At 42.7% G+C, this 70,667-nt stretch overlaps 3 protein-coding genes across 8 annotated transcripts; 1 reads left to right on the top strand and 2 right to left on the bottom strand.

Moving 5' to 3' along the window:
- Positions 1 to 9,809: 9,809 nt before the first annotated feature.
- On the bottom strand, positions 9,810 to 12,527 carry SAT1 (spermidine/spermine N1-acetyltransferase 1). The gene is made up of 6 exons (XM_079316620.1): positions 12,268 to 12,527; positions 12,102 to 12,153; positions 11,934 to 12,017; positions 10,652 to 10,753; positions 10,524 to 10,564; positions 9,810 to 10,324 (listed from the first exon to the last, which is right to left on the bottom strand). Exons 1-6 carry the CDS (start codon positions 12,331 to 12,333, stop codon positions 10,154 to 10,156), a joined length of 516 nt encoding a protein of 171 aa, XP_079172746.1. The 5' UTR covers positions 12,334 to 12,527; the 3' UTR covers positions 9,810 to 10,153.
- A 5,389-nt stretch (positions 12,528 to 17,916) lies between these two features.
- Positions 17,917 to 40,976, top strand: ACOT9 (acyl-CoA thioesterase 9). 5 transcript variants are annotated; one of them, XM_079323265.1, is made up of 17 exons: positions 17,917 to 18,281; positions 19,611 to 19,702; positions 21,304 to 21,330; positions 24,211 to 24,256; positions 27,833 to 28,003; positions 28,096 to 28,133; positions 30,132 to 30,215; positions 30,796 to 30,899; positions 31,678 to 31,751; positions 33,739 to 33,806; positions 34,753 to 34,864; positions 35,916 to 36,006; positions 36,778 to 36,863; positions 37,640 to 37,727; positions 37,916 to 38,066; positions 38,296 to 38,364; positions 38,419 to 40,976. In XM_079323265.1, exons 1-16 carry the CDS (start codon positions 18,268 to 18,270, stop codon positions 38,352 to 38,354), a joined length of 1,305 nt encoding a protein of 434 aa, XP_079179391.1. In that variant the 5' UTR covers positions 17,917 to 18,267; the 3' UTR covers positions 38,355 to 38,364; positions 38,419 to 40,976. The 5 variants fall into 5 exon arrangements, with proteins under 5 accessions (XP_079179391.1, XP_079179393.1, XP_079179392.1 ...); XM_079323267.1 differs by lacking the exon at positions 21,304 to 21,330; XM_079323264.1 differs by having other exon boundaries at positions 17,923 to 18,281; positions 38,296 to 40,976.
- A 3,952-nt stretch (positions 40,977 to 44,928) lies between these two features.
- PRDX4 (peroxiredoxin 4) lies at positions 44,929 to 52,785 on the bottom strand. 2 transcript variants are annotated; one of them, XM_079323304.1, is made up of 8 exons: positions 52,500 to 52,785; positions 50,649 to 50,766; positions 49,589 to 49,705; positions 48,934 to 49,056; positions 48,193 to 48,323; positions 46,604 to 46,638; positions 45,367 to 45,413; positions 44,929 to 45,052 (listed from the first exon to the last, which is right to left on the bottom strand). In XM_079323304.1, exons 1-8 carry the CDS (start codon positions 52,708 to 52,710, stop codon positions 45,049 to 45,051), a joined length of 786 nt encoding a protein of 261 aa, XP_079179430.1. In that variant the 5' UTR covers positions 52,711 to 52,785; the 3' UTR covers positions 44,929 to 45,048. The 2 variants fall into 2 exon arrangements, with proteins under 2 accessions (XP_079179430.1, XP_079179429.1); XM_079323303.1 differs by lacking the exon at positions 45,367 to 45,413.
- Between the last annotated feature and the right edge of the window lie 17,882 nt (positions 52,786 to 70,667).

Below are 70,667 nucleotides of genomic sequence, written 5' to 3'. Positions count from 1 at the left end.
TTATATAAAAAAGCAGTGCAGTGTCTTCAACACACTTTCTGTAGACTTCCTTGTGATACAGAACAGAATAGAGATATTTTAGTTGGAAGGACCTACAAAGAAGATCTAGTCCAACAGCCTGACCACTTCAGGGTGATCAAAAGTCAAAGCAGATAATTAAGGGCATTGTCCAAATGCTTCTTAAATACTGACAGTCTTGGGCCATTGACCACCTCTCTAGGAAGCTGTTCCAGTGTTTGACAACCCTTCTGCTAAAGAGTTCAATCTAAACCTCCCCTGATGATGCAGCTTTGAACCATTCCCACACATCCCATCACTGGATCCCAGGGAAAAGATCATCACCTCCCTCTCCACTTCCCCTCCCCAGGAAGCTGTAAAGAGCAATGAGATTGCCCCTCAGCCTCCTTTTATACAAACATTGAACAGAACTGGCCCTTGCACTGAGTTTTGAGGAGCACCACTGGTGACCAGCTACATGTAGCCCCATTCCCTACAACCCTCTGACCCTGCCCTTCAGCCAGCTATTCACCCAGCCCACTGTAGTCCACTCATCCCACAGCTGGACACGAGCATTAGAAGTTCACTGCTACACCTTTAATAGAAAGTACTCAAAAATTTGCCATGAACAGGTGCAACTCATGCACCACTTATGTACATTATCACTCAGGTACTAACTGTATTTGCTATGAATGGAGTCAAACTCCACTGTATGTCTGTGGGAAAAGTCTTTTAACTATGGCTTTAACGGGGCAGAAGAGGAACTCACATACATGTGCTCACTCACGTGATGTGAGTCACACATAACTCTGAGACTATGTGATTAAATAAACTACTCTGAAAAAAAGGAGATTTAGTTTGTATTGTCACTCTGCTGAATGTCCATAGAGGTTGTTCTCAGGTGTCACAGGGAAGGCTGATTTGAAGTCAGCCTGGACATTATCCTGTCTGTGCTTGCCTGGTCTGGGGTGGTGGCTGAGTTTGCAGTGTTTTGTTAAAAGAGACTTTCTGGAAAAAATATTGATGTTTCATGCCAGCTGCATTGCAGAAAGCTGTTTTTGGGAACACTTGCAGCTTCACCACAGGGTGCTGTATTTCTTCACTTCTAAAACTCAGTGTATGTTTTACCCAGAGTGCTGGGACGTGGCCTGTGAGACAGGCAGCCAAGCGTGTGCTATCCACGGCGCCATAACACACCCTCGGCCTGTCACGTTCCACCCCGAGAGCCTCTTCAGACAAGGCACTTCCCTGTCTCAACTCTGAGCTTCCTTTCCCTGTGATGCAGAGTGGCTGCTGAGGGGGCCCAGCAGCAGAGCAGACTCATTGCCAGCCCTCCTCTGCCCTTGGCATGCCCAGGAACCTGGGGAGGGACAAACCCACACTTGCCCCCATATGTGCCCGTGTTTACCTCAGCAGGTTTCTCCTCCATCGTGTTCCCACCTCGGGCCACCCTGAGGCCACAGCTGAGACTCTGGCGTCCCCAAATCCCAACTGCCCCAGCTCAGCCCTGCTGCAGACAAGCTGCCTCAGTCAAACCCATCCTGCCCTCAAACACTGTTTGCCATGTCATGAGACTGCTGGGGCTCAGCCTTCCTGGGGAAGGGCGCAGTCTTGGCATTGGCTGGCATGGTGTGTGTCCGTGTGTGTGTGTGTTGGCAGGTGCTGAGCCTGCAGGTGTCCCCCACGCTGCAGCCAAGCAGGTTTTGCTGGCTGCAGTATCACCAGAAACAACATCAGGAGGATTTGACAATTGGAGTTGTCTGTGGTCATTTCCCCAGGCATCTGTCTCTCCTGTGGAGTACTCAGTCCGACCTTCAGTGCAGACAAAGTTCTTGGACACTGAGGGGTTGAGAGCTTTCAGTGGCTCAGGGACACCTTCATGCCCCTCTGTTCTGTGCCAGCTCCCACAGAAACTCCTCTGAAACATCCTGCAGCACTGTGATGAGCTTGGTGCTGGGGCTTTCCTGTGCAGGGGCTGTGTCTGCACTCTGGCAAGGGGTGAGGGCTGCCCCAGGACAGCCCACAGCACGCTGGCACTTCTTTTATTGCACATGCCTGAGGTGCATTTATATTTGATTAATATTCTTTACACCTGTAAACAGGAACACCTGATGCTTTATAACTTAAATAAAAAGACCATCACTGCTTGGATCCAAAAGGCTCAACAGGTTCTTTAAGAATTAATAGGAGATAATATCACATCCTTCTCTACACCTCTACTTTAGACCTGTGTAAAATGACATTTCACTTTTGCAGTCCTGTGCTTATTGCAGAAAATACCCCAGCTGAGAAACCAGCCTGTGTATGGGAAGCTCCAGCTGCCCAAAGTGCTGGAGAGGCACATGGCTATGGGTGCCTAGAAGCAAACCTGACCCTGCCTGGCAGTGAAGCAGGGATGTCTGACTCTGTTAAGATGCAGGGGTGAAAATGCTTTGGCTTTTAACAGCAGAAAATAGCTTGCTGACACCAAGCCCAAATGGCAAGTAAAGGAGATCTGGGGTTCTGAGTCCCTGCAGGACTTCTGTAATCAAATTTCAAATTGTGGTGATGGCAAAGTCAGCATACAAATGCAGAATAATTTTATTACTTTGTGCTGAGAAGGTAATCAACTCATGCCTATAAATCCTGAGTATTTGCTGACGTAATTTATTTTTGTTTTCCTTTGGGATTCTTTAGCCTTGTCCTGACTTCACTGTCATTTGGGCCAGCTGTACTTTGTAATGCACTGGACTTTGGTTTATCACCCTGTTTTACAGTCTGGCAGCTTTACAGCTTTCAGAGATATCTAGTTACATAAAATGGGTGTGCTTTCTTGCCTGGCTAAAGAATAGCCACCATCCCTCAAATTTTCATCTGGTTTTGTTTTTGTTAAAAACTGGATTAATATGGTGTTGTTTCTTTGATCCTAGCACTTGTTGCTGCCTCCATCTGCCAGTCCTGCCTGTCACTCTTCAGCTAATGACATCAACAGGAGGTAAAAATAATCCAGAAATTATAAATGAAATTATTAATGTTTCCCAAGAATTTGCCTCTCAGACTCCTGATTTTGTGAAATACATCTTGCAGTTTGTTCTAATTACATTATCTGGAAAGAAAAAAGCCTAAACTGTTTCCCTTGATGCTGCTTCCTCTGTTGGGTGTGTGACTTCCTGTGGCAGGCTGTGGTCAGCTCCTGCACCTGGTTTCCTTCAGTGTTGCAGATCTCTTCTCCTGCCTCCTTTTTAATTTACATTTTCTGCCCCAGTGGCAAAGCTATACTTCTGTATGGAGATTATGACCTCTAGGAGTGGTGAATGCAGAGTTTGAGCCATCCATCTTCTTTAACTCTGAAAAAGACCATGGACCTGTATCTGTAGCTAAAACACACTGAGGCTGTGGTTGGAAATGTCCTTGTACATTTTTGCTAGGCCATGGCAGGAAGCTGGCTGGGGAAGAAACTCAAATCCTATCATGTGAACTGATTGCAAAAGGCACGAGACTACAGACCAAAACTACAAGTCTTGTTTCCTCCTGCACAAGGTGTGTGTGGTGTTTGTGTGTCAGTGACTCAAGTGGGCCAAATCTGGAAGTTCAGAGAGATCACAGAGTCCAGACTGGAGTTTGCTCATCATAAAAGCAATAAAGAAAATCTGTACCTCCACAGTGGTATCTGGATGTCCAGTTATAGTAACCAGCTTTCCAAAGTTTCACCCTGCAATTTTATCTGTGTATTTTGAGAACAACACTGCGATATCCAATTACTTGGAAACACCGATGGCCTTTCATGTGGAAAACTACCATCTCTCTCATGTTTTTTTCCTGTGTGGAGGAAAGTTTCTAGTAGGAATTTCAGGGATTCATGTCCCATCCCTGCACAGTGGGTTCCTGGGAGGTGATTTGGAAGATGTAAAGCCACCTCATCATACTATACACCAAACTTACAGGAGCAGATGGGCACCTGGCTTTGTCTTACCAAAGCATGTTATTTTTAGTCTGTTTTAGTGGAGAGAAGGGAAACAGTTCAAGAAAACAGAGGTTCCTTTTTCCTTTGAGTAGATGTGACCATCTGACACCTGCTATATCAACAATCAAAATATGCAAAGTTCAAAACAAACAAAACTATTTACCTGAGAGCATTTCTGAACAGGGTGTTTGTTTTCCATGCTCACTAGCTAATTACCCGCAGGGACTTTTTGTCTCTTGCTTTGCCCTGTAGTAAATCTGTGAAATGAAATCGAAACCTGTTTGAAGATGCAATTTCTTCCCCCTCGCTCGCTATTTTCAGTTGTGTACCTGTGCTTACTGTGTTGGCAAGCACGGAGTGTTTGTGATGCAGGAAATGTCAAGCCCGGCAGGGCAGGCTGAGGGTGGGCAGCCTGTGGCCGTGCTCCTGCCCTGAGCCCGCTCTCGCTCTCTTCAGCCTCACAGCCCCTGCAAGCGCCCTGTGGGGACACGTCTGAGCGCCTGATGGGCTCCGAGCCCTAATCGGGGCTGTATTTACCAAAAAACGGCAAAAAGAGTCCTGGGAGGGAATCTCGCCTGGATGGTGAAGTTTAGCGGCTGCTTTGAGTTTGCAGCGAGATTAAACATTAGCAGCAGGCTCGGTGCTGCTTTGCTGCTTGGTTTCAGACAGCAGCCGAGGCCTTCGTTTAAATTGCAGCCACTTCTCTGAAACCTGAGATCAAAAAACAACAACAACAAACAAAACAAAAAAACAAAAACAAAAGGAAAAAAATTAAGCAATCCTGCCCAGGCAAGCAGAACAAGCGGACAGAGCCAGTCCGCTGTGTGAGGTGAATTACTCGAAGGCGCAGGCTGGTCAGGCCCCGCCAGGCGCCGAGCTCCGCTCCGCTCCCTGAGGGACAGACAGCCCCGGGCAGCGAGCGCCGTGAGGAGGAAGCTCCAGCAACCCGAAGGAAATAAAGCTCCGGGTCAACTCACAGAAAGGAGGCACGACACACACCCCTGGGCTGGCCTCCAGCCCGAGGCAGCGCTGCCCGGCGGGGAATGAGGCCGAGCTTTCCCCGCACGGAGCAGTGTTTGCCCTGAGCTGACACCTCCGCTCCCAGAGCCAGGCTCCAGGACAGCGACCCTCCCGACACCAAACACGTGCAGCAATGCAGCGAGGCCCCCATAAGCTTTTTCGCAGGAAAACTCTGCATTGGCTTTTTGAATTACATAGACAGCGAAGTCTCTTTACGAGAAGAGGGGAGGGGGAAGGGTTGTTTTTCTCACATAAATTTTGTTCTAACTTATGTAGGCAAAAAAAGCCTCCTTCTATGCCGTCGCTATGGCTACGGCTCGGATCATTGTGCAGGAGCCTGTGAACAGGAAAAGGCCGAGCGGAGAGGGCGGCGGGCCCGGCGCTCTCGGCTCGCAGCCGGACGGTCCTGACGCGTCCTCCGGCCGCAGGTCTGCCCAAGGCCACCCTTCTGTCCCCTCCCGATGGGAATGTGGAAAATCTGCCCTTGCGAAATGTTCCGCTGACTCAGCGTGGGGAGAACTTCCCGGGGCATGAGTCTGAGAGGGAGAGCGAGGAGCAGCTTTGCACCTCGGCTCCCTGGAGATGTTATCAGCGCTGGTGACACTCGCTCCCTAACCTTTCCCTGGAGGCAGGCTCGCTGCAGCCGGGAACAGCGCAGCGCTGCCGACCTGCAGGCACACAGCTCACCACAGCTCACACAGATCACACAGCTCACCACAGCTCACCACAGTTCACACACATCACACAGATCACACAGCTCACACAGATCACACAGCTCACACAGCTCACACGGATCACACAGATCACACAGATCACACAGCTCACACGGATCACACAGCTCACCACAGCTCACACGGATCACACAGCTCACACAGCTCACACAGCTCACACGGATCACACAGATCACACAGCTCACACAGCTCACCACAGCTCACACAGCTCACACAGATCACACAGATCACACAGATCACACAGATCACACGGATCACACAGCTCACACAGCTCACACAGCTCACACAGCTCACCACAGCTCACACAGCTCACACGGATCACACAGATCACACAGCTCACACAGCTCACCACAGCTCACACAGCTCACACAGATCACACAGATCACACAGATCACACAGCTCACACGGATCACACAGCTCACACAGCTCACACGGATCACACAGCTCACACAGCTCACCACAGCTCACACAGCTCACACGGATCACACAGCTCACCACAGCTCACCACAGCTCACACAGCTCACACGGATCACACAGATCACACAGCTCACACAGCTCACACAGATCACACAGATCACACGGATCACACGGATCACACAGCTCACCACAGCTCACACAGCTCACACGGATCACACGGATCACACAGATCACACAGATCACACAGCTCACACGGCTCACCACAGCTCACACGGATCACACAGCTCACACGGCTCACACAGCTCACCACAGCTCACACAGCTCACACGGATCACACAGATCACACGGATCACACGGATCACACAGCTCACACAGCTCACACAGCTCACACAGATCACACGGATCACACACATCACACAGCCCATGGCTCACACGGCTCACACAGATCACACGGATCACACAGCTCACACAGATCACACAGCTCACACAGCTCACCACAGCTCACACAGATCACACGGATCACACAGGCCAGCCCTGTGCTCTGCCTGATGGGCTCCCACTGGTGCGACACCAGTGACCAGCTCAAAGCCAGCTCAAAGCTCAGCCCCCATCATAGGCTGGCGCTCAGCCTGGCCATTGTGAGAGTGTGTTCCTGGAATCGAGGAAAGTCACACCAGGTGAGGCTTCTCCAGCACCTAAAGCCACAGAAAACACTCTGCTCTATGTTTCAGTTGTAGTTCCAGAGGTGCTTTGGTCCTCCTGTAGCTTGAGAAAAAGTTATTGAGGGAATTTAAAACTGGTCTTTTCTTGACCCACGACATTACCACATCACTGTTGGAGACTCTCTTAGCAAAACTGTGAAAATAATTCTGCTGGTTTTAAAAACTCTGCCTCTTAGTAAGATCTCAGGAAAAGTCATATCTGAAAGGTTGATTCTTATATTTCCTTTCATGTGTGAATGTTTAAAATCATCCCCATTGCCTAGAAAAGGTCTCATTTAGCACTGACTCACTTGTTTTCTGACTCCCTGAGAATCCATTCCATCAAAATTTGTTTAGAAAATGCAATGGTAAGACACTATGGCAGAAGACAAACAAGATATGATAAACAATTTTAAATTGATTGAAAATTCGATTAAGCTGCTTACTTTCCTAGTTATAATGCCTAATTAGTTAGCTTGTTCCATTCAGTCATGAAGCTTTGATAGCTTTATTGTGCTCCAGAAGTCTGGGGCCTGAGATTTAAGCAGGCCTGCCCTAGATATCCAATGAACTGTTAATTTCAAAATAAAAACACTCTTAAACTGCTGTACTAGCAATCGCCTTCTGGTCTGATAAACGGAGCCAGAAGCACAAGCTTAAAATAACTTCAAAACAGATTGCACTAGCACTGAGATGCAGTAGGTATGAGATGCAGGAGGTTAATGTAGTTCACAGAGTAACCAGTGAAGTTACTACATTTTCACCAGGGAGAAGGTACAACACCTTGCTGCTTAGTGAGAACTGCTAGAGGCCATCTCCTCTTTCCCATTCTGCCTCCATCACCAGTTCTTGGGCTGGTTCCTTGGGTATGCTTGTTCTGTCTTTCTTTGGCCTGCTGAATTCCAGAAGAGTACAGGCTCAGCAAGGGCAGGGAGGTTTGTAGCCTGGTGTCTAATCTTCCGCCAAGCAAGAAACACAGATTTCCACTCCCCTTGGGTAGGAGAGGGACTGAGCCTCAGGCTGCTGTGTGTGGTATGAATGCTGCCACAGCAGCTGAGGTACTGCACAGACAGGGCAGTCCCAGAAATGTTTCTTATGTAAAACCTGACATGCTCAATCAAGGTAATTTTTGTGACATTCCATTCTCAGTCCTGCTGGAGTTAGTCCAGATAAGCACTGGATCTATATCACAGAATAGAATGATTTGGGTTGGAAGGGGCCTCACAGGCCATTTCCTTCCAACCTCCTCCATGGTCAGGGATGTCACCCACTAAACCAGGTTGCTCAAAGCCTCATCCAGCCTGGTCTTGAATGCTTTCAGGGATGAGACATCCACAACTCTGGGCAACCCATTCCAGTGCCTCACTACCCTCACAGTAAAAATTTCTTCTTGCTAGCAAGTCTAAACCTGTCCTCCTATAGCTTAAAGCCTTCTTACCCCTTTGAAAAGTCCCTCTCCAGCTTTCCGTAGTCCCTTTAGGTACTGGAAAGCTGCTGGGTCTCTCTGGAGACCTCTCTTTTCCAGGCTGAGCATCTCCAACTCTCTCTGTCTATGTTTGTAGGAGAGGTGCTCCAGCCCTCTGATCATCTTCATGGCCTCCTCTGGACTCACTCCAGCAGGTCTCCATCCCTCTGATGCTGGGGTCCCCAGGGCTGGATGCAGCACTCCAGGTGGGTCTCACCAGAATGGAGCAGAGGAGCAGAGCCCCTTCCCTGGACCCGCTGCCCACAGGGCTTTGGATGCAGCCCAGGACATGGCTGGTTTTCTGGGCTGCCAGTGCACATTGCCAAGACTAAGTTGTGCTTCTTATCCACCACCACCCCTAAGGAAGTGCTACTTTCTGCTCTCTCCCAAGAGCTCCTGTATTTTTTATTAGTGTTCTCACTCTTGAAGCAAAAACTGACAGCCAAACCCCACACCTGGCCAGAGCTGGCACACTGTTGACTATACATCAGATGAAAACAAAACAGAAAGTAAGAACAGTTTCATGAACAGCTCTCTGTTGGCCCTGGGCAGAGTGATACCTTATTCCTACAATTAGTTCAGCATTTCCCATGGCTGAAGCAGTCATGCCCACTACTCTTTAGGATGAGGAAACACCTTCCATGTGACACATGATTTATGCAGTGACCAGCAGGTTTAAAACCTTGTTTTATTTAAACCAGTTGATGTTACAAGACAGCTAAGTCTCTTCCCTTCCTTTGAAGTGAAAGCAGTGCTGGCCAAAAAAAGCCTTTTATTGCAGGGTTACCAGATAGCAAGAGAAGAGCAGCACAAAGTCTGCATCCATCCACTTTCACCATCAACTTATGAGAAAGGCAAACACAGTAATGCAAAGTTGTTAATTTGTTTCAAAGAAAACAAAACAAATGATGAGCAGCATTGTTTTCACCTGCTCCTGTGCAAAGACTTTAACACAGAAGAGTGGTTTCCTATTGCTTAACATAGTTCTTACAGCTCAGCAGAAATGCTGAGCCTGATCTGAAATCATGATCAGAAACACATATCACCAGAAGCATTTGAGTTTGGTGGTTTAAGAATCACATAATGGAGCTTTTTGTGGGGATTGCAAATACTACTTTCCTTTCATGTGACCAGTCAGAACCAATTTTTGTTACTTAGGCCTTGAAACAAGGATGCATCTTTTCCTTCAAGGCTATACCTTTCAGCTGAGGTGCTCTGCAGCTAAGTGGAAGTCCCATGCTCTGGACTTCTTGGAACAGCTGTCCAGAGAGCTGCAATCTAATTTAGGGACTCCAATCGTACCTGAAAATATAGGTCACAAGCCAGGATGCCCTACAGGACCAGGGGTTGGAAAAACTCAAACAGTCAGGTGCTCAGAATCTTGCCACCAGGTCCCACAAGCACACAAGTGCACTTTTATCCTACTGGGACCATTGCATATCATTTGTGAGGCTGAAGTCAATCCAGTCTTTTATTAATCTACATGTTATTTGATGGGGAACTTTATGTGAGAATAAAAGCCAAAACTAGTGCCATGAAGTGAAAACACTGTTTTATTTTTATAAAAGGCAATAATTAAAACAAACTCTACCAGTGTGTACATTGTACACATTTGAATGACACTTACAAGAATGAAGTTTCCATATACAAGGATTACAAGCCCACACTGGTAAAGGATGCACACAAGCACATACTGAACTTCATAGATGCCTCAGCTCCAGATCACAGTACCATTACTCTATGACCACACCTGCACTGCCATTATTAGCATCCACACTACTTTATTCCACTACAAACTGTACATACACAGAAAGCAAGAAGGAGTTTATTCAGAGAGCACATATGTTTGCAGTAAGAATTTATTTGCTGGAATAATCTCTCACTCTTCTGCTGCCATCTTCAAGAGATACTCTTTGTCAATCTTGAAGAGCCTCCAGCCCTCCTCGGTGGACAGATCCGAGGCGCCCCTTCTCTTGTAGAACCTGATGGAGGGTTCGTTCCACTCCGCAACCAGGAAGTGCATGCTGCTGCAGCGGCACTTGACAGCCACCTGCAAAGCCAAGGCCACACGGTCACAGCGCCCGGGGACAGCCCGGTGACACCGGCCACATCACTCAGCAAGTCATCGAGTTCATGCCAGCAGACACTGCAGCATTTCTCACAGTTTACCAGACTCTAGGCATGTTTTAAGCTGTCTAGAGTCCTGCCACCTCCTTTAATTCTTGTTTAGACTTAGCACTTAGACATACCTGACTCAAGTTCTTCAGAATTTCTGACCCAATACCAAGTCCTAGAAAACAAAACCCAGAAACTTAAGTTTTAAATCTACAGAAGCCTCATGGGTAGCAACTCATCTAACTCTGCAATAGCTATGTACCTCTGTACTCAGCCATCACATAAAAATCTTCAAGGTACAGCAGTTTTCCAATCCACGGATCGTAAGTGAAGTAATACATGGCAAAGCCCACAACGCATGTTTCTGAAACAAAGAGTGTAGCTTCAGTTGGTCAGAATTTAAAAAGCAAAAATGCTAAGTTTTACATGCATGTTTAAACATACAGATTTCTCTGGGACATGCAGACATTTGATACTTGGTTACAATTAAAAATGAAGTTTGCAAATAAACACACAATTGAAAACAAATTCTGACAAATTCTTATCAGCCTAATAAAAAAAGTACTGCCCTGTCCATACCCTGAAATCCTCAAAAGCACTGTCATAGTAAGTGCTAACATAGTCTTTTCTACAAGATAATGCACACCCTACTGATTCATTTCCAGTCTGGATGACAAGTAAGAACTTCACACAGCAGCTCACAATCTAGATGACTGCCCCAGCTCTGCTTCCTTGGGAATTGTCTGTCAAACCCTGGAAAACACTGGTCTTTCCATGTATATTCCTCAGTAACTACTGTGTCAGAATTCCTATTTACAGGCCACCTTTACAGCAACATTTCAAGCACTTTCAGTTATGCTGCCACTGAGCATCATGCTGGTTTCTTTACCTTCAGCATCAGGAAGTCAAGCTATATAAAGCTGTAGCTTCATTTATAACTCTGTGGCTCAAAAGAGAAGAGAAACCAACTCTTCCAACAACAGCCCACTCAAACATAAACCCTAAGTATTTTAACTACATCTGCCATAAAACTCTGCACACACTGTAAAAGAAGCGTGCAAACAGGTTTCTGTCATCTACTGTGTCTTTGGCAAAGGTTTGGGAATAGCACTTGTCCCTGTAGACCTTACCTCATATTATGATCATCTACTTTATTGTGTAACGGATCTTTTAGTTACCTCCCCGCCCATCCATGTACACAGAAGGGCCATGTACATGGCGAAGCTAGAGACTGTAACCTGAAGATTGGGGACAAATTAAAGAAAAAAATGTGATTCAACAGAATTACATAAAGGTAAGTCAGGGTCAAACAAGAAAAGCCATTTAATAATTGGAGTCAAGCACATTATGTTATACCTGATCTCCCATGCTTCCAGGATTAGCAAGCACTTCAGCATAGTACCACTATAAATTACTGAATTTTACCAGTTAACCTAGTTCTCCTACCCCAGTCCACTGACGGAACCTCACCTACAATCATTAGTATTAAGCAAATGATGCTTCTGTGTTTTTAGCGTCCAAGAATAAGTATCAGTAAGTCTCACCTTTAGACGACCACTGATCTTTCGGCACTTCTGCGACCAGACAGTGGTAGAAAGGGTGCTCGCCAAAACCATCCTCAAGCAGCTCTAGAAAAGCAGAATACACGCGCACCTGAGCCACAGGCGCTGTCACTCGGCCGCCAACCGGGTGAGCTCTTGTAGGCTCCGTACCTTTCTCAGTTAGCACCACTTGGTCCTCCATGTCCTCGTATTTCGCCAGTTCCTGAAAGAGAAGGAGCTTGTGAGAGGCCTCTCCCCGCCCCCCGCCCTTGCGCAACAGTTTGTTTTGCTCCGGCAGCGGGCAGCGCTGCCCCCCCGCCCCGCACCCCGCCCGCACCTTGATCAGTCGCAGCAGGTCGGGACAGTCCTCGGGACGCGCGGCGCGGATGCTGAACGAGGCCATTTTCGGCGACGCTTCCCCCTGCGGCCCCCTCGGCTGACAAGTCCCCGGTGTGTGAACAGGAGGAGAAGCTGCTTCTTCATTCGTGTCCCGGGCGCGGCGGCCACCTGCGGTCAGTCAGGCTGCGAGCATGTCCCGGCGGCGTTCGGCTGCTGGCGGTCCCGGATCGCTCCCGCTGCTTCCCCGGCTCGGAAAGTACAGCTCGCCGCCTTCGGCCGCTACATTTAAAGACACTCTAGCCCCGCCTTTCCCGCCCACCAGCCAATGGGAGAGCCCGCGGTGCTCGCCCTTAGCCAATGGCCGCGCCCCTCCCCGGAATCCTGCCCGGGCCTGCCAGCAACAGCTGCGGCCGTCTCGTGACTCGCCCTCCCCGCTCCGCGCGCGGCGCCTCCTGGCGGGGCTGGGCGGCGCTGCAGGGCGAGGCCCCGACGGCTCTCCCTGGGCGGCGGGACCGGCCTCGGGGGCACTGGCAGCGCCCCGGGGGACACCGAGGCTGCCCTCAGGGACACGGGCACCGCCCTAGGGGACCCCGGCACAGCCCTTAAGGACACGGACAGGCTCACAGGGACCCCAGCACCGCCCTCGGGGACCCCCGGCACAGCCCTCAGGGACACGGGCACCGCCCTCGGGGACCCCCGGCACAGCCCTCAGGGTCACGGGCACCGCCTTCGGGGATCCCCGGCATCGCCCTCGGGGACGCTCTCCGGCACCGGCTGCCGCGGGACCCCGAAAACCGCGCCCGATATGTCCCTCAGCTCGGGGCTCTCCCTGCTCGGACCCCCCGTTCTGGGCCGTGGCGCCGCCCTGGCAGCAGACCTGGGGGTGGTGTTGGGAGCACTCAGTGCACGCTGCTGGGGGGAGGAAGAGAAAAAAAAGCCGCAGAGTTTGGGAAATGTGGAGCGGTGATCCGTACAGCCCCGCGCCGGGGAGCGTGTCCAGCACCACGGTACGCCCCCGGGCAGGAGCGTCCTTACGGAAAAAGGTCCGAACCGCTGGTTTAACCTTGGGGTTGGGACGTTTCCCAGGCTGGCACACGCACCGCAAGCCGCCTGACAGGAGGGGAAGGGGGTGTGAAGCACGAAGGATGGGTTTAAAGCAGGGCCATGTGCCAGTAGCCTGCCGTAAGGGAGGTTGTGATGCCATCCCGATGGAGGTATGGATGTCAGAGGAGAGAGGGGGTGTGATGAGGAAAATTCCATCTGGGTAGACTCAACAACATGACTTTGGAGTATGAAAGGATGGAGGAATTATCCTCATCCCTGCCTTCCTCTGGATATTACCTAGAGATATTGGTGTATGCTGAGGAACGAACTGCATCATGACCTAGATGACCATGGACCTGCCAGCTGGGCCACCCAGAGAAGTACAAGTCTTTGCCACATGTGCAGTTTGCTTTTCACCCTCTTGTATTAGCTGTGCCACTATTATGTACATTCTTAGATACTGTAAAGGAGCTCTTTATCTTACATTTAGCTTAATCTGACTTGTTTTAAGAGTGGTCTGGGATTTGAGAAGACACTAAGTCATACTGCTGACTCTCCCAATACACACGTAATTTTTTAATGCATCCTAAAAGCTACAAGGTTGACCTTCACTTAGCATGGAACATGATACTGCAAGAGGATTGTATAAAGAAGTGTGTATAAAAGTGTGTGTTCGGGTGGCTGGTGTTAGCACACAGTGGAAAGTGCCTGAAGGCCTGGGAGAGTAATTTAGGATTTATGCAAACACCCTAACTGGCTCAGCTTATCCTCTACTGGAGCAAGAATAGAAATGCCCAAAGAACAGAAGCATTTCCATATCACTAAGCAACTGCCAGTGGCTACTAGTAGAAAAGTTAAAATTTATTTCATGAGTTGTGAGTCTGGAAATCCCTCAGGACAGGGCGTTTAGTAGGGAGAATGAATCTGAATAAACTACTGAAGAACAGATTCAGCCAACAACATACCTTTAATGTTGTTGAATACATATTTTTTCATTCCCTAGAAAAGATTAGACTGGGATCAGAAATGGGGAATACTGTCTCTGTGAAAGACAACAGCCTTTGTGTTGTCTGAACTCTCTTTGTTTTGCATTTCACAATGAGGAAGTCACACTATCAGGAAACCTACTGCAGTGTAAAAATACAAAGTGTCTGGTTTCTTTCTTCTCAAGTCAGAAAAGTCACATGATTTAAAAGTTGAAGTCTCAGCAAAAAAAGACCCAAACATTTTCTCCCTTGACTGTTTTCAAAAGTCCTGCTTTAATTTACTCAGAAATATGCTGATACTGTGTTGCATGAGTTAATACAGTTAATTTGATTTAGCTTTCAAATTCACAAGGCAGAAGGAAAAAATATTAAAATAATTTCATGAAGTGTCGAAAAAAGCTTCATGAAGCAATAGGCAATGCAGAGAATTTAGTGAAACGAAATAGGAAAATTAAAAATAGCTGATTAAGATACCTAGATCTCAGACACTGTAGAACAGTTATTTAGTTATGTATTATTAGGGGTATTTTTCCAGAATAAGTAAGTTTAATAAGAATGGTAAGAATAATTTACAAAACGATTTTCCAAAAGAACTCAGTTTATGAATTAATCAGACTGATTTGACTGTGTTTTACAGCTTCTTCCTTTGTCTCAGATCTGTTTGACTTTGAGCAGGTTTCATGTCATCTTGACATAGCTGAGGCCAATCCTGCACACGGTCTGGATTTTATCCCTCAGTGCTCACAGCCTGTTGATCTGCCCTTTTCTCCAAGGAATGAGTAGTGGCAAGTCTCCTGAAAAGGATCAACATTTTTTTAAATGATGCAAATATCTGTGCTGGCAGATAGTTAGGAAACATGTTCAAGGTAAACCAATGGTGAACTAATCTGTTACAATGAAATATGCACTGAAGTCTGGAGTAACTCACTTCTGTGCCAGCCAGCAGCTTCTTCCATGCAGAACCTGCTGACTGTGAATCCATCTGCATTTCCAACAGGAGGGTTGAACTTTGGTGTTTGAAAAGGTAAAATAGTTACAACTGTCTAAAATATACATAATTCCTATTATTCTTACTGTATTTTCTCCCTAAATATTACTTATAAGAGAAACAGAAGAATTGGAGCAAAATAGCAAGCAGCACTTTCTTTTTTAGCATGCAACAGGAACTGTTATAATCAGCTGTTAATAAAAGCACATGGAACATTACGTAGTGACTGAGTTTTCCCCACATCCTGCCCAGAGATGGAGGTCTTTTCTAGTCTGAAGATACAGGAAATAGCCAAACCAGTTCACCCAGTTCTTTTCACACCAATATAACTGAACAATTCATTCAGAGAGTTATGGGACCTCACCTACACTTGTATCAAAACCATGTTTCCATTTGCATCTACATTTTCTAATGTTCTCTTTCCTTGGAGAACGGACAGAAAGGCCCAAAGTGGGCACCAGCTTTCTTTCTTTACTGTTCAACTAATCAAACTCTCTTCCCCGTTTTAATTTTTGATTTCCTCCTTTGCTAGAAGATTCTTTGCATTCGTGCATGAATGCCTCTCTCATGCCTCAGAGGTTCTCTGTTTGTAATAAGTAAGAGGAGAAGGAGAAAACCTCCTTATTCCACATTAAAATGTAGCGAGTTAATGATTTTTGATTGTGCTAATAAGTATTTCCAAGTATTTCAATCCAAGTTCTATGTCCTGTCAAATCTCTGGAGTGAAATACAGAAAAGGCAATTCATATTCAGTATTGACCTGTAATTGTTCATGATTTTGGATATTTGGGATTCTCTTACCATTTTCAATTGAATGTTTTCTTCCTAATCCTTAGACCTTGCGTTGATATTTTTGAGTTCACAGTTGCTTCTGATATTTTATTTAAGCACTTAAAAGTACAGTTTATCAACACTAGACTGTACATAGAAAAAATATTAATCTCTGTCAGAATAGTACAAATGCTACATAAATACTGCATGAGCAATGCTCAGAATTCAGGGCAAATGCAAAATTAACAGTTTCATGTGAGAAAGCTACATGAATTTCCATATGTTGGCAATGAAAGGACCATCATTTTTATTTATTATCTTTGAAAGCATATTTTAGATCAGTAGAACCCTGTTTCCTCTATGCTAATACATCTTATCTATCATTTACATCTGCAATTATGCAGTTTAATGAATTTGGAATTTAGACATAAATAATAATCTGCCTAAATCAAAAAATCACCTATATCATGTGTGCAAATGACTTGGGGTGCAGAAGTTACAGAAATATATATTGGGAAAGAATCCAGCCAGGCCTCAGTTTTGGATACAGTAGAAGTATTGTATCTGGATACAGTAGAAGTCTGATCCTGCAGTGCACTTAAATCAGGGGGAACTATCTCAGGCTTTAAAAAGAAACCTCTGAAATCTAAATTTTTCTTTGTAACTAACAGAGGCTTGCATAATGAGTAGGTGTTTTTATTGTGTATCACAGTCACAGTTTTGTCTTTGGCACAGTCTTTTGCACTGCCCAGAGGTGATTGTTTTCATGGCACCATGATTTTTGAACTTTCAGCATGAACGCATACCAGGTTTCCACATCTTCCCCCCGCCACCTCCCCTGACAAGATGAGCGAGAAGCTTTTCAACAGCGCCCTCAGGTTTTTCCACGGAATCACAGAATGGTTTCAGTTGGAAGGGACTTGAAAGACCATCTAGTTTTCAGGTGTTACCTTTACATGTAATAAATCTTCTGGTTAATGTACTTTGTGTTTGCCAGAACATGTTTTCTCATAACCTCATCCAATCGCTGGTGTTTTGCTAAGTCTTCAGCAAGGTGAGCTTAACAGCTTCATTGCTAACTTGTACGTCCTGTATACACTGCGCTGCTGGCGAGCTGAAATGGCCAGTGAGAACCACAAGCCCTTGGCTGGTGTGGAAGCCAGGGGCTGTCCCTGGGCCGGGAGGTGCAGACACGATGGTGGCAAGTGCTCTGGTGCTTGCGGGCTCGGTGGTGTCCCGGTGCAGAGCCAGGGCTGCCCCTCTGCCGCACACCCCAGTGCAGGCCCCTCGTCGGCTCTGCTCTGAGTTTCTTCGGCTCCCAGGAATAAAAAAAAAAAAAAGAATAAGGAACTCGTTGATTATTTGCCTGTGAAAGCACACAGCTTATTTAACACAGCCGTCTTTTCACAGAATCAATTAGGTTGGAAAAAACCTGAGATTATTGAGTCCTACCTGTGACTAAACACCAACGTGTCAACTACACCACTGCACTGAGTGCCACACCCAGTGTTTCCTTAAACACTTCTAGGGCCGGTGACTCCAGAACCTCCCGGGAAAGTCCATTCCAATGTCTAAATACCTTTTCTGTGAAGAAATTGCCCTACCTAGTGTCCAACCTAAATCTCCCCGGCGCAGTTTAGACTATGTCCTCTCGTCCTGTTGCTGGTTGCCTGGCTGACCGCAATTTGGTGACACCCTTTCAGGGCACTGTACAGAATGATAACGTCACTCTTCAAGATCTGAAGTCTCTTCTCACAAAGCTCCGAGGCTCTCAGTTACGTTCCCCAGCAGTGCCCCCAAGTGACGGGCCGGGGCAGGAGGCCGTGCTCCCCACGGCCGTGGGACGGCTCGGGGCGCGCCTCAGGCTCCGGGCACAGCGCCCGGCTCAGCGCCGCCAGCCCGCCTTCCTCACGGCACAGTGGAAAATGGAGCATTAACAACAAAACATCACGATGTTTATTAAAAGCAAGTCCCGGCAGGGCCCGCCCGCTCTGCCGGGACCGCCCGACAACTAACGGTGTCCTGCCCCAACCTCCGCCCCGGGGAGCGGCCGCGCTGTCACAGGCACGCGGGGCAGGCCGGGGATCCCGGGTGGGCAGGGCGAGGGCTCCCAGCTGCGGGCGGCGCGGAGGCGAGCCGCGAGTCGCTGCCGCCAAGGACCGTGTGGCGGGGGCAGGCGCGGCCCCGCGGTGACAGCCCGGCGAGCACCATGCTGCCCACCCGGTAAGGCGGCCCCGCGTCCTCATGCCCGTGGTGGGGATGCGGTGCCCCGGCGGGCCCGGGCCTGGGCAGGGGAGGCCGTGTCCCGACTCCGGCCCCGCGGTCTCGGCGCGTTCCGCCGCGGGGGCTCGGGGCGCGGCAGGGCGGGGCACCCCCAAACCTGAGCGGCGGCGCGGGCGGCGCGGGCCCGCGGGCCTGGGGCGGTGCCTGGGCCGCTCCGGGCCCCGCGCGTGAGGGGCCGCGGCTGCAGCGGGAAGGCGTTTGCGGGCCGGGCCGTGACACGCCGAGCCCAGAGGCTGCAGCCGCCACGGAGGCGTTTCACCATCGCCATTCACGTCATTCCTGGAGCATACGGGACTCCGCTGCCCTTCAGAGTTTTTTTTCTATTTTTTTCCCCGTGCGTGTGTTTGTGTTTCCTTTTACTCTCGTAAGGCCTCCATGGGTATCTGCAGGCAGTGGAAGCTCGTGTGTACATGATATGTATGTGTAGATACACGTTAAGGGGAGAGATGTGTAAATAGCCTTGCTGTTTTGTTGGTGCCTGAGGACCTGCCACCTTTCCTTTTTGAGGTGGAGCCCCAGTCGCAGAGGAAGAAAATCAAGGGTCCAGCAATCCATATTCCTTATCAGGATGATGCTGTGAGCTATCACACAGGGTTTTACACACCCCTCTGTGTGTTCTTGTGCTACCACAGTTCTGCTTGCCTAGAAGAGTAGTGCTGGCTAGTACCTTGTAGAACACTTAGTGAATTGTGGGTGGATTACATTCTCTGAACGGTTTCATGGTTGTCCCTTCTTGCTTAATGGCTAAGAGGATTATATCCTGCACTTTAGGCTTTTTTGAGTTGCTGCAGTACTAAGCCATGGAGGAGAAAACCAGGCTTAGCTGAATGGGACTGCCTGTTAGACCACGTGAAATCCTTTTTGGGATATTCCTCCTTCCAATGCTGTGCACACCAGCCAAGTGCAGGGGAGGTGTATGGTTGGGGTCATGGATTGTTTCCTACAGGCACATAGACCCCATCTGTATTGGGATGCTGTAGAGTAGAAGCTGGTGTTGAGTCTAAGTTGATTGTCTCAGGATGTCTGAACAGTCAGTGAAGAGAACAATTCCTGCCACTGAAACATTCTTCTTTCTTGATTTTAGATAAGGAAGGGTATCAGTAGGAATTTCAGTCTTTGAACTGTTGCACTGATAGTATCTAGTTCTAAAATTCAAGCTGAAAATAAGGATTGGTTTCTGAAGTCACCAGCAAAACTCCAAAATTAAATCCTAAATTATTTTCATGTTATTATTTTTAATGACAGTAAATTCTTCTGCTTTGCATATAGGTTGTGCATCATGAGACAGCTTCCTTCTGTTCTGGCTAGGACACTCACTTCTGGGACCTGTGCCTCCCCAGGGCTTCCTGACATGTCTGAAGGTAAAGAAAATAGCTGTGCTCTAGAAGATTTAATGATGTTACTAAGGAGTTTATTTTTTCAGGTGGTGTCCCTTCATGTTTTAATATGGTTTGGATAATGAACAGGCCCTTGTCTGTTACTCATGGTACTAGTGTTTAGGAAGCAGCAGATGATCACTGTATGTTTGGAGGTGAATGGCACAAATATGCATAATCATTGAAACTCCAGATTTAGAGACTCCTCTGATTCTTCAGCCTTGGCAGAGCTTGTTTTTTTTTTTTTTTTTTTTTCCTGACAGGATAACTGCTGCTCAACTTGGGTCTTGGTAGAAAGTCAGTGTAGTGCAGATAGGTACAGTGAGACTGGAGAGAATGGTAAAGAAATGGTGAATTGAGTGGAAATAATGCCCTAGAGAACTTTTAATCTATCAATCATATTAATTTTGTGAATTTGTAGAAATCTTTTAATCAGATTAGCAGCATTGCCTCGTGAAATTGCTCTTGTTAATAAAGCTTTGTTTTGAAAGTTTATTTCAGTGCTCCAATAGTAATAAACCATAATGCTCCTATTTCAGAAGCTCTTAAAAAGGTTTTCTTATATTCTAATCCCTTATACTGAGAAAAGGGCAGGAGGAAAAAGGCTGGAGACAGGTACAAATAAATCCTTCATGGTTCTGCTTATTTCTGAGATGTTCCTTTTTCCTTTGTTTTCTAAGCAGAACTCACCAATAGTTACTGGTTATCCAGCAACAGAGAAAATGAGGGTTATTTCTTGTTAGAGAACTTACTTTTGTTGTTAATAAATGGCAATTTAGGATGTTAAAGGAGAGAAGCAAGGATACAAAATATTGCATACTTGCAACTTGCCCTTATTGTTTATTTGAATATTTGAAAATGATGGCATATAGAAGGCCAGTAAAAATAGTGAAACTGTGAGGTCATCCTAGTACTCCAAGGAGTACTAGTAATTTGTGGACTACAATAACTGTAAGCATTTGAGATTCTGTTTCAAAATTATTCAAAGTTTTGCTGATATGTAAACTATTTTACTGTTATGTAAACTATACCTTCAATTTGGTATCCATGCTTTCACAGAACACCAAATACTTTTTCTTACTGTTTTTTCATATGCTTCCTTTTCACAATTTTGGATTCCTGTTGTGAACGCCCTCACTTTTTCCATGGCTTGGATTCCTGTTGTGAACGCCCTCACTTTTTCCATGGCTCTCCCAAAGGCTACACAAAGCAGGGCTTTTCCTCTGAAAAAACTCTCATCCCACTTCCTGAAAAATTCTCCAAGATAGTCTTTCCAAAGTTAACGGTGTTTGTCAACAGTACATGGTAGCACCAAGTTTGAGGAACCATTTGGGATTACTGCAAGCAGATACCACACAGAGTCAATGGACAGGGAGCTGGAAAGCTGGCCTGAAAGGAAAGGTCAAACTGAGTTGGAAACAAAAAGACTGTAAATCAGGCAAGGATAGATTGCCTGCAGTTACTTAAATTAAGGAACGTGTGCCTAAATGGAACTGAAGCAGGTAGAATAATCAAAAATTAGATATAGATGTAAATTGCATTGTTTATTTTCATTGTTAATCTAACCTGTGTTTTGTACTCCACAGGACAGTCACCCATTCATGTGAAAAATGGTGTGTTGTGGTAATTTGTACATATTAAAATATTTGCTATTACACTAAACTTATTCAACTACTGTTCTTCCTTACTTTAGCATTGATGAAAAATGAAGTGCCATAATTCTTCTCTGTTGCCTTGCTTAAAGCCCCTTTGGTGAATGGCCCTGGTCTTAATTGTGGCAGTGTTGTTGCACTAAATCTCTGTCAGCACACTCTGTCTGCACTGCTGGATTAAATGTTTCTAAGAGGCTTGTGGGATACAAAATCTCTCAGGGCAGCAGCTCCTGCAGTATTTGGTTTAATTTTAGACATTTGAATCTGCATTCTTCACTTAAGTCCAGACCAAGCTCTGTACCAAAGCAGGTGATCTTGCCTGAACCTGGATGCAGCTGGGGAGGCAGCAGCACATGGATCTTCCTGGTAGAGATGAATGCAGTGATCTTGTCTAGCTGCCCTCCTCATGTCCTTTTCCAAAGCACAGTGCAAATAAACTCACACCCTGCTGCTCTGGCATTGATGACTCACTGTTTAGGAGATACTGTGGAATGTGCTACATGAGCACGATGGAGAAGTTCCATTTGCTATAACTGTTTTGCACACTTAAGACATTTGCTAGATAAGAAAAGAAATAGCTTGTGGATTTTTGTGCTTAATTTTCTTACTTAGGTTTCTGTTGTTACTTATTTAAATTTCTAATATCTAGGAGAGCAAGATAGTTTTCACAGGAGGGAAAAAAGGAAAAAGTGAAAAACTAGGTATTTATGAGCTGTAAAATGGACTAGATTTGGCTTCACAACATTTAGAAATGCTTTACACTTTGTCCCATTTATTGTTAAGATACGATTTTTAGTGTGTTCTCTGCCTGAATAAGATTTATTTTTGTACCAAAAACTGAAATCAGATGTATTAAATGGGACTAACAGCTTATATGCATTTTTGCAGGTTTGGACCCAAAATTTTTTTCAGAACTTTTGACTTCTTTAGAGTTGAAAAGGAAGATGAATTTAGTTTAAACAAAGAGAAAGTGCTGTTTATTCTTTCTTATTCCCTATCCATCCCAGCACAGTCTGCACACCATTGAAAAATTGAGGTTTTGTATTCTGGAAGCAGTAACAGTGTTTCTGTTAACACTGTATTGATCAAATGCATGCTATGGCAGCTTCACGGGTGGAGTATGAGTAACAAGAAAGTAATACCTATTCTGTAAGCAAGCCTGCTGCTGCTTAAGGAAAAAGAAATCAGACCTTCCCTGTTTCCACGAGAAATCAGCTCTCAAGATTTTCAGTCTGATTCTTTCCTTGAATTTTTATTTTTGTTCTTAGAATTAGTAGTAGAAGTCTTCTAATTTCATAACACGTTTTAGCCTAATTTTGTAGAGAAATAAGGCCTAAGTTGTCTTTGTCTGCCTGTCTTGTCCTCCTCTTCTTCCAGAACCTTTTGCTGATGTCACCCAAAATAGATGAGCCACCAGTCTCAAAGAGAAACATATTTCCACGAATTTTGTGAAAATTTGCATCCAAATCAGAGGTTTCTTAGGGTGCCAGAGGTGGTGCAGGGATCAGCTGTGGATCCTGGTGTTTGCTGGCTGTTGGTGAGTCACTGGATCCATGTGCTGGCTGGCAGTCGTTCCCTTGCCTGCCTCTGGCTCAGGCTGGTGCTTCTCTAGGAGACAGGCAGAGCAGAACCAGGCTGGGAGTGTAGGGACAGGGGCTGCAGGTGCTGCAGGGGAGGAACAGGGAAGGGGAGGTTTGGGGTATGGCAGTAGTGGTGGTGTGGGGGGACTTGGGCAGAAGCTGAAGTGACTGAGGAGGAGGGGGACAGAGCTAAGTGGATCTGACTGAGAAAGTGATTTAATGTGATTTAAATCCTAGGAATTCATCTAGGCTTGCTCCATGGTTTATAGGACAGCTTGCTGATCACTGTGAATACTCTGACCATTTAGTAATTTAGTTTGACAAATGCCAAGCCTGATAAGGGATCAGCTTGTGACTCACCAGCAGCCTCTTTCAATTTCACCGTGAAATTCTGAATATTTTTTGGTTACTCTTCCTTGATATGTCTCTAATATTTGAACCTCCCAGTATAAAAAAATCTGTGTAAATAGGGAAGGAATCCCTTCTATACAATTCTCAGCTTCTATTCTGAGCTTGGGAGTTGTTGCTGTTTGTTTTCAGATATTTCCAAATAGCCAACATTCTATGGAGTAGTTTGGTAAATTTGATGGGACTTTAGCACACTTAATAATCTCATCTGGGAAAGAGTAGAAAAGATGCTTATGCAGATTATTATCGAAATTTAGGAAGAACGTGTGCAGAACTACTGTTAACTCTTGAGAGTGCAAACAGGGCCAGAATAAATTGTATCGGCCTGTGTTCTTTCAGACTGTTAAAAATTTGGGCTGTGAAACCCTGCTGGCAAGAACTAGTCTCCTGATATTGCCTGCTTTCGTGGGTGGGATTATTTAATTGGTATTCTCCTCACTCCTTGTTTCCCAGCTGCACTGTTGCCTTTTAAGTTCTCTTACGACTTTCTGATTTGTGTTACCTCCACAGTTTGTGTTTAGGCTGTAATATTTTCACATCAAAATTCCCCAGTCTAGTCTTGATCCATGCTCTCAGCTATTAATTAGCACTGTAGGTGATTGATTGCACTAACAAACACTCTTTGTTGACTATATGCAATAAGCTATGGCATCATGTTACTCAACCCATTACTGTGATATGCCTACTAACAGCAGCAGTTAATTTGGCCAAACTTTTGTTTCTGGGCTGCTATTTGCATGAATTTACTTAATTTTCCTGTTCTGGGATGAGGATTCTGCCTTTAACATCAGGCAACCTCATGTTTATCACTTGCAGAACTAAGCTTGATTTGCTTTGATTTTTTTTTTTCCAGTGCGGAGCAGATTGAGGGATATAGTGGGAGCATCTACCAACTGGAGGTATAGTGTGCGTTACGTGTATTTTACTTCATTTGTGAAACCAAGGTGCAGCTCAGGGTTGTCGTAGTGGAAGTTTGCAAAAGTTAACTTGCTGTCAAGAAAATAAAAAGATCCCACTAAAATGTAATTGTAAGAAAGCTTCTGAATTGGTACTTTGTGGATCACAAACTTCTAAGACTTCTCTGGCAAAACAAAATACCTGATCTTGGTGCTTGCAAGATTGTCCCACTAGCTTTAAATCCAATGGGAGTTATGAGCTGTGGGGTCTGTCTGTCAATGCTGTGTTGCTGTTACCTCTTGGTTATCTCTAGGTGGATTGCCAGCATGGTGGATTTATCCTGCACTGGATGCAGAGGCAGCTGAGCTTGTTCACTGTGTAGCACTGTGTTCTGAATGGCACCTAGGTCTCCTTGGAAAATTGTCACCTTGGGATTAGGGTCTCCTTAATCAGGAACACCTTGAGCATTTCCTTTGCCTGCTCTAACTTTATTTTTTATTAACTTACATATGCTTTAAATAATTGCTAGTTTGGCTTTATCCAAGTAAAGTTCCTCTTCTGTTACACTAAATAGGCTAGAATTGACTGTAACTCTCTGCTGTTACAGTCTGGAAAAATAAATGTAGCAAGCAGTCTGGAGGAATACAGTTTGCAGTTTGGTTGGCCCCATGTTTTTTGTTAATTTTGGCTGTGTTTGCTGAGCTCTTTTCTTCCACTGTATGCAGTGATAGGGAAATGAAGAGAGGCTTGCCTGGGTGAAGTGTCTGATGTGTCCAGGCCTGCTGACTCAGTTCATCTAAACACAATTTCAGGCTTTCTAACAAAAATGCCTGAATCTGGGAAGCTGATTTTTACTTAGTTAGAGTAGTATCTAAGTATGAGGGGACTTGAACTTTTCATCAAGTCAGCTAGAAAGGGCTCTAGAGATTGTTTATGAAAAAGCCTTTCCCACATCCCAGAATGGCTGAGGAGGAATGATGTCATGTGGAAATACCATTCGAAAATTGAGATTTTAGAGGGCTCTGGTCAAATCTCATCTTCCATCTATTTTTCCCCCACTGCTTCCATCCTGGAGGGAGGGCAGACTGAGGCCAGGATCACAGCAGTGTTTTTCTTGTACAGGTACTTCTCTCATGCTGTACAAAATACAGCAGAAATGGTTTGCAGAGTAGTGAATCCTTTAGCTACCATGAAGAGGTCAAGCCAGGGAGACCAGAGATGGGAGTGCTTGAGAGTGACAGGTTTAATACAGAGAGGTTTAGTGGACATGGATTGTGTAGCCTTTGAGAGCCCACTTTAAAAATAGAGTAACAAGGAGTTGATATATATGGAGGCTGAACAGCTGGGAATTTAACTGAGTTAGGCCACAGAATGACTAAAGAGGACAAATCTGAGTGACAACTTGATAGGGATCCTGAAAAGGGAGCTAGGGAAGGACTGATACACAAATCTGAAATGCTGGGAGAGAGGAGGCATGCATGTTGGAGGAACATCTTTAACCATTGATTTTGCTAAAAGGAGACTTTGGTTTGTGATTTCTCTTGTAAAGTCCAGTGGCATTTTGTATTAATTACAAAGAAATATCTTGCTTATGTGTTTATTCTAGTTTTATACTTAAATTGTAGTTAAAGCCATCAATCTGTTCATTGTTAAATGTAGTCTGGATGGAGTTGTGGCCATTTCAGAAATATGTAAACATCCCTCAGAATGTTCAGGGCAGGTGCTAGCTAATATTTAGATGAATTATTGTTACTGTATGACTAGTACTGCAGTGTGTAACAGTATTTGTCTGTTGAAAAATGTTACTGCATTGGGCTTAAACTTCTGCATATTGAAGAGCACGTTCTGAAGTAGAAGTTAAGAAGAATTCTGCTGCTGACCTCAGAGGAGCCAGGATGGAGCTGGTGAAAACAGAATATGGTTACATTTTTATTGTTAGGTTTTGTTATGTTTTTAGACAAATTTCTGATTTACTTTCTGATTAATTTCTGTTAAGCCTTTCACTGAAAGACCTGGACAAAACTTTTTAAACAAGCACGAATATGCATCATCTTGGACCTTACATCTTTATTTAGCCATCCAGTAATACTCCATTTCTATGCAGTGGCATAACTTTAAACATTAACCCTCTGCAGGAGGTTGTTATCTTTTTGTTTTTCCTGAACTCCATGGTAATCATGTTGCCCAGATGAGATAAACCACATCTCATGTTTAAAACAAACAAACAAACAAATGAAACCAACTGAAGTTTTTGGCTTGACTTTCACTCTCTTTGATCATGGATTATTTGTATTTCCCTGAAGCATATTAAACAGAAAAGGGGGAATATAAATATGTTGAAACTTGACTTTCTGAAATACTACTCAAGCCAAGTAAGCCTTCATATTAAATGGATAATACCCAGAATTCATCCAAAGTCAAAACTTAAGACAAAATTTCTTTTTGGTGAAAAGTTTTTCTGTTGTTTTCTTTATTTCTTTTCTTTTTTTTTTTAAATTGATTTTATTAAACACAGTGTCACTGAAATCTCAGCAATGCAGCAAGCACAACTTGAAGGAATGGCACACATCCTGGAATTTACCATTAAGTTTGGTTGCTTGGTGTTTTATGCACTCTCTTGCTCTATGAAATGGATTTTTGTTTACTGCTTGGCCTTGTATTTGTACCAGAATGGTTGCATGTTTAACCCTTAGGTTTTTAATAGATGGGTATTGATTCTAGGGGTGTTATGAAATGTTTGCTTTATTCAGTCAGGTTGCACTTTTAAGGAAAGGGGACTTTGGAACAGGTAAGAGAGCATGTTGTGCAAGACTGTTACATCTTGGAGATACCTGTGCAAGGAATCAACTTGGTAGATTGGGAAGAAGTGACAGTAAGTTGCATCCTTCTCCATAGTGAGAGTTGCAGCCCCTCTAACTTGGTGGTGCTGAAAGAATTTTTCTCCTTTTTCTGTGTTGTTTCTTTCTGTAACTTCCCTGTATTATTTTAAGAAGTCTGGGTAGGAAGAGAGAAAGAGAAGTAGGTTAGTTTTCTTTGTCTTTTAGCTTGCTGTTAGAACTGATGCTGCAAAGGGGGAACTCCCCTATGAATGATGGCAAGTCTTAGCAGATTAGTCTTCTTGTCCTTAGTGCTAGCCAACACTGTACATCTACTTTACTTCTTGGGAGAGATTGTAAATTGATGGTCAGTCGTTTAAAATTGGCAGTGTGGGAAGATTTGTGATAATATAGCTCTGGAAGACATCAGTATGCACAAAACCCCATAGGTTAAATTATGTGTGATTTGTTCTTTTCAAGGGGAATGGTTTTGGTAGCATTCAGAATTAGATGCATTTTGTTCATCTCACTAGTGTGAAGTGTGTGCTTGCCACTTGTACAAAAACTATTTCAAAGATTTCTGCAGCAGTCTTGCTTAGCATCTCTCATTTTGTGCATTTCACTTTCTTTTCAAGGCACGTTCACTGTGTCTTGCTATTTCTACTACTTTTTGGTTTTAACTTTGATAGTTGTTGATGTGATATCTTTTAGTTAGGGTTTCAGTTCTCTTGTTGTACTTCAGAACTGTTTTTTTCTTACCAGGGATCATGTGCAAGCTATGCAAGAAAGAAAAGGTCTTCATACTTTACTGGCAAAACGGCAGGAAGATCTCCCTCCTAGGAGAATGAAGGATAGCTACTTGGAAGTTATTCTGCCTCTAGGAAGTCAGCCTGAAATAAGAGAAAAGTACTTGAATGTGCACAACAGCGTAAGGTAACAAAGCAACCATGTTACACCTACAGAAAAATCGTAACTTCTGTTTGCCATGTAGGTAAGTATTTAATTGTCAAACCCCTCTGTTGCAGATTTGGAAGGATACTTGAAGATCTTGACAGTTTAGGAGGTATGTACCTGTGCTCTTGTAAAGGCTGCACAAAGTGAGTTTGATGACTGCTGAGCACTGGTTGGTGTGACACAGTATGACCTTGGAGGGAAACTCACAATTCTGCCACCTCAGAAGGGAAGGATAAAAAAGAAGATGCTGGTACTAAAAGAAGAGGAAGGATGATAAAGAACAGATGGGAGCAAAATTGGTCAGCTTCCTGCCTCTGTCAGATTTTTAAAGGACCAGCTACAAAAATAACTCACTGAAAAGTGATCCTAGATTATGAATTTGCATTGAGTGTGAACTCAGAGAAAATTTGCAGAGTGCATATTGAAAATGAAAGCCTACAATTTTTTTTAATCTTAAAAAAAAGCCTCAACAAAAATGGCCACAAACATCAACAGTTAATAAGATGGAGATATTTTAATCTTCCCTTTGGGAGAAGAGAGTATAATATGGGAAACATATCCATTGAGAGCAAATTAAAAAAAAAATTGGTTTTGAGTTCTGCAGATTGTTGTTAAGGGTAAAACCAATGCAGTTGTTCCATGGGTTGCCTTTTTAAATTTTTTTCTCCTTTTTATTTATTTGTGGTCTTGAAAAGTTCATCATCTTTTCCTTTTGTATAATAAATGTGAGGTTGTTAATATAACTGGGAGATACTTTTTCATAAAACATCATCAGCTGACTTTCTCCATCCGAGTTCCATAGCTGGTTGGGAGCTTTTTGATGGAGGTTTTTGACAAAGAATTAAGTGCTTATTAAAGGAAATTTGTGAATAGAGCATCTTTGTTTCTGTTCCTTCTGAGTGGCCAGATGGACAAAATTGAGGAAGGCAGAGAAAGAAATGAATGCATGTCTATTGACATGTATTGAGGATAGACAAAATAGCTGCATGACTGATATTTCTTCCTGGGGCGTGGAAGATACTAGTTTCAGTGTCTGTCCTAAATTAGGAAAGGAGACTACAAACTGTTGGCTACCCTGCATTGTTAGATAAGATGAGCCTGTTTTTCATTCTGTGCCTTGTTTAATTTCACTACGAATCTGTGAAGATCTAATTTTTTTCATGTGACAGCAGAGAATGTCTTTTCCTTGTCTGCAGTCATACCGGGCTCCAGTCAGTTCCATTTGGGATGCATTGGGTTAATCAAGATTCTGTCCCAGTTAAACAATATTCAGGGTGGTCATATTGATCTAATGAGTTGATAGACTTAACAGGTTTTAGAATTGTGATTCCAGTAAACATAGGGAAAAGATCTTCCAGATCACAGATCACAGAACATTCTGCTTTGGAACTGCCCCACAAGTCTTGTCAAGTCCAACTGTGAAGTGAATGGTCCACATGGGGATTCCTTCTCTCTTATCTCATTAAGTACAAGACAGATATTTTTGAATATAAAGATCAGTTGAATGAAAATTACGTGAACACTAGGAAAAAACGTATCTTTATAGCTTTGAATTACTCCAAGGAGTCTGTTTACTTGGGTGTGCTCTTATGAACAGAGCTAATTAGTTTAAATGGTGGTTTGGCTAGTAGTAAATTGCAGTGTGATAAATACCTCTGACTATGGTTTTGTGCCTGTAAGGCATAGTTTATTTAATCTCTACCTCTTTAAAGGAATCAGTATTTAAAAAGTCCTCAGAGAGCATGTATCCTTGGACAGCCTTCATGAAATCAAAATAGAAGATAGGAAGAGTCTGAGACAGGGAGCTGCAGAGGTAGAGCTAAGAGATTATGTGGGATTGGAAGTCAAGTGATGAGCTGGTTTAAAATGCTTAGTTAAATTTATCCTTGTAGTAAGTAAATACCCACAAAACTGAGATAGCTGCTGTTGTTTTCTTTAAAGCAATCTCATGTGTTACATACATAAAGATGTGGAAGCTCTGCTCTTCTATAGTGGGATACTTTAGTTTGTGTTTTCCAGGTACCACTTACGCTTTGCAAAGATAACTTCTATCAGCTCCACTTATGTTTTTGTTAAAGAGCTGGCTTCATTTTTGATCTCTTCACAGTTCTTATTTGCTACACTCACACCAAGCAGGAAATGCAGCAAAGGTCTCCTTTATCCATAGTTACAGCTCTGGTGGATAAAATCTGTAAGTGGAAATTTAATAAATAAAATAGTTTCATCTGCTTGTCTTACTCTTTCATCAGTTACTGTCTTCCCATGGTTGTTATTGAGGATATCTTTTCCACTCCTGTTTAGTTCACTTCATCTTGTTTTAGTTTTGAAGTTTTCTGGCTTTTGTTGACAAGAGGTGGGAAGAGGGTTTTGTAGATGATTTTCAGCATTTCATGTGTCATTTCCCTTCAAAATGCAATTTCCACGGTTTCTGCACTTTCGTGTTTACTTTTATTTTGGCATGCAGATTATTAGCTTCATTATTGAACAGTGTTTGCTATGGTGGGGTTGGACCTTGCTTGTGTTCTGCTGAACATTCTATTGTGTCTGCTGTCCACCTGTGTGCCTGATTCCTACTCCTGTTTTGGTTTCAGAAATCTGCAGAGGCAGAAACTGCAGACGAGCAGCATGGTCCCTTGCAACAAGTGTCTTTTCTGGGTTGTCTTTGTGTGTGTTGCTGCTTTCAGATCTCATAATGGTCCTAGAGAATCTGGCCTGTCTGGTATTAGTTGTGAGTGATCTGTCTCCAGTAACCCCTAATGTTTGTCTTGTAGATTTGTGCCAGAAGATTATACATCCAGATTGTGACATCAAATTCACAGGCAATGTTTCTTGGGTTGGGAAGACCTCCATGGAAGTGAAGATGCACATGCTGCAGGTTAGTTCCTGTGACTTCTCTCCATCTTATGATAGGCATAAGATGATTCAGGGGGAATTTACGAGAGTGTGTAGTGACAGGACAAGGGTGAATGGCTTCAAACAGAGAATGAGATGAGACAGTGGGAAGAAGCTATTTATTGTGAGGACAAGTTGCCCAGAGAAGCAGAGGTGCCCCATCCCTGGAAGTGTTCAAGGCTGGTTTGGATGGGGCTTTGAGCCACCTGATCATGGAAGGTGTCCCTGCCTATAGCAGGGGGATTGGAACTGGATGTCTTTAAGGTTCCTTCTAACCCAAATCACCCTATGATTCTGTGATTCTGTGATTATTCAGGTAAACAGGAAATCTTTTTCAATTCAGTTGTTCTTCTTAAATAAAGTCTCTGATGTAGAAGATAATGTTACACCTTTTTGTTCTGAACTCTTTACAATGCTGGTATTAGTGGCAATATGGTATATATATATGTAATAAAAAAAGCTATGACATTTCTCAGAGTAAAGGTTAAGTGGGTCCTTTTGCAATGACTGTGTTGATTTCTTCCCCTCCCAGCTCAAAGTTTTATTCCCTGGTAAATGTTTGCATTGCAGAGTTCCTGAAATGAAAGTTTTAATTATTTCCTTATCTTTGACCTAATGTGAGAGACGTTGGAAGGAATGACAGAATGTGAAAGTAAGCAGAATTAACAGTATGATTGAATAGTTTATGTCAACTAAATAGCTTGCTAAGCACATTTCCAGTTTTTGAGTTCAGTAATGTATTTCTTTCCTGTCTCTTTTAGCTTCATGATGGTGATTACCACCCTGTGTTGGATGCAACCTTTGTCATGGTGGCCCGGGACCCAGAGAATAAACGGTAATTTGTAGGACAGGAAAAGTTTCCTGACTTCTGCTGTGCTGACAATGGCAAACATGGCAGCTTGCTCTCTATGTGTAGCAGTCATATAATGTAACATAGTTGATGCTTTCTGCTGGCAAGTGTTAACTTCCCTGTGACAAACTTCAGACTTACTTTAGCAGGAATTGCTGGTAGTCTTGGGATCTGACCCTTTTTTTAAAACAGATTTTTTGTGTGTTTGAGTGACTGGTCTGAAGGAACACAGAAGTGAATGAGTCTGCCAGAAACCCACCTGCATTCTACTAGTTGTTTGAATTAATAATTGAGTTTCAGTGGTTAAATAGTCTTTGAATGAATAATGCCATTAGTTCCCTAACGGGCACTTAATAGGTGTCATCAGAATAATTCAGGTTAAAACTTGATTGCATAACTGAGATGGAACTGGTAAATATTCCTACAGAACTTAAAAACACCCCAGACACTTACTTTGTTATTTTTCTGGTTTTACTTTATAATTCCTTAGTTATTAGAATAAAAGGCCACTTAGTTGCTGTTTAGGTTTATGACTTCAGCATCAGAAAAAAATTGCTGTAATTATCACCTCTTTCCTATATAGCCTGCCCAAGTAAAAAACAATTCTCTGTTTCTGATTAGTTTAAATAATTGCTTGTATTTAACAGAGATGTGTTTAATGAAGGGATTTTACTTGAAATAATTATGTGGCCCTGATAACATTTGAAGTAGTTTCTAGATTTTTTTTTCTTCAGATTTTTTCTAGAATCAGTGAATATACTATACATTAAGAAAACAAATTATATTATGGTTCCCATTTAAAAGAATAATTTTTCAAAATAATGACATCCAATCTGATGTAAATATACAGTAACAGACTGAGTGAGGGCAAGCCTACATGGACTTGTGCAAATAAATGCAAACTTCATTGGCTATTGTACAAGCTAACTGGCCACAGGCCAGCTGTGTTTTGGTTTTGGAAGTATTCTGTCCATATAAGGAGAGTATTTATGTGAGGTCAAAACCATTCAGAGAGGTACAGGATATGTTAGGTTGGTTGTAGCCCCACAGAAACAGGGTTGTGTGGGTTTGGGACCATAGCAAACTTGCATCTCAGCAGCTTAGGGCTTGGCCAGGAGAACTGATGTAGATGTGTGCTGAGCTGAGGGGAAGTGTGCTCTGTGATGGAGAAGAAGCTGGTGGATTTCCAAAATCCAGAGGTTTAGCAAACCAGGAAAGATCAGTTTGTTCTAAGATAAAGTTCCTCACTGCCTCTTGTTGCCAGCTCAAGTAAAGGCTTGGGGTAGAGGAGAATTGTCTGTGCTGATCTCTGTACATGTGTGCATGTATTGTCCTCAGCATTTTTATAAATGTTGAAAGTTGAAAAAAAGCTCTTGAAAATAAGTGTGTCTATTTGTGCAAATAATTAAATGCTATATAATTAGGTTAAAGTAAACTTACTTGTGCAGTAAAATAAACACAGAGATGTTGTGCTCAAGGCATAATCTTTGATAAGTGGTGCACGTGGTAAACAGCTTTTGGCTATTGATAAGGCTCTCAAGGGAGCATGTAGATTATAAAAACATTTGCTAGCTATGGCACTGTGCTGCTTCTATTCCAGGAGGAATGGTACCAGTCAAGTTTTGGTTTAGACTATCCTGTATCATCATGTTTTCATTTACTGAGTTCTGAACAGCTTTCTTCTTGGACAATCTTCATTATAATTCATGAGTACAATTTTAGCTTCTTAAGAACCACAGATGTGTCACTTTCTCTTTCCTGATTACACTAGGTAGTGGTTGGATCACTAAACTCTCTCTTCAGAGTTAAGGCTAGTGTGATATTCTGTTGGCAGCCATATTTATCATATAACCTGAAGTATGTAATTTCATCTTGTACTGTGTATGTAAGCAAAAATGGAAGATTCTTACAATGTATTTACTGGACAAATTCTTGTGAAGTTTGTAACTTAAAAGCACCCTCCTGTCCATAGGCCAGCATTTGTTAATCCACTCATTCCTGAGAGCCCTGAGGAGGAAGAAATCTTCAAGCAAGGGGAATGTATGTCATATTTCCTGGTAGTATGCACATCTGCTTCAGTTTAAACTTAATAGCTGTGAGGAAGCAAAGTCAGGAGTTCTGCTACTTAGAAATGCTCCTAATTTGTTTTAAATCAGATCTTTGTTCTGGCTCATTTGTGTGAGAAGAGTAAGAGAGTTTAAAAGTTTAAAAGTTCCACATGCTTGGAAACTCTTTGGCTAAACTGACAGACACTCCTGATGTGCTCTGCACACCCTCTGGATTTCTGCCTTGTCAGGATGCTCACTCTACTTTGGATCTGAGTGCAGCACAGGGGCTCCTAATGCTCTGGCCAACTGCTTACTCCATGGTGGGCCTGAAGGTTATCACAGCTCCTCACCTGTCTGTGTGCCCATGTTCCTTTTGGAATGAAATTCAGGAAAAGTGGGAGAGTAGGGGAAGGAGCATGTAGCTCCATCCTCATTTGTTTCAAGCTGGAGTTTTAAAATAGAGAATTAGAAAAACACTGAAGACTGAATAAACTGCACAGAAGATCTTTTAAGCTAAAATTTCAATCACTGCAGCCTGTGGCAATGAGTTCTGTCATAAACTTCCATTCTTGTACCATTGGCAAAACCTGGAGCTGATTGTTCTGTAGGATTTCTTGTTAGATATGTTCTGTACTTTGAGGGCAGTACTCAAATTTTCTGTAAGAATAGTGTGTGGGTGTCATAAAATATGTGTAGAAGTTCTTCATCACATTGGTGAGGTACTAGTGAACTTCTGCTTTATTTTTATTTCACTGCAGTCAATTATAAAAGTCAAATTTCTCTTTGGATCTATAGGACCATGAAGTTATAGCTGTTAACTTATGGGGGAAAAGAAAAAATGGAAAGACAGTTGATTTCAGGTTAAAATCTCAGAGCCATTATTTGTTTTTTCTTTGAACTTTAATACTATGTTTTTGTTTTTGTTTTTAAATATTCAGTGAACAAGTTGAAGAGGGTTGAATTCAGCACTGCTTCCTTACTGAAAATGGCTCCCACTGCAGAAGAGAGAAACATTGTGCATGACATATTCCTTAATACACTGGACACAAGGCAAGAAGGGGGGGGGGGGTGAAGGAGAACTGACATCTTGTGAAAGAGAAAAGTGCCTTTTGAGTGGGTGCTTGTAACAGGGTAGTCTGGAATAAATGCACATTTAAATTCTGTGGCAGTTTGTTTGAAATGCAGGTACAAACTTTAATATGACATCTTCAGCTCATAGAACAGTCTTCTGTTGTTCTAAACAAGCTGTTAGGAACAATTTTGAGGAAAAAGGCTAATTATGTTCAGCCAGGTAAGAGAATGGAATGGTTTTGCAGTCATGACTTGCACAATCAGTTTTCTGCCATGATACCTAATTAAAAAAAACTGTGAGGACAGGAACTGGCCATCTTTGAACCAAACAACCTTGCAATGTGTTTTAAATACATACCTGACAACATTATTTGAGGGAGTTGTTAGCATACTTGTCTTACACTTGTGAAGTCGTCTGATGGCAACAGTGATAGAACAATGTATAATTACATTAGTGCAGTGTTGTATTTATGATGATTTATAATTTCTTTAACTTATTAGCCTATACAATTTTTATTTTTAAAGCTGTTTACCAAAGGCAGACCTGCTTTCCCTTAAAATTAGTGGTTGTACTTCGTACACATTCTGTCTGGGTTAGAAAACTTCAAAAACTGTCTGCATGTTTGATGTTGAATTATTCTATTAGCTCACTTTGTGCTTTTATTTCCTATTTTGACTTAAAAAACAGAGCAAGGCTTGTCTGACAAAGTGTGTACTTTGTAGTTGTTACACATCTTTTTTTTTCATGTACCTTTCTCAAGCCTCTTCATTCACATAAACTTTAACATTAGCAGAAGCCTATGAAACATCAGGAGCATAGGTTTATTGCAATAACAAATCAAAGGACAGCTTTATATAAGGCTTCAAGGTCAGCTGGAACAGTGTTTAGTGATACCATTTCTGTTTTGGGTTTATTTTGATGTTCTGTGTTTTTGTGGATTTTTTTAGCATTTGCTATTTATACTTCTTTTTTTGGCTTACTGAATTCTGGTAATTCTGTGGACTGTAAAGTTTATTGTCTCTTCCAAAGGACAGTGAGTTTCCGGAGTCGTAAATTACCACCCAATTCAGTGTGGATGGAAGATGCAAAGCTAAAAAGCCTGGAGATTTGCCATCCTGAGGTATTTTGAAAAATATTAATGAATTACAGAAAGTTACTTAAGAAATAACTTTGAGAGGAAATTTTTACAGGAACACATAGTGACAGGACAAGTAGTAATGGCTTTAAACTGAGAGAGGAGAGGTTTAGAATAGGTATTAGGAAGAACTTTTTTACTGGGATTGTGGTAAGGCTCTGGAACAGATTGCCCAGAAAATCTGTGGATGCCTTATCCCTGGAAATGTTCAGAACCAAACTGAGTGGGGCTCTGAGCATCCTGGTTTAGTGCAAGGTGTCCCTGCTTATGTCAGGAAGGTTGGAACTAGATATCTCTAAGATCTCTTCCAATCCAAGCCATTCTATGAATATTTGCCTAAGATTAGTCAAACCATTATTTTGTTTGGCTTCTGCAGTCTTTGCAATTTAGAGCCTAGTTTTTTTTGCTAGTTTTTTTGTTATTTGTATGGATGACCACTGTAGAATGGATGATTTTTAATGACCTGGTTTTCTTACCAGACAGTTCGTTCTGTGTAAAGAAATTCCTTTGCAAAGTGTTTGCAAAATGTTTGACCTTTGGTTGCTGATACAATTTTGAGTTGTTGTCTTATGTTATCAAATTAGTCAGATGAGCTCCTATTAAATAAAATTGCCTTGGGCATTTTGAATTGTACATATGTATTTCAGCAGTGCTTTTTATTTATTCATGTGTTGGGACTTCTGTTATACTGTGAACTGAACTGCAGACTTCAACATAAGGCTGTGAAAAGAATTTGGTATTTGTTTCTATGTACAGGAACGGAACATCTTCAATAGGATATTTGGGGGTTTTCTCATGAGAAAGGCATATGAACTGGGATGGGCAACTGCTTGCAGCTATGGGTGAGTTGTGGACCTGCAATATTTATATAATCCAGAGCATTTTGCTGATACACAGAGGTTGGGAACCCAAACTAACCAACCTGTTGACAATCTGAGCTGAAAAAACTTAGGTATCTGGTAGAATCATGCACTATTAGTGCACAGTGCTGCTTTACTTGGAGCATTCATCATATCTACAAAGAGATTGGCATCTTGCTCCATGGAGCTTTGGGTTTTATTACTTGTCAAGATAGAAAATACATCCATTTTCTGTTTTCTTTTATCTTACCAAGCTATTGAGATGGGCTTTTCAACCATATATTATACTCATTCTATCAAATAAATATTACATCTTTGCATTCAGTACACAAGAGGAATGGGTTCTAAATTTCTTCTGTTAACTGCTTGAGGTTAGGAGGTGTGACTGAAGTCATTACCCAGCAGAGGTCTATGTGTAAGTTTAATGGGGTATGCAAAGCCTGATATAAAGTTAAGTGGTTTGTGTCAGTGCTTGGAAATGGAGGCCTGAGCAATGATGGCCTGAAGATTGTCTAGGAAGTGTAAGCCATGTGACACAATAATGGTTCAATAATGTATCCTTAGAAAGCATGTGCTTCATTGGTGTGAGAGATTTCCTCCAGTGATGACATAACTCCTTAACACTTCCTGTAGCCTCTGTTTAAGGAAGAGATTTATTCTCTAGTAACCCTTCATTAAACTGCTGACAAGTAGATATTTTAAATTTCTGCAGACATCCTTTTCATTTTTGAGAAGAAATTTCTCTTTTGCTTTCTCAGGGGTTCCAGACCCTTTATTGTATCTGTTGATGATATCATGTTTCAGAAGCCAGTTGAAGTTGGATCCTTACTGCTGCTTTCTGGACAGGTAGGAGTTGATCTCCTTTTGAAAAGGAGCAGACCTTGTCTTTGCTGTCACCAGTGTTAGTCACTGATAATTAACAATGTGTTATGAGAGTGTGTGACTTTTCTTGTTAAAACGGTGTAATTAAATCTGTGACAGTTTTCAGTACTGGTGACAAATTATAAACTCTAACTCTTGTTTTAACTGTGTAGGTCTGTTACACAGAAAAAAATTACATCCAGATTCGAGTACACAGTGAAGTTTACAATGCAAATACCAGGGAGCACCATACTACCAATATTTTCCATTTTACATTTATATCAGAAAATGAGGTCCCACAAGTTGTACCTAAGACATATGGAGGCAAGTATCCCATTAATGTGTTGTCATCATAACTCTGTAAAAAAGATTAATTTCTTTTTCTTGGAACACTGGCATTTAAATAATTTAACAGGAGCTCATGGCAAACCACAAAGATTTTATGCTTTGATGGCAGTGTGGATTACTTCTTACTTTTGCCAGTCTGTTTAGTTGCAGTTGCCCAGTATTGATACTAAGGTACTAATGTGGTTCTCTGTTTTCTCCATTTCAGAGTCCATGTTGTATTTGGATGGGAAGCGGCACTTTACTGCAGTCATGAAAGAAATCTGACAGGCACTGGGTGCTGCAGCAGCAGTGCAGCAGCATGCTGTCTTGGCAAGAGCTGTCGCCACAGGTGGCTAAGGGACAGGTGCTTGGAATACTCAAAGAAAAACCCAACAACTATCCAAAACCAAACTAAACCCAAACTCCACACCAAAACCTGCCTTTTCAGTACGCATCATGTATTTGCATATATTTGGATTTTTTTAATTCTTTACTACTAGAATTTGTTGAAATCTTTTACATGCCAATGCTAGGAAAAGAGGCAGAAAAAAATGCAGTCTTAGGCTTTGGATAGACTGTCTGCTTTGAGAGATCTCATTGTAACCTTTGCTGTCGTTTCCCCATCTGCTGCCTTTTCCTTAGCAGCTCTGCTTTGTATTTCCCTGATAAGGGATAGAAGCTCTGTCAGAAAAAGATGTGCAATAAGTAGATATACATGGATGAAGCAATTTGACCTGCATTCTTGTGTAAATTAGGTTAAGGGTCATAATTATTTTTTGAACAAGGATTCATGCATCTAAGCAGCAGCAGAGGCTCAGAAGTTATTACTGTGTGCACAGTGGAAAGGTGTTTCCCATCACTGTGGATTTTAAGAGGTTATTGCAGTTTCTGTTTGGATGGTTTCATGTTCCCTTGGGAGGAAACTGGTTTTTGCAATGAAGTGAGGTGGCTAGATGGTATTTTCAGGCACTATGATTGTTTCCTTGCCAGCCTCTCCTAATTTTTTGTTTCTTTTAATATACAGCTGTGAGTTCCTTAGTGAATTATTTCTCATAGTTTGGAGACTATAGACCAATTGGTAAGACTGGAACTGGGAAATGGCATTGTAGAACAGAACATTTTGGTTTATTAAGGACTGAGAGCAAAAAAGGTAGAATGCTGCCTAAATGGTAATGGTGATGTTTGGTGCTGCAGTTAAGGGTCCTGAGAATGTGTTGAGCAAATCCCAGGTCAGCTGCTGAATGATGGGAGGATCTTTATCCCACTGAGGGGTGGTACAGCTAGAGGACTGTCTCCTCCTCATCTGGATTATTTATCTGTTCCCTTGGTGGACTGTAGTGCAGTAAGAGTATTGTACAGCTCTAAAGGACAGAGGACTTCCCCAGCACAGAGGGGACACCATGGTGATCATACTATGGCAAATAAATAACAGGAACAGAGTACTTGATACTGAAGTGCTTCTAATGTAATGGAGAAAGTTTTAATAATCTCCAGTTTCTGGCACATAAAGCTCAATTTCTTGAAATCAGGAAGCTGAGTGGATGGGAGGCATCAGCTTTTAGCAGTGAGAATGTCACAAGCATGAAACTGGATTTCTGGTTCCTTCACATCAAGATTGATATCCTAATTGATCAGGATACCCAAAGAGGAATTGGGCTCGGGATTAAATGGATGAAATGTGATGACTTACAATGCACAAGAACAGATTCTGGCTTCCCTGTGCTGTTTAAAATCTTTTGAAAAGAGGATGCAGCAAATAGGAATTATGTCAATCAGCACAGATGCATGAAGCACATGATAAAGCAGCATGTTGCTTTTATTTCTGACTAAGAAAGCCTGAGACAGTCACAATTTGGAGCAGTTTCCTTGGGTGCTAGGGTATGAAGTTCACCCCTAGCAGCTCTTGTAATTGAGCATTGTAATAATCAGCATGTTACACATTAGCCTTTCCTTCTTAAGATTCAGCTGCTGTATTGGATGAGTTAGATGGGGGAGGCACAGGGGTGTGGCCTGATCCCGAAGAGATTCATGCATTGCCCTGATGTTAAGCTCTTGGTTCCTTCCACAGAGTTTCTCTCTTCAGCCACACTCCAGTGCTAACTGAGCTCTGACATTAAAATCTTTTTCTTTAATTGTTTTGATGCTGTGGAGATAAATAGCATTTCCTGGGTTTTTCCTTTCTAAAACTGACTCTTATAGACTGACCACACCAAGAACTGAAACTGTATCTCAATCCCCCTTGTTGCAGGGATCAGTGTAGACTGTTTTTCAACAGTTTACATAGTCTATAAAAAGGAAGGCAGGAAATGAAAGGATCTTTTTCAGAACTATGTTTTACTCCTGAGTACCTACAGGATTTTATCACTGACCCAGTGATCCTACCTGAATCACTTTTTTATAACACATGTAAGTTAAGGGGATACCAAATTCATCCTCTACTGACTTTTCAGCTGCATTTAAAGATTAATTTATCATAATTCTAAATTCAGCCTTTGGGAAGGGGTTGGAGAGTAGAAGAGGTAACAGAATATGGAGGAAGGTGTGACATCAGAACCTGTGGACACAATGAAGAAAATGAATGCCACAAATGAAGATGCATAGAAGAATTGATATGTTCTCCAAGTTCATGATAACTTAATCACATACCACAATGACAGTACTTACAGAATGTATGTACAGCCATACAGAATGTGTGTGTGTATATATACACATATGCAAAAGATGCATGCTTTTCTGTTTATTGCTATAGGTATGTACTCTTGTATTTTTTATTCTAAGATGGTAACTCCAAGCTGTCACCCTCTCTGGTATCTTTGTTCAAGGGTATGCATGCTGCTTTGTGCCTGTGTGTGTGTGAGAAAAATACTCTCAGATCTCATATTTAGAATTAAAATATTTCAACATAGTGATTCATGTTGGGTTTATGTTGCAACTTATATCTAGCCTGTCACTGCTGTAGGTGACTGACCATTACCACAGAACCTAAAGGAATTGCTAGAAAACCTTTTTATTTATAGTAAGCTTATCTATATAATTAATTGACTGTGGCTGTGTAGCAGGAAGCAAATGTCTGTTCCCATTGTTTCTTGGAATGCAGTGAAGAGTAGCAGGATTGCTTCTCCTTACCCTCTCACTTAATAGTTATACAAAAGGAGATTCCTGTAAGATTGGCTGAACTCAGTGCTCAAAGGAGTGCCTTGTTTTAAATGTTTTTATACTGTGGTTAAAAAAATTACTAAAATTACTCAAACTTCATGTAACATCTGGCAACCCTTTTTCAAGTGTGGCCCATTCTTTTGCAGCCATACCAGATTCTGCAGCCATGTCACATTGTACAGCACTCTGGGAAGAAGTTTACAGGACCTGCTGCCATGTGGGACATTGAGCAACAGTTTTAGTTCAGAAACCTGCTCCAAACTCACTACATGCTCAATTGGTTTTACTGCACATCTGATCCAAGCTTTGTCTGGTGACACTGGCTTGATTGCTGATCCTCCTCTGAGTGCATTCTTAACTAAGCGTGGGAGAGATAATTTCATCATAGGTTAGGCACGAGCTAACAAGAAGATGAAAGGTTAAATACTCAGCTTTCATGAAAGAGAAACTGGGGACTCCGTTTGTGGGAGGTAGTTGGATAACCAGAGCTGCACAGAAGATATTACTGGAGCACTTCTCAGCCAGCAGAGGTCCTCATCCCTGCAGGGCTCCTGTGCATGAGGCTGGAGGCACTGATGGGCATTGGCTGCTCCTTGTTTCCCTTCTGTTACATGGCAGAAATGGGAGATTTCTGGAGAAGGGGAATGGTACTCAGGGGATTGGTGCTTGGGGCACTCAGAAAGGAGAGTAGTACTAGTTCTGATCCTTACTCACAGTGTCACAATTTTATGTGGTAACTGCTCAGCTCTTTGCTTTTTCTGTTGAGAAGACAGGATCACAATGGCATCTGCATTAGGGGTTAATCACACCACAGAGCTCTGGCAGTAGCTCATTTCAGCTCAGCAGAGATCAGACCACAGAGAAACCTGCAGAGCAGCTGGGTCTCCAGAACCATGTATGACCTCCATGGCACTCTCAAAAGAGCTGTGCTAGCTTGCCATCACTGCCCATTTCCCTACAGCTATGTAATAGAATCATTTAGGTTGGAAAATACCTGCCAAGATCATTGAGTCCAACTGTAAACCTAATACCCCTACAGACTCTGAGCAATGTGGTGTTTATTTTTTGGATATACTTGAGTTTGCAGAGGAAGAGGTTTCTGTGGGCGAGGACTGGATGTAACCCAGAAAGGCTGCAGAGGGCTACATCAGCTAACATCAAAAATCTGTGCCATTATTATCTGAATTGAGGCTTCTTCAATACTACTAGAAGTGACATCCAGGTCTCAGCTAGGATCCATCCTGCTTGGAGAAGTGGCTTTCATTTTCAGATCTCACCACCATATAAAGTTTAACATCTGAGGGGGCAGTAGAGGGGTGTAGGAGGCTTGTCCAGAATAGCAGAGGAAGTTAAAGACTGTCTCACTATTAGTCATAACTTGCTTTGCAGAAACATTTTTGCTTTTTCTGTTGAGAAGACAAGCTCACAATGGCATCTGCATTTTATGCACTTCCAAGAGAGGCCCCTGAATATATCCTGGGGTTTGGGAAAGCAGAGATGTATGAAATTTAAGTTTTCCACTATTTCAAACCTCACATGAAGAACAGACTGCTTTGTCATTTGTTCATTTCAAATATGTACAATCACATGGCAGCTCAAGTCTTTGCTTAAGGACTATTTCCCTATTTCCCTAATACTTTTTATCCCTACGGAACTGCATTAAAAATAAAACCAGCCCTATGCCATCACTTACCACATGGTTAAAATGTAAATGTGCATTTATAAAAACCTTAAAAATTGACACAGCTACACTACGACTTAAATTTCAGTGGTCAGACCATGCAGATGGCATCAGTTTTAGTCACTAAGTGTTCTCAGTACAGTTTTCTGTTCTTGACTCAGGCACTGCTGTAGTTTGTTTCTCTCCGTGCTGACTGCTACAGAGATACACACCCTGAGGCTGTGCTGCTCTCTGGGCTCTGCAAGAAGCCATGGGCTGGGTGTGTGTTCAACACGTGGCTGATAACTCATCTCTGTCTTCACCAGGTGTCCCTTGCTGGCTCAGTGCCAGAGTTCCTGCAGCTGGGAGAGCATTAGGTGTGAGTGAGAGCCAGCTGGCTGCAGAGGTGGGCAAGGCCTCTGGGGATCAGGGCAGGGTACCAGGTCTAAAGGGGGCACAAGTGTTGTGTTCATTTTGTGCCTTGGGCTGCTGCTGAAGACCCAGGTGACAGCTGGGCCTGCATTTCTCACACTGCAGTGGCTTGGAGTTAATCAAACATTGTGTGTTCTTAGTGCTTTAGGGTTGATGTAAACAGAATCCAGAGGAAAATTCAAGGTGATTTACATCCTAGTCACATGAGAAAGCACCTCCACATGCTGCCCTCTGGTCTTTTTGTGATCACAGGTGGGAGCAGCACTTTGGGGTTTGGCATTGATCCTGTTCTGCCTCTGTTACCCTCTAGATGGGATGAGGGGCTCCTTTCCCCAGACCTCACAGGAACAGGGAGGCTGAGGCTCAGTGGAGCTCTACTTGCCCTGGCTGTGGTTGCCTCTGCCCCCACCCTGTGCATGGGTGTTTCTTGTATCAGAGCTGAAGTGAAGCAGCTGTTTCTGCTCTGTGTCTGCAGTGACTAACGTGGAGAGCTGCTCCATGCTCACCCAGGTGCACAAAATCTTGTAACTTCACTGTGCAAATGCAACTCCTGGCCTAGTTCTGCAGAACTGTAACGAAGTGTCTGTGTATAGGGCAGGGAATTGTATGGTCTGGGAGGGAAGGGAGTTTTCAGGCATGTGAGATCCAACCAAGAGTAATAATGTAGTGGTGCAGATTGGAAAGGTACCTGCTGGCTTTTCAAGGATGACCCTGGTGAAAAGCTGGCACACATTTCAGTTGGTGTTTTTCTAGCTGCAGACTCTAGAATACTGTGTCAAAAAGAGGAAGAGGTGGGAAAGAAGCAAGATGACATCCTCAGGAAAGGGTTCTCTAGTGCACACAAGTATGTCTTACATGGAGATGTTCTTTTCCCTTGAAAGAAGAAATTCACATCCATCAGCCACAAGTTTCTGATGATCACATGTCAGTACTTACCTTGGGAAAGACTACAACTACTACTCCCTTAAAACTAGGAGCCACAGTTAAGGAGTGGATTGGCACAGGGTACTATCCCCCCACACCCATCTGTTAACAGTGATAAACTCAGAAAATGTCAAACTACTGATCTTATCAGCAAATACACTACAAATGGAAGCATAGAAAAATTTACTGGTTCAGCCTTTGAATCACATGAGCTGGTAGAGCTGTGCTTTTTTCAGTGCAGATGTACTGATTTATATAGTGCAGGGTGTGATCTTAGTAGCTGAAAAATTTTTTCAAGCTTTACACACACTGGAAATTTCATTCAGCAACTGTAACTTATTCCTGGCTTTTAAGTCAGCTGCTATTGCTGCTGGACTATAGACAAATGTACCATAACCAAGTAGCTCTTTTCCAGCTGTAGTTGTGAGAATGTGACCAAACATACAATATTTTTGCAGAAATTAGAAATCTATCAATAGCAAAAGTCATGAATCTAAGCTAAATATGCTAAGTGGATTTGGGGAAGACTGAGCATCTAAATAAAACCTAAAGAGAAAACTTGTATTTCATAAGAATATTCTCTGATAACTAATGAGGTACCTGTGCTTCACACAGGTTAGACTTCTGTTTAAACAATGAGCCCTTTAAAGTTTTACTGCTGTTACATATTAATCAAACACACAAAAGTACCAAAATTAATGACATTTTATTGGCAAAAATCAAGTTGAATGTGACCTATTTAATTCAACAGAGGTGAGTCTCAGTTTAGTTTATCAAAATACTTCAGTTTTCCAGCTGGATCTGGAATTATCTGTACAAGAAAGAAAATGAAAATATTAGTCAAAAACCAAAGCCATGAAAACATAGCAAACTATAAAGCCAGAACAGCAGTCTTTTATGGTAAGATGCTGCTGCCAACTCACTAGCAACACTGAAGAGTAATTTATCTTTTGGTACTAGATTACTGTTCATCTCTAAAGGTACCTAACAGCAGTAGCAGAGATTGAACCAACTGAGGCATGAGAGAGTGCAGCCTACTAGAGGAAGAATTTTGACAGCTTGCCCCAAAAGCAAGGTATTTTGGTAACTTAGTATTTGTAAGCTAGAAGCTTAGAATTTACTTACAGTTCTTCCCTTGGCCACCACACTCTCATGGCTTCCTCTGGTTTGATCTAATTAAATCAAACACATTTAGAAGGCATGACTACATCTTTGAGAAAGGCTTTTTCAACTACTCTGCTACTCTCTGCATCTTTTGCACAAAGGGCGTGGAGAATGCTTATGTATTGCTTTATATTATAAAACTGGCAGTGTTGAGCTGTTAATAGCAGCATTGTAAAGCCCTTTTTTTATTTTTTAGAAAATACATCAATGTCATGTTATCTAGATGATCCTAGTCATGGAAGGCAGAAGTTTTCATGTCAAAATACAAATGTTGGGCCAGCCAGCCCTCCTTCATTTTACAGTCTTAATATCCAGCTTCCCCCATTATAACACTTCTCTGCTAGCTGGAAAAAAATTGACTCCCAGCCTCAAGTTATCCTAGGAAACTTTTACATCCAGCAAAGAAACATGGTTTAACATTTCACTGTTTTTTACTATCAAGTACAATGCTCACTAACTCTGCTTAGAGGCTGCTGGGACCTGGTTTTGTTAAGCCAGCTCTTTAACAACAGCACTCTGTCATCACCAGATGGTTCAGAAGGAAGCCACATGTTCAAGTGACAGTGATCTCATCTGAACAAGGCAGCTCAGACCTCTGGGGGAAGTTTCATTATTCTGCTGAGGCTCACTCTGGGCCAGGGAACACAAACAAGTTCAGTGAGTGTTTATGTGAACTCTGGCTCCTCTGCCTCCAGGCACATGGAGCCCAGGAGTAACAAGGGAGGGCAATGCACAGCAAAGCAGAGCTCCCTGCTGGAGTGCTGATAGTGGCACTGCCTCTGGCATATACCACAGCAGCCTGGGAACCTTTACCTTTATTTTTCTGGGTAGTGCCCAGGATCTACAGTAAGAACACCAGGAATTTATATGGACAAATAAACAGGAAGATACAACAAACTCAAGAATTTTGTACTTTTCCTCATCAGGTGTTAAAAGGAAGAGGTTCTTGATCACAAACTCACTGCTGATCAAGTAAATTTTGTTCATACCTTGGGACTTTGAAACAACTGGAACAACTGTCTAGAATGAGGGAAACAATCCCCTAATGAAATCAGTAGTAATACAAATGGTGTAAGCTTATTAATGTGACATATTTATACCTTCTCACTGACAGTTGCTAAGATTTTGGATTTGGCTCTAGTAGAAATGCTAACTGCTTGTTAACACTCCATGCATGTTAATATAAACAGTGACTTACTGTTTCACTGCCAGGTTTCCAACCAGCAGGGCAAACTGGAAAAAAAAAAAGGACAAAGTTATCTGAAGTACTTCTACACACACAGACTTTGTGGGCTTAATATTCTCTTTCTGACCTTGAAGTAAAACATCATGAACTGTCACATATCAGTATCTGAAACTATTAAATGTGCAGTTTTCTTTACACATGGGATAGTGACCTAGCAGTTTATACCTGACACCATCCACCACTTCTGTTACCTGAAAACCACAGATCTCTGGATGGATAGCTTAGTTTAATTCTTGTGCCCTTCTACACAAAGTACTGGCAAAGCAATATCTGAGAATGAACATCTATTCTAGTAAAACAGAAGTTTTGCAGTGAAATTCAGGTGACTACAAAGAGACATACCTTTCTTTCTTTAAAACCATAACTAGGGGCATTTTTTAGCAAAGAGATCAGTTCAAAGATTCCACAAGATACTAATTTTATATGTAGCCTTGTTTAGGAGCAAAGGGATCACAGCATGTGCTTACCAGTGTGGCTGGGAGCCCTGGGACCACCTGTACAGCTGCATATTCTAGAGTAAAGCTCTCATCTGTTAGAGCTCTCCCTCTGAGGCTTCAGCCCAAGCAGTTATGTCATATTACACTGCTTTAAGACTTGCTGACAGACAAAATGCCCCACATGCTAGCAGGAATCGTGAACTGTTAATCTGTGCAAAGTAACCAGTGAGGTGTCTACAGACTCTCCTCAGCATTCATGTAAAAGCTGGGAAAAAAAAAATGTGGCATTCTGGAAACACTGCAAATTAACATTCTGTAAACTGGCTTTGTAACTAAATGTAAGCTAAATTTCCTTAGCCAGATGTGCACAGTCTAAGTATCAGCATCTATTTTTTCAAGCCTGTACAGCACAGCAGAATAATGATTTGCACCTTCACATAAAGGTACTTTCAAATGCCTGGTGACATTGAGTTAAACTGGAAGTTAAGCTGCTAAATGTGTGTTCATATTTAAACAAATCTTCAGATAAATTATTTAAAGAAATGTGAAAAAGTTCACCCCACACTTGAACTGGAGAAATAAGAATTCTTGATACAAAGTAATGATCTGAAGACAGTAAAATTTCTTTGTTGGGGAAAGATGATCACACAGCTATTACACAGAAAACACAAGTAATGGTGCTATAATTTCCATAATATCACCAAATATTGTGACATGAAACACTCTCAATTACTTGTCACAGGTCCTCACTGAATGGCAAAGGACAAGGATGGCTGGCATCTCCATTATTTTAGAGTGCAAAAAGGTATTGAAATATTTGGCCTCATTCTTCACATCCTCATATTTTGTACAAATTTATGCTTGTGACACATGGTACATAAGGAATGCTTTATGCTTTCATTCTCATGGATGTGAAGCAAAATATAAATTACTATTCTAGAAACAACTTAAGGAGCTGGGACCACAGAATCAAGCAGGGCAATCAAACTACTTCAGTGTATGAGGCCAGTCCTTAATGCTACTGAACATCTTTCTTCCAAAAAGCTAATACAACTTCCAGGCTAAGTAAAACAATCTTCAACATGGCAGTATTTAAAAGAGCACCTTCTCCATGTTTGTCTGTGTACTGGAAAGCTTGTACTAAACGAAGTGTTTCATCCACTGATCTCCCAACAGGAAGGTCATTCATTGTGATCTGTCGAAGGATTCTCTTATTGTCAATAATGAAAAGGCCTCTGTGGGGAAAAAAAAAGTGTTTTAGGAAACAGAATTAATGGCAGTGGTGTTTTCATGCACTATTTTCTGTCTGCTGGATGGGAGGAATTTGATCTTTGCAAACACCATATAATGCCCACCATCAGTACTATTCTTTACCTGGATATCAGAGGACATGAGCTGAGCTCCATTAAAAACCAAAAAATTTTTGCTCTTTGCAGAACATAAAACTAAGCTATGACAGGCCCTGCCAGGAGATGCTGCAGATGCTAGGGCATTACAGGGATCCCAAAAGAAACTATTCAGTTTTAGGGAAATGTATCTCTTTAGGTAACCTTAGTCATGACTCCACTTGGACTTGGGAGCTCCCTGAGCAACTGCAGTTCTGGGGAATCCTGCATATTTGCCTGCCCTAGCTATCTTCTGAAGCCTGCTGTTAAACAGGGTATTTACCTGGACCCCTCTTCTGACTCATAATGACTGGTTTTTTTTGTTCTTCAATATTTGCTACTCACCATGAATCCCCAAGTAAATGCTGCTCTAAAAGAAAAATTTCAAATGCTTCTTTAAATATAAACAATAAGTATTACCCCAGCAAAAACCCAACCAAACTGCAACCCAGTGAAATACCTAAGTGTATGTCCTTGATCTTCCAGATACACTCCATAATCCTTTGAAATCTGGTGTGTCAGATCAGAAAGAAGGGGAATCTTCATTGGTCCAAGTCCTCCTTGTTTACGAGGAGTATTAATCCTTTGAAGGAAAGGAACTATAGACATATTTCTCATACAGGTTTATATTCCCTACACAAAACCACAAACTACATCAGTATGGATAGAAGGATTTAGTGCAAGTGACATTTTTTCTGTTCTGCATACAAAGGAGATGAACAGTATTTGTGGCTTGAACAAAATGCCCAGTAGATCTTTTGCAGGTTTTGGCCATGTGTTAATGTACCAGTCACACTGCTTTATGCCTACAGGCTTGTGAACTGGTACAATGTGAAGCATTTACTGACGGTTTTATTAATATTTTCTTTTTATATTTGTAGTATTTTTTGGACTGAGAAATGACATATTGCAAGCAATACATGTTAAACAAGCTTAAAAAATACAGATACTCCCACACACTAGGGTTAAAATTGATTTTAAATATTTGTGTCAATTGCATCATACTTTCACACATTATGGTAGCCTACACAGGCTAGAAATCTGGGGAGTACTGTTCTTTTGCTAAATTGGAACCATGAGTAATGTTTAGTGAAAGACAAGAGGAAGATACATACCATGCTAAGTGAGTGAATTTTGAGTCCACAGAACATGCTACTACTTCAGTATTTATTGCTCTGAATTCTTCAATTCGGTCGCTGAAGGCAATTATCTCAGTTGGACAGACAAATGTACTGGATGATTTAAGACAAGATAAAAGTCAAAATTTCATGACAAAGCCAGTAAATTCTCTGCTTAACTTAAAATGGTGTATTTATCATAAATTATTTCAGCTTTTGCTTATTTTTATTGCTTCTTCAAGTATGTAATGAAAATGCTGCCTGGCAAATCTTCCACCCTCAAACTCCAGCTTAGTTACAAATGGATTCTTTCCAAAGACTATAAATCTATGGTTATTTTACAATCTGGATTCAGAACTTGTACAGTTACTTTCTTTCAGACTCTACAAATGTGGCTGAATTTAAGCACTGTAATCTAATTGTTTCCCGAGGATCATACCGTAATTTGTTACTGTGCAAATCTGCAAGTTTCAACTAATTTATATTCAAAATTTTCTATTACAGGAGAACTGAAGTAGTAAAGCTAGTGATGCTGTAATATTAAACATAGTTATGCATCTCTGTCCTCTTCATTTTGTGGAAAAGTATGGGGTTGTCCCTTAAAAAGCAGAGATGTTTTCACTCAATCAGTGAAGTTACTGCATTCTAAATAAAGGAATTTAATGTTAAGTGCTTCTAGGATGTTATGGGATGAGCTTAAAGGGAAAATGCCACCTCTATATACACTCTAAAAAAAGTGAATAGGATGCTTTCTTCTACTTGCAGCACTGACTCACAGCATGGAAGCCTAACTGGGTAACTACAAAGTTGTTTGTTTTGTGTGGAAACACAAATTGGTTATTAATACAGTTATTAGGACAAATATTGTGTTGCAATTTTACCAGTGCATGATAAGAAAACAAATGCAAAGAATATATTTTCTTCTGTCACTCCTTTCTTCTCTCCCAAATTCTTACCAAACAAAAATACAAGATCTCAAAAAAAGAGAGGAATTAATGAATTATGAATCTAGTATAGCAGCACTCAGTCTTGGTAAGCCCACACTGCTCTTACTTACAAGTCAAGAGGATAGAAGAAGAAGACAAGATATTTTCCTTCATAATCTGTTAACTTCAGCTCTTTAAACTCTCCATTAATGACTGCTGTTCCCTCCCAGTAAGGTGCTGGCTTGGAGACTGAAATACAAAGAATGTTGAATTAAAAGTCAGAAAATAACACCTGTGTTCAAACCAAGCTGTCCAAGGACAGCTGTTCTTCCTTTTGCCTGAAAAACGAACTGCAGCATGGTTCCAAGATTAAACTGCTTTCCAGCTCTGAACAGGGGGGCACAGAGTGATGAAGAAATGAAGGCTTTAGTACACATACAAAGTAAATAATTTGGCCAGTCTGTGCTGATACATGAGCCCTGTTGATCACTGATAATCAAGGCCACACAAACTTTATCTGGGCCTACTGAACAAACCCTGTGTGCACTGCCAGCTCAAGGCACCTGCTAGACTGAAGGGGAAAGCTCTTTAATACTTCAGGTACTCTCATTGTTTTGTTAAGAACAGCTGTTAGGAACCAGAAGCACAAGATAGTTCAAATTCACTTTGCTACTTTTTAGCCACAGAAACCTGTCTGGAATTTTGGTCCACAAAAAATACATGCCACAACATGTTTAAGAGACAAATGCCTAAAAATGCAGCATATGTTTATTAAATTACAACTCCTAAGCAAATTTTAACTTGAAGACAGCTGTGTCTAAAAAAAAATAACCATCTGAAAAGAATTAAATATATTTACTATTCCTATCACAAGAGATTAAGCTTGAATTTAAAATACTAGAAATTAATCTGCCAATGTGAATTCTGAGACAAAGGGTATACTGGAATTACAACACTTGCTGTGTCAAGGACATTGACATACATCTCCAGCAAATTAGGGAAAAGCTTCTGAGAAAAACATGTGGAATCTTGAATATTATCTGGATTGTTTGACTCTCCTGGAGACAACCCACAGCTGCAGAATATAGTCAGCAAAGATATATAACAAGGACCTTCAGATCAGGAGGCAGAAGGGAAAGATATTAAATAAAACACTGCGTATCCTGACCCCTTCCTAAATTAAGGCAATTGTTTTTGCAGTTATAAACATCTGTTTGTAATAACTTACACTGCAAAGGGAGAAAAACCCAAACAGTATCAGTTACAAATATCTTGGCTGCTTTTCCTTTTTTTTTTTTTTTTTTTAGCATCTGCTTGCAAACGTTTTAAACAGAACGTACGCCCTGGCTCAGTAAAGGAAAAGGATTTCACAGCTGTAAATTCTCACAAGGGAGATAATTTCTGTGTGATCTCTCTGTACTCTCTGTCCTGCAGGACGGGACTTTTTGTGTCCCTGAGCATCTCACAGGACGCGATTTACGGTGTTTGTCCCCACGTCTGTCATGTAAATGGCGGGAGAGCCCAGGCACAGAGCAGTGCCAAACCAGCGCGGTGGCAGCGGGTTACACAGGAGCCCGTTCATGCTTCTGACGGCAGTGCGAGCACAAAGCATTCCCGTGCAGCCCCTGAAGCGCTTCCCTGAACTCGTTCGCCATTTCTGGCACCACGGACCCTGCGCTGCCCGCGGCGAGCACGATGCAAGCACGGGTCTGGAAGGGGCTGGCGGGCCCGGTGCCCCCTCCGCCCTCCCTCCCTCCATCCCTCCCTCCGCCCCTGGCCGCAGCAGCACGGCCGGCGTGGGGAGGCGCAGGGCTCGGCGAGCGCAGGGCCCGGGAAGGGCAGGGCTGGGGAAGGGCAGGGGAGCCCCCGCGCTCCGCCTGACGTGGCGCTGCCGCCGCCGCTCCGCAGCCCCGAGCGCACTGCGGGCACACCCCCGCCCCGGCCCCGCCGCTCCCGCAGCCCCGGCCGCGCCCGCCACCTACTCTTGGCCTGGCTGAGGTGCAGCGAGTGGTCGGAGACGGGCAGCCGGGCCGCCTCCCCGGGGTACACCTGCCCGCCCGCGTAGTAATGGCACTGCTCGTCCCCGCGCTGCCGCGCCGCCCGCGGCTCCTCCGCCTCCGCCTCGCCTCCCAGCGCCGCCGCCAGCAGCAGCAGCAGCAGCGCGGGGCACCCGGCCCCGCCGCCCGCCTCCATGGCCCGCCGAGCGACTGCACGTCCCGCGGCGCGGCGAGGGGCGGCGGCGGGGAGGAGCTTGGGCCGCAGCACTCCCGCCTCACGGCCGGGCCGGGGCGAGGGAGGCGGGGGCTGGGCCGGTCCCTCCGCAGCCATCCCGGGTCCGGCGGAGGAGCCCCAGCCCCGCGCAGCCGCCCCATCCCGGCACAGCCGCCCCATCCCGGCACAGGAGCCCCATCCCGGCACAGCCGCCCCATCCCGGCACAGCCGCCCCATCCCGGCACAGCCGCCCCATCCCGGCACAGGAGCCCCATCCCGGCACAGCCGCCCCATCCCGGCACAGCCGCCCCATCCCGGCACAGCCGCCCCGGCCGCCCGGTCCGTGGCGCCGGGCAATGAGCGCGGGCGGTGCCGGCGGGGCTGCGGCCTCGTGCTCCGGCGTCGGAGGAATCGGGGAATTTTGTACGAATATAAAGAGGGGAAACGTGCACGTGTGTGTGTAGAGAGAGCGGCACGTACCCGGAGCGAGGGATTGCAGAAGGAAGCTCTGATTGTGAGAGGCTTCCCATCTGCTATCGTCTCTGATCTGTGGCAGCGTGGGTTCTGTGGGCACGGCACCGCTCGCCGTCGGACCAGCCGTGCCAAGTGCAGCTTGTGCATTGTGGCCTCGTCAGTGCAGGCATGCGGAAAAAGGGCCCAAAACCTTCAATTGTTGCCGCCTGGACAGCAACTCGTGAATGGGCACCATGTAGTGCACGTGGTAACTGTGTGACAGTAGGTTTGACAGAAGTTAGTAAGTCCCTTAATTCACAGAAACACAAAATGGTTTGGGTTGGAAGGAACTTTTAAAGATAATCTATCCTAATACCCCTCCAATGGCAGGGTCATTTTCAACTAGATAAGTTGCTCAGAGCCCTGTCCAGCCTGACATTGAATGTTTCCAGGGTTGGGGCATCAACCTCTGTCAACCTGTGCCAGTGTTTTGTTACCCTAATTGTAAAAAAGCTTCTTATTTCTATTCAGTGTTAATCTAATGTTTTGGAATTTGAAACTCTGAAAAAAGTCTGACCCCATCTTTCTTTTAAGTCCCCTTTAGGTACTGGAGGGCTGCTCTAAGGTCTCCCTGGAGCCTTCTCTTCCCCAGGCTGAACAACCTCCGTGCTTCCAGAAGAGCTGCTCCAGTGCTGTCATCATCTCTGTGACCCAGACACCTTGGTTCAAATTTGCCTTGTCATTTTTCTGGTGCTGAGTAGTTTGTGGTTCATATCACAAAACAATTACATATGTCACAGATAAGCATAGGAAGAATATAATGGCACAGTGCATTTAATAATAGGATTTTGCAGACAGTAAGTAGGCTGTGACAAACGGTTGGTAAGGCTTTGCAGCACAATTTCTGGTTGAACTAGGCATACCTATTGGACAGGGACAGGTCAGGTCATCTGTCAAAGTGTTTCAATTAAATTGCACCCAGACACCTTAAAAATAAGGGTGGGAAAGAGCTGGAGCTGTCCCTTATCAAAAGTGTTGACCTTTTGTGCTTTGAGCACTGTGGATACCATCCTCTGGGAAAACTGTTGGTCCAGCAAAAGTTCTCCAGACTGACAATGTCTGCATTGCAGCCTGTCTCTGCAGATGATTTGTGATAAATGCTTCAGGATGGTGTGGTACTTGTACCAGAATGGACAGTGCATTTTTTTTTTTTCCCAAATGATGCAGAACAGGCATGTAAAGAGCAGAGGCAAAAGAAAACGCTGAGGGCCATTTTCTAAGAATAAAGGCTCTGTAAAAGAAGAAAAAGATTAGCAAGGCACCTGTGATTATCTGTTGTCTTGAAAAAAATCCTAATATTTTTGTGGTTTCCTGCAACAGATTTCACTCTTTTGAAAGATACTTCAAAAAATTAAATTCATAGGAGTAGAAGAAACAAGATCTTGCAGGCATGCTTAGACCTCTTAACCTATGGTTTTAATGTTCCTTTCTCCCAAAGCTCTGACTTCTCTCCAGAAGGGTCTCCTTTTCTTTCCCATCTCTTGTGACATTTGTGTTTAAGTTCCAGTCTAGGTTCTACAAGTTAGGGTCATGCCACTCACATCCTTACTGCCACAGCAGTAATCTTCCTTGGGTGCATTTGCACCTGAAGGAGGGGATTGAAGATTACTGAGGGTCAGAAGCCTAAGGCTCTGGAACAACCCTCTGATGAGTATGAGTGCAAAACACCTGCATGTTTACCAGGCTTGATCAGCATGTGTGGAATTAGAAATAAATTGTATTAAGTGTCTGCCTAAAGGTGAAGTGGACTAGATGGCACATGAGATACCCTTGTCCTTTTTTTTCACAGGGAGTTGATGGTGACCATTCTCTGTTTATACATCCCAAAGTGTAAAAAGCAAACAATAAATAAAACTTCTTCAGTGCTGCTGTTTGTTTGATACCCCTCCCCTATCAAGGTCATATCATTAAAAGGAAGATGAAGAAAACCCCTTTGCTCATGTTAAGCACTCTGGCTGTGGTGGAAAAAAGCACTTAAACAATCTGTCTACTCCCACTGCATCAGATGAGCTCTACATTTAAGCTTACTAAAATGTGTTGATAGATTACTGTCTTACATGATCTAATTCTAGCAGCACTGAACTTAATATCAAGTTTTCCTCAATCTCAGTGCTCATAAGAAAAGTGACAGTCATGGCCTCTGTGAGTTCACAGAGAAAGTTATTTTGGTTGGTCTTGCTCTTTTCTTTGTGCTGGTGTTTTGAGCCATAGGAAATGGCAGTGATTTGAAAGGTAGACATACAGCGAGGTAAAAAAAAAAAAAAAGAGCAGTTTCAAGTTGTGCACTTTGCACTTTATACTTTTCAGTTGAAAAATATTCCCACATATCTCTAAATGAGAGAGAAAACCAGAAAAATCAATGCAGTAAAAATAGAAAAAAAAGCAGGACTCTTGTGAGTGGAGAAAATGCTGAAGGACAAAAAAGGGTTTTATCTGCAGAATACAATGTTAGTTTAATAGCACTAATTTGAAGTTCATATGTGATTAAGTATATATAGGCATGGAATGGAGTTCAAAAGAGCAACAATAAAGACTTTCTGGATGATGTACTCTCAAGACTTCTGCAAGTGATTAAAAAATGAAAAAATTGATAAATGGAATCCAAGATGAAATCCAAATATATATCACTCTTCAATGTCAAATGGAGAAGATGGGCAGCAGTCTTTTTTTCCCCAGATTAAATACTTGACTGAATGCTGATTGTTGTGTTTGAATTGGTGATATTAAGTGATGCTGTTAAAATGTGATAAGAGAAACACTGCTACATTCATCCTGTTCTACAGCTCTTCTGAAGCTGGGAAGGCTTAGCATGTGCAAAGGGAAATCTCTTAAATCCTTCCTTTCCCCCACTGCACTCAGGCAATGCTCCTCCTGCCATGCTGTATCCAGACCCTTGAGGAAGGCTCAGTTTTGGCAAAGGGCTTGATAGTGACAGGATGTCATTGCCACAGTGGCACTAAAGTTATGTAAGCAGGGAGTGATTTAGGCTGATGAAGCAGTTTAGAAGTTGTTAGGGAGGTTCTGTGTGGTGATAAAATTACCTCACTGCAATTTAAATGACCGAACATAAAAATATCTTGGAAAAATTAGTGTAATATATTTTAGCAAGATACCTGTCACCATTTCCTGGAACAGATGGAGAAGATGTTCGATATTGTGCTGGTGAAACTAGCAGTTGGTTTTATCCTCCTCATGGTTTACAGGGACATTTTAACAAATTTATCGCATTGCTCATCATGCATGACAAAAAATCTATAGCATGAAAACTTTGCTGGAGAAAGGAGGCTAGAAAACATCTGTTTTGTGAGAGAGATTGGTACAGAATAACCATAATTAACAATTAGAGAGGATTTCTTGTCTTTGGCTCTTGCTAAGGCCAGGCTGGTGGGATCAGCTGTGTGTGTGCTAACTGCAAAGGGGCCTTGAAGAAAAAGTATAAGGCTGAGAAGTGCTGGGTGGTACCATTGCTTTAACAGGAGCTGCATCCCGACTTCTGACTGCTGCTTGTGTTGTCAGCTAGTGGAAGCAGTATGACTGTGTAAACATAAACATAGAATTTGTAAAATCTGCCACTTTATACTATAGAAGCATAATTTATATGTTTATTCCTGCAGCCTACCTTGAGGGAATGCATTAGAGATGAATTTATGTTTTTCCTTTGCAAGCACACCTGCCATAGGAAAGTTCTACTTCATTTATTTCTCTTTCTCCTCCAGCCAGTTCTGTTTCCTATGTCACTGGTGTCAGAAACCCTGCAGGGCCTGTGTGATAGGAACAGGGCAGTGCATTTACTGATGTGTTTGGCTGAGCATGGCAGCAGAGGGTGGTTGGTACTGCTAGTCACTGGGTGAGGGAGGAGTGTGGTTTCTGAAGCACCTCCTGTTCCAAGCTCTCTTCTGCCTCTGTAAGTGCTGACAGAATCTACAAGTTTGTGAATAAAAACAAACATTGTGAAACCACCTTCTTGAGTTGACAAATCATGTAGTCCTTTCAGATCTCATCAGTTCTCCTTTGGCTGTCACCTGAGGGTGGGTTACAAATGTTTTTATGCTCTATCTCATTTTTTCTTCCTTTAACAAGTATGTATTCAAAGAAAGTGCCCAAAAACATCTCTGTGCACTAGCACAATTTTTGGACAGCTGTGCCGACAAGGACAGGGAAAGTCAGTGCTGAACTGCACCTGTTAGACATATGCTGTTCTCTACAAGTCAGTGAACTGTGAAGGACAGTTGAGGAATTGCACTGGAAAGCCAACACTGAATGTCTGGACCTGCTGTTGGCAGCAAGCTGCTGCTGTACCCTGTGACCATCACAGCCAGGAGTTTGCTAGCCAAAATCACCTAGCTAGCTTTGTCTGGTGGTGCTGACCACGACAGAGCTTCACCCACAGAGCAGTAACCCCACTGTGTCAAGTGTAGTGATCTCCATCAAACATTCACAGGAGTTCACAGGCTCCTGCCCTCGGGGTCCTACCCCTTTTTTCTGCCTTCTCACATCTGAACTGAGCCTAGAGCACTCTGGTCCAAGCCTTGAGCTGATTTTGGAAAAGGTGGAATATTTGTCACCTCTCTGCTCAGATGAAGAAAAGCAGTGTCTTGTCCTCACAGGTGCCTGAACCACGGCCTCATGGGTGGAAAGAAGCCCTGTGGCCACCTAATTTCATATTCTCTCAAACCAGAATGGGGACAGATGTTGCTGATGTTTTTTGGTGACACCTGGGGGTTGCCTCTTCTGTGGGAAGCTGCTAAAGCCTTGCTACAGCTTGTGGGGATGCTACTTGCCTTGCATTTGGGCAGTGAGGAAAATGGAATATTTAGCTATTGTCAAGAAACAAGCATGGGTGATCCCATGATCTATGCAGGAGAGAAGGCTGCATTCCCAGGATGGTGGGATAACACGGCTGTGAAGAGCTCTCAACTACTCGTTATGCTGGCCTGCCTGTGCCTCTTCACATTTATCTTGCGAAACTTTTTTATATTACCTACTTTCTAGCAGTGTTCCATACCTAAATTTGCTTTTCTCTTCTATTTGTTCTTATGAAAGAGAAAAAAAGGCTTGTAATGAGAAATATTCATGCACCTTGGTGTGTCAGCGGCTTTTACATTGCTCGCTAGATGGCAGTAAGATGCTTGTTATACCGATTGAAGGAACTGAAGCATCTATTCTCCCAGTGTCTGAAAATCCCCAAAAACTGGGCATCTGGTGATTTCTTCTCTAAAATACAAGGTCCACAGGTGTAGGAAATGCAAGTTGAAATCTATATGCAGTCCTCACAAACAACCCCAGTTCCTTTGAACTTGTTACAATAATCAAGCTTATATAAATTTTCAGTAAAAAGTTGACTCTATTAAATAAACTCTGGGAGTGAAGATGCTGGTGATGCTAGAGCAGTCTCTTAAAAATGAATAAAAAAATTACAGAAAACCCTGTAAAAATTCTGGTGAAAGAGGTAAAGATGTGTGACAAAAAATGAGTTATAACCTGGTTACTATGGAGTACTGAAATCAATATTGGATTTTTCTTTCTGCTTCCTTTTTTGCTAGCTACACACAATTTTTTGGGAGTTTAGGAAGCAGTCCAGAAATCTATCATCTCTGCTTTAACTGATTGGAGTGGAGTGCACAGGCCCTGGTTCTTCTCTGCTCTTTCAGAAATCTCTGTGCTCCATTTGGAATTGCTGTTAATAAATGAAGACTTTACCTTTGTTATGGTAACATCCTCACCTATTCCAGTTCAATTTTGAAAAATATTTCAGAGGTTAAACAGTTTCAGTTTGCCTGCTTGGTCTAATGCAAGGACCTAGAGGTTTCCTTACAAAGCAAAATTTCTTAGTAATTGCAAGAGAAATGGACCCAATATTTGTGTTCCTTGGACCATAGGTATATGTCTTAAGTCTCCTTCAGATAAATTCAATAGTCTAATTTAGCATATAAGTTGTGTAGTAAACTGTAAATTACTTTGGGTTAATACTAAAATAACTCCTGTTAGAGCCAAAGCTCTTTCTCTGCTTTGATTTGTCAACTTTCCAAGTGGCCTTGGGAAGCCATGCCTCTGTGCAAGAGTAAATATTTGGTCAACCACAACTAAACTTGAAATGTAGTTCTGTTGTTTTCCCAGGATTAAAGGAAAAAAAGCCAGTGGTACATAGATATGAGTTTTATTTATTATTGCATGTTTACTCATTTTTAAGAAAGCCATCATTCTTAGAAGTTTGAAGTTCGCAAGTTTACAAATTCTTAAGTGAAAGCATAGGGATTTCAAGATACTATAGGTACTCTAGGTAGTACACTTGAACTATACTACCTGTGTGTAAAGCATTATGTTTATACCCTACAATCTCATTCACCATTACAGAATCAAAATATGGATGAAAATGTTTAAAAAATACCAATACTTGCTACAGTTGGGTGCAGCTGCTTTTCTTTTTTCTGCTGCTCTTGAAGCCTAAAATAAAGCACAGTGTGCAACTTGCACACTTAAATTGTAATACAAGAATGAGAGCCAAAGTACTCTGACTGTTTTCCTCAGTATGGGGCCTAAAGTGATGGAAAAGGGAATGGGTTGGTTCACACCATCATGTAATCTGAAAATAAAATAGCACTTCTGCATGAGCACAGTTAATGCTCCCTGTGCCATTCCAGGCATGACCCAAAGCCTGTCCCTGGACACAGGGATGAGTGTATCTGAACCACTCCACAACTGCAGCTGTCTTGTCAAAATTTGTGTCATCCCTGTCATTCAGTGTGTGGGAGGCACTGCTGAATAATTCCCCCTGTTTAAAAAAAAAAGATTTAAAAACTTCCTAAGATTTTGAAGATGGTAAATGTTGCTGAGATATAAAATGATGTGTTGACCTTCTGCACAAGTAGCTGTTGCAAGGGATTATTCCTCAAGCCTACGCTTTGAAATAGTTGCTGTGAGCAACTATTGAGTGAGCTGAAGTTGCCAGTTAAGAAAGCTGATAACAGAGAATAGTTCATGGAGCAGAGTTACCCTCCTAGACCTGAGTGTTGATTTCTGAGATAAGTTTTCTGCCAGATGGTATTTTTAATGGAAATGAAACAAGCAGAATTAAAAAAAAAAAACCACAAAAAGTCAGATTCTGTATCTCCTGATCATCCTGTAGGAAAGCAGACTTCAAGGTCATTTACATTTGCTGCCATTCCTCAGAGGCCTGGAGTGATGCTTTTTGTCCTGGTGTGATGCTTTTTGTCCTGGTCAGTCTGCATCCACATTACCAACAGGCTGGAGGCTCTTAGTGTTTAGCAAGAAATAATTCATTTAAAAAATGCCTCATTAAAAATTCTTGACACAATCTCTTCGGTAATTTCATTTTTGTTACCCATTTGGTCAGTTTTCTTACTGGAAAGCCATCTAGAAGCTGTTGTGGCAAGTTGCATTGATACTGAAAGGCTTGGCTGGGCCATGAGCTTTGTGCTCTGCTCCTCCCCAGGCAGCAGCAGTACACCTGGAGAGTCACCTGCTTGCTGTGCCTGCTGCCTGGAGTAGCTCACCACAACAAACCACTGTTTATATTTACCAAATTGTTTGCTAAGGGCTGGTGGTTCATTATAATCCCAAGACACTTTGTGCTTCCAGGTGTTCGTGTTCCCATCTCGGTGCTCCTGGGTGCTTCTGATCAAGGCAGGAGAGCTGCTGTGGGGTTGTTATTGTGCAGGGAGGGCCAGGCTGTCACCAGTATGTCCTGCCTCACAGAGGGGTTGCTTTGAAAAAATGCAAATAAAGCACAGGCAGAAGGCTCCAGATGACAGGACGTATACCCTGGTATAAATGTACTAAATCCTTCTGCACCCACTCAAAGATCACAGAAGTCTGTCCAGTCTGGAGCTACAGGGGCTGTCTGATTTTCAGAAGCTATAAAAAATTTGCTTTTAGCCTGAACATTTGTGGTGTGAAGCCTGCTGTTGGTGACAACAGTGCTTCCACAATGGGGGAGAGTGAGCTCTGCTGGGCAGCAGTGGTTGCTTCCCAGCAGACCAGCCAAAATTCTCCCTCTTCCCTCACTCCCCAGAGTGAGGCAGATAACAGCCCCAAGCCTGGAAGGAAGAAACAGTGAATCCTATGCCTTGAGCTTTTGTACAGTGTTGTTAAACTCAAATACTGAGAGGTTGGAAGATGGGAAGCAATAGCAGTAAGAGACTTGGAGATCTTTGGACCTGTCTGCTTCCTGGTGTGCATGTAGGATTCACGTCTGGGTTTCCATGTGGCCCCAGACTGCCTTTGTTTTAAATGGTAAAGGAGCTTCAGTTGTGAGATACTTGAAGGAAAGACTTTGGGGAAACAAGCAAATGCTGTGATGTTCCTGAACAACTGTGCCCAGCCTTTGGGGGGCTGAAAGCAGAAGAGTGAGGAGGACCCTTTTGCCATGGGTCAGATTGGCTGTGGTTCTTAGACAAGGTTTGTGTAAGGGCAGAGTGTGTGTGTGCCCTGCTGTGCCTGCAGGCTTGTCCTGCTGTGGGCTGAGGGAGAGCAGCAGCTCCTTCACCCTCCCTTCCCCAGCAGAAAACTGCTGCTGAGAGATGCAGCAGGGTCAGGGCTGTTTTCAGAGCCTGGCTGGAGAAGAGCTTACAGCATTACCCTGCTCCCACTCAGCCCAGCAGACACTGCTGCCCTGCTTAAATACCCCAGAACTGCTGGACCAGGCTTGGCTTTGGAGGAACATCATCTCTGAAAGGTTGACTCAGGCATCAGCAGTGCATCAAGAGACACAAATATTGCTAAAATATATGAAATGAAAGATAATGGAAAAAACTAAACATTTAGTGAAGCATGCAGAGCTGGAAACATTGCTATGGTTATTAGGTTTTAATTAGTTGGAAACTGTTCATTCAAGCTCGGTTTCTGTGCAGTGATTGTCCTAATGTGGTTGGGCTTGGGATCTATAATTTCTGAATTTTCCTTTCTTTGTGAGTTCTAAGTCCTGAAATATTCATCATACACGTGTCCTGGCTTCTGGAGTGCTGTGGAGGGATTTTTTGTACACAAATTTTGCAGTAAATTACACCATTTACTGCCTAGTGGTAATTACTGCAGCCCCAGGCACTTAAGTGGTCCTGCTCAAAAGACATTTTATAGGAAACATTTGAGGGTTTTTCACAAAAGAGTAGTTCCACCTTATCTCTTTCACCTTTCAATATTAGAAAGACTGAGAAACTCAGGTTTTGTGTTTTTGCAATGCTCTGTGAGCTCATGTGGTCTCTGTATGTACATGTACACACAGAGACACTTAAGTGTGTCAGTGAAAAAACTCAAATTAAGTATTTTTCTTCCACTGAAAGGTTTCACCTCCTCAGTTAAGAATATCTCATTGATATTAACAGATTTCATAATATCTGTTTTCAGGGACAAGAATATTTTTAATCCCTGGTCCTGCTTCACATGAGTGAACACAGATCTACCTGTTAACTAGAGTGTTGGTACCTGGAATTAAAATGGCATATTTTAGGCATCACTGTGAGACTGTTTTCCAATTCCTTGTTTGGAAGTCTTTATCTTTGCTATCTTATCTGATGCCTTCTGGAAACAATTTTCCCTTAACACCACTTCATAAATTTCAGCATACACTAGACTGGAGGTTCTGGGCCATTTCTCACATTTTATAATGAATTTTCTGATTGAATTCTTTTACACATAGCACCTCATACATGCAAAGCAGTGCCTAAGATCCTGGTGGATTTTTAAACTGATTTTATGTATATATCTCTAAGAACTTGTGATATATTCTGAAATGCTAAGTTGCTGCTGAAATCTGCACATTTATGTTTTCCAAAGCTTTGAATGAAAAATCTGAAAAAGTATCAGAATAAGATAAGAATAAGCCTATTAACATAATACCAGATAAAATTAGAAACCAAGTGTGTTTGCATAATTAAACTTTATTTGGACTAACCACAACAATTTGAAATAACTACCAGATCTGTTGTCAAATAGCTGAATGTTATTACAGAAACTCTGTCACTTACATTAATTTAATTAATGCCTCAGGCTTTACATGAGTAGCCATAACACTAAGATGATTAATCTCTGATTGTAAAAGGAAGCACCGGTGTAGTTCTGTGCGTTCAAAATTTTCCTCACTGGGCAGCCGACATGAATTTTAATTTGGAATTTTTCAAACCTTCTTAAGAGATAGTTCTGTTGTGTCATGTTCTTCAGGGATGGCTGAATGTGGGGAGAAAGGCAGGGGAATCTCCCTTGTGAGAGCAGATCTCAGCTCCCTCTGTGAGCTCCAGAAAGGAAAGAAAGGAAGGAGCAGCCTGGTGCGAGGGAAAGGTTATTCTCTGGGCTGTTTTGGGCACTAAAGGTGTGGAAGTATTTCACAGCACTGAGCAGCTGCAGAAGAAAGCAGGAGTGTTAGTGCAGAAAGAGTCATGGTAAGAGGGATTCTGCTGCAGCAAAGCAGCACGAGTGGCTGCATGATCCCTGGAGAAGAAGCAGTGCTTGGCATCGTTCGGAATGGTCAGGGCTGGAGGGAACTTTGGTCATTGCAAGCACTGCACACTCAGATTCAGCCAGCTTCCAGTGTGGAACAGAACTCCTGCACCTCTGCCCCACACATCTACTGTGCCACAGAAAGGGAAAATAGCTATTTGTCACCTGTATTTAAAAAGGACTTTGGAAACATATCAATGTGGCTTTTGTTGAGAGAAATCGTGTCTGAGAGAAATCCACTGCTCTTTGTCTGAAGCACTGACATGAGTGTGGATTAGGGTGATTTGGTTGGTACACTGTGCTCAGATTTTCCTAAAGCTTTTGATTAGCTCCTCAGTTGGAAGATCCTAAAGAAGCAAAACAGTAGCAGGATGAAAGGCAAGTTCCCTGCTGGAAATGATGTGAGGAGCAGGAATAAACAGTCAGGTATTTCAGTGGGAGATAACAAGTGAAATCCCACAGGGATCTGCACTGAGTTCTGTGATGTCTGGCATATTCATAAGTGGTCTGGAAAATGTGCACTAAAATGTGCACTAAATAGTGCTGGATGCTTCTTTGACTGAGTTATTCAGGGTAGGAAAAATAAAAATCTTCTTTTAAAAATGTGGTGAGTGGTGCTGCAGTAAAATGGCAGCCTACATTTGTTGCCAATAACCACAAGATAACGCACATGGGAAAAAATAAACCTGACTGTATGATGCTGAAATGGGGTTTAAAATACCTACTTGTGACTCAGGGAAGGGAGGTCAAATTAGCTGTCAGTAATTTTAAGAAATGTTGGCTGAGGGCAGAGCAATGCTCAAAAGCAAATGGATTGTCAGAAATTTCTAGGGAAAACACAGCAAACAAAATGATTATTTTGCTATGCATTCACCTCTAGATTACTGTGTGCTGTTCTGGTCTCCACCTCTAAGGAAAGGTATGCCAGTGTTCAAAGGGGACAGAGAAACCTGACAAATGTTTTCACAAACAAGGTAATGCTTCTGAATTGAGATTGATTAGATAGACTCTTTAGATGGGAAAAGGGAAGGTGGAAAGGCATGTGATAGCGGTGTTTAAAATCATGAGTGGCACGGAGAAAATAAGTAGCAAATGATTGTTTGCCTTTCTCCCAGTACAAGAACAAGGGACATCAGGTGGAAATACTGGGTAGTGGCTTAAGCAAACAACAGCAAACTTGGTCTTTGTGGTGTGTGATTAAACTGGAACCAGTCTTATAGTATCTGCTATGTGTCAAAGGGTTAGATGGGCTCAAAACCAATCAGGTGAATTAACAGGAAAAAACCAAAACTATCAGGGATTAATAGGCAAGAAGATGACATTTGTGCCTGAGGAGCTGCCTGCATGGCAGGCTCTGGATGTGGGGAGGAGAGAATGGAGAAAATGACTGCATGGTTACCTCTTTTAAAAATTGTTTACCTTGGTGTCTGCTGCTGGCTCCTCTCAGCAGTGGAACACTGGACTAAGTGGACTTTTGATCTGATAGTAGAATTCTTCTGCATAATGTTTCTGTTTAATGGTTTTTTATGCTTTTGCATATAAAATAGCTTAGACACCTACAGGATTTCAAGGTTTGATCCCTACTTATATGATTTAGACCCAGCCTGGATGTCCCCTCTGAAAGGAATGTGTTTGGCAGGTGTCATGACCCAGCCACCTGAGAAGGTGAGAGCCCTGGGGATTGTGGTGATGAACCAGGGGCACCCATGCCTTTGGGTGTGGAATTTGGTTCTTGTGGGATAAGTAACATGAATACCAGTGCTGCACTGGGTTTTCCTTCATTCCTTTCCTCCATAATTCAATGGTTTGTAGTTGTCTGAAGAGTACCTTTTGCATTGTACAGTTTATTGCTCTGCTTTCTGAGCTTGTGTGTAACATGGATGTGCAGGAGGAAGCCAACATATTTTCATTGGTTAGAGAATGCCCCTTTAAAGCAGTGACAAAATTACTCAGTAGCTTAAAGTGTGACCATCAGAACTGCATTTTGATACCAGGAGAATGTTGAACTAGAGTTAAATTGAATGTCTGTTTCTTCAAGGAGGGTAAATTTAATCAGCTGCTCAAAATCAAATTAAGGGGGAAATCAGTTTGGAAAAACACAAGAATTACAATATAGCTAATGACCTGAGGTAATACTGGCAAGAAATTTGCTTTCACATTATAAAATGAAAAATTGTTTCTCTAAGAGGGAGCTGCTTGTAGCTCAGGATTGCCTACGGTAGTTCAGAGCCTGGCGTTTCCTTGAGAGAACAATTAAAATGTGCTGCCCTTCCACCATTTACTTCCCCTCTGTTATAGTAGTAATACCAACAGTTATTATACTGTGATCAAGCCTGTCAGTGTTTCTATTATAGTATTATTTTCTAATTTGGATGTTAAGCTGGAAGTGTTTTCCCAGCCTGAAACAGCCTCTTGCAGCTGGTGGTCCATGAGTGATCCACAAGTGTCGTATCTTTTGTAGGAACACAGGCTCTCCTACAGCATCAGTCCTTACAGGAGCCCTCTCTACAGCTGGGAATAGAAAGTGAATCCTGCATTTGTCTGCCTCTTGCTGCAGAGAGGGATTTGGATTTTATTGTACAGATGATTTTGATTAACATGGGTAAGTAGAGGGACTTTATTTAGTGTGGTTGAAAGGGGGAACATCTTGCTGATTTGCTTCCAATACAAAGGGAAGACATTGAAGGAGCTGTGGCTCAAAGGTACTGCTGCTGTTCTCATCCCTGAAGGTGATCCCTTCTGGCATAAATTTGTCTCTCTTATTGACAGAGAATTTGGAGATGATGGCCAGAAGCTGCAGCCATGACTCAGTAAGAAGGGGAAAAGTGCTGCTCTGATGTTACCTAGAATTGCATTTAACTTAAACCAGCACAGTGCCTTGCTCTTCTGTGACCTTTACCCATCAGGAGTTATTAGCTAATTGAATTCAGAAGGTAACTCTCTAACTGTTTTCAAACTAAATTAACTTGCTTCAAGGGACCAAGTTGTGTTTGTATTTCCACAGAGATAATGAGTTTAGGCTTCAACTGAAACCTTGCCAGATAATGAGGAAAAAATAAATCAATGACCTCACTCTTATCTGGTCTTAACAGGCAGGCTTTCCTTTGCTAAAAGTGACCCTGAAATGGTCTGGATTGATTCACACAAATACCAAACCCTGAATCCTGCTAAGCAGAGCTGTCCTGGGGAACACTTTGCTCCACGAGATCTAATCTGAGCATCAGCAAAGCTACAAGGATTTAAATCACAGCTTTTCTTACAGTCAAAATGAATGCTTCTGAGAAATTCAAATGAGCAGTAAGATGAAGAGTTAAGGAAGATTTTAGCTTCAATACTTATTAGAAGAAAAAAATACATTCTCACAAGTGTGCCTGGGACTGAGCAATCTTCATTGGCATATATTTACCTGATTCTCCATAGACATATGCTTCTCTGATTATTTAATTAGCTGGTATTGTTAAATAAGAAATGCTTTACAGATGTTAGAGGGAGATTGTTGCCTGCTGAGAACTGGTGTAGCTGTATTGGTGGAGATCCTTCCTTTGGTGCCTTGATTAATGGAAGAAATGCACAGCTCAGAAATGTTCCTCTCCAGAAGTACCTCCTTAGTCTCTATATGGATCTCTCAAATGAAGGCTTAAATCTTCAGGTAATAAATGTGATTAATAATAGTTTTAGAGAATATATCAGGCAATCTGTTCAAATATGCAGAGGTAAGAGGCAGGAGATTTTAATTACTTGTAAAGAATCTGTAAAACCTACTCTTAAAGTCCAAAAAAGAAAATTAAATTTTATAGTAGCAATAGCAGCAGTAGTAGAAAAGACCATTCTGGTCTAATAAGAGATGTGATGTTTTAGGGAGAGATGGTTGCTTTTATCAAATTTGTTGATAGAGGTTGTATAGTGCACCAATTCTTCTGCTATTGAAGATCAAGGGAAAAGTGCCCCAAGGGAAAATCCCTTGGAGATGTTAAAGTCCTGGCTGCACACAGCCCTGAGCAGCTGTCTTTTTTGCCACTGCTCTGAGCACAGGTCAGGACTGGATCATCTGCCTTCCAAACCCAACCAACCTATGACTTTGTGAACATAGAATACATTTTTAATGAGTGGCTAGGACCAGACCTTCTTGTGGAAACTGGTGCAGAGAGCAGAGCCCAGGTCCCCTGTAGGGCAAGAAGGCTCTGGAGAGGTTTTCTCTCATACATCCAACTGGGCTCCTTGCACTGCTTAGCTTTTTGTTCTTTTGCAAAACCCAAGTCCCATGCAACTTTGAGACAACTTACCTCCTGGGAAGTGGCTGTGATTCCAGATTTATCAACCTGCCACCCCTGCAGACTGTGAGAAGTTGGCCTTTGGACATAAGTGAGTTCCACCAGGGCAATTTTCATTTGTGACTGGCTTAGGTGTGCTTCCTGCAGTGCTGCATCCAAAAGGATAAATGAACTTACTAGGGAGGTGATTTGAGCTGGGAATAAAGTTAATTCATTCTAAATGCATCATAGGATAAAACAAAATGGACAGAACACTCCCATAAAATAAATCAGATATGGAAATAAAATGTCAGAAGCTGATATAATTCGATGTAATGCATTTTATTTTTCAAGTATTTGCAGTGGAAATGTTTCTTTTAAATGGTCACATTTGGAAAATCTTTTGATTAAAGAAATTAAATGAAAATCTCCTCTGCCTTATTTAAAATATTTCAATCTTTTTATATATTGTTTCTGTGATTATTAAGATTAAAAGAACATTAAAAAAAAAAAGTAGATGAAAAGCTGCTTTAGGTCATTGTCTTCAAGCAATTGCCATAGCTCCTTAGTGACAACTTGAAGATTATTATATAGTCAGAGTGCTGCAGGATGAGAATTAAGGCTTGAACTTTAGGAAAATTGTAGGATATTTTCTGCCAAGAAAAGTGAGGGGCTGAGTCCTTGCACGTGGTGGAGATCCAGTAAGAGACCATACAGAATGTAACGTGCTAACATATATATGCAATAAGACCTCTCCCCCAATTAACAGTGAAGAAGTTGGTTGCTATTTGATTGTAAATGTGATTAAATAGATAATTTTATCAAAGAGTCAAAACTGATTTGTTCAGCTGGATCCATGCTCACACAGAAGCAGAATATTCATCTAATTCCTGAACCACAGCTTTGATTACAAAATTTGCACCCTAGTTTTAAGTTGTTTTGTGGTAACCAAACCCTTCTTCTCCTTTCTTGTCAGCTGTTGTCCTGCCTGTGCAGGGCAGTCCACTTGGCAACCAGGGCTCCACCAGTTTTATCAATGGTCACCTACTGCCAGCAGTTATAGATGGCAATTCCCCAGTCTCAGGGCAGTTAAAATACATGTTAAAAACACATGACAACTTCATGTTATTGAGGAATGTTTCCTTCCTGCATGAATCTTGTGTGGGCTCACAGATTTGCACACTTAGACTCCGAGCACAAATACATCTGGTTCCCTTCTCAGGTCCCAAAACTAAAATAGATTGAATTACCCCCAGTGATAAGACTGAGTGTCAAAACATAGGAAGAAGAAAAGTTTGTGTTTGTTTCTGTGGTTTTGATCTTTTTGTTTGGGGCCTCTGCAGACCTCAAGCTTTCCCCACACTTGGAATTTTCACAGGCACTTGCTTTCTGTCCCTTGTGTGCAATCTGGTTGCTAAAGAGGCGGGAGTTTGTTCACCAGCCTTTCCCCCACAGGCAGCACTAATGAGCTCTTTCTTTTCCACCCACACCCTACTTTCAGGAAATCTGTAGGAACCTAATGACTGTAAGACTTCTGGCTTGTCTTATTAGATCTAAATTGTCCAATGGGCTCAGAAAAGGTTAGGAAAGAGACACGACAAAGACAAACAGTTCTGGATGCAGACACGAAGAGCCTTGCTTCCTAAAGAAATGTTAGCATTTTAGCTTTCACTCAGGGCTGACTAGAAGAACATCTGGAAAGAAACAGTGTTTTTCTGCTCAGGTGGTTCTTCAGACCTGGGTCTTTCAGGACAGGGTGGTGGCTGAAGGAGCCTGGCTGATCACCTCTCCCATGTTTGATCAGTCTGGACAAGTCTGAACATCCCTGTCTCTTCAGGGCTTCCTGGGTTTCCTCTCACATGTGCAATCTTTGCCTTTCCTGGTGGTCTTGTTTTTAATGTCTGCCAGTGTATCCACTCTGAGCTAAAGGAGGTCATCATAATGTGACCATGTGGAAAATTGTTCTACTAATTCAGTCCTTGAACAAATTATTCAGTTTTGCTTTCCTCAGCAGCTTGCTTGCAATGATCATTCTTTCTCCATCCTCCCACTCCTAAGTATCAAAACCCTGGATAGATGAAGCCACTGTGAGAGAGCTGGTGTGAAACACCAGGTGAGAAAGACTTCCAAAATTGCTTCTAGCATCAGCCTTCTTCTCTTGGAGGCTTTAAACTGGGCCACTCATTATTGTTCCTCTTCCAGCTACTGAGTTTCCAAGTGCAGGTTTTCTGTGCCAGCAGCAATTCTCTGCCTGCAGTGACACCCCAGCATTACAAGCACTTTCTGCTTGTCCAGGTGAGTTCTGCACACTCTTACAGTCACAGCAGGGTCTGGTGCCTGATGAGCCCTTTCCAGGTACCCTCAACACTTTAGTACTCACTCATCTCCCTCTTGTTCCTACCCCAGGGCCTTGCCCAGCTGCTGGGGCTGACAGGAGGAAATGTCTGGGATACCTCCCAGCCAATGTGGCAGGCCCAAAGTCAGAGCAGTCTTGTGTCCCAACAGGGAGTCTCCTTTCATGTGACCATATGCATAAAATCACAGTAGCTTGAAATGTTATCATAGGATATAGTGGATGAGTGTTTTGGAAAGAGCTGTGTTCATGCAGGTTGTTACTGCAGAGTTGTTACTGCAGTGTAGGAAATCTCAGACCTTGGGCTCCAAGTTTCCATTTTGATTAAAAATAATTGAACTGAAATGAAACAGTCCATCCTGCCATCCTGC

This window comes from Erithacus rubecula (genome assembly GCF_903797595.1).
Source record: "Erithacus rubecula genome assembly, chromosome: 1".
NCBI lineage: Eukaryota > Metazoa > Chordata > Aves > Passeriformes > Muscicapidae > Erithacus > Erithacus rubecula.
Note: the sequence above shows the minus strand (reverse complement) of the source record. Positions and strands in the feature narration are given on the sequence as shown.

Coding starts and splice junctions, on each gene's coding strand:
- SAT1 (XM_079316620.1), bottom strand. CDS start 12,333: ATGGCCTCGTTCAGCATCCGCGCCGCGCGTCCCGAGGACTGTCCCGAC. Junction 10,565..10,651: donor TGTGATGGCTGAGTACAGAG/GTACATAGCTAT, acceptor TTTGTTTTCTAG/GACTTGGTATTGGGTCAGAA. Junction 10,325..10,523: donor TTCTGAAGAACTTGAGTCAG/GTATGTCTAAGT, acceptor TTGGCTTTGCAG/GTGGCTGTCAAGTGCCGCTG.
- ACOT9 (XM_079323265.1), top strand. Junction 30,900..31,677: donor TGAAGATGCACATGCTGCAG/GTTAGTTCCTGT, acceptor TGTCTCTTTTAG/CTTCATGATGGTGATTACCA. Junction 33,807..34,752: donor AATCTTCAAGCAAGGGGAAT/GTATGTCATATT, acceptor TTAAATATTCAG/TGAACAAGTTGAAGAGGGTT.
- PRDX4 (XM_079323304.1), bottom strand. CDS start 52,710: ATGGAGGCGGGCGGCGGGGCCGGGTGCCCCGCGCTGCTGCTGCTGCTG. Junction 49,057..49,588: donor AAATTCACTCACTTAGCATG/GTATGTATCTTC, acceptor TTTCCTTCAAAG/GATTAATACTCCTCGTAAAC. Junction 46,639..48,192: donor CACAGACAAACATGGAGAAG/GTGCTCTTTTAA, acceptor TTTTTTTTCCAG/TTTGCCCTGCTGGTTGGAAA.